Below are 72089 nucleotides of genomic sequence, written 5' to 3' on the forward strand. Positions count from 1 at the left end.
CCTCCCATAGGTGCTGCCAGGCCCCAAATCTGCCATGGGCCCCCGTACCGCCTGGTCACGCTGCTGCTGGGCCCACAGTGTGACCTGGGTCCCTGTACCGCCTCCCATTGCTCCCACTCTGCCATGTGCCACTTTGAGGTCTCCTCACACTCCTGCTGGTTTCCATTTTGTCATAGGTTGCTGTATGGCCTCCCATTGCTGCTGCCTCCACCGCCACACTGTGGCTCCAAACTCTGGTTTTGGCCCCGTGACTGGCCAAATGAGTGAAGTGTGCGGTGATTCTAAGATCGACGGCACTCATCTGCATGTCATACTGACAGACAGTATTATCTCTCTTCCCCAGCAGACTCCAAGGGCATTTAAATTAAAGGTACAGTGTTCTGCACTAATATAAAGGCTCTCTGAAGCCTAGAAACACCCTTTTTTAAGTTAAATTCACAGCGAATATATTCGACTCGAATCGAATATTGTCCACGAATTCGCCGAATCAGTCGAATCAAATTTTTCAATACTTCGCTCATCTCTAGCCATAATCATCACAATGATGACAAATCACGGCTTGAACTATCTTGCTTTGCATGTAATGAGTCTCATATATTAGTGTCACCTTTTAAGTTGCTTCACTGAAATAAATGAATGAATCAATGAATGAATGCACCAGATTCTCATTTTTCCCAGCACGCACACTCCGCTCCTCACAAGACCTCCTTCTCTCTAGTTCCCTGGTCTCCTCCTCCCATGCCCGCCTCCAGGACTTCTCCAGGGTGTCACCCATCCTCTGGAACTCCCTGCCCCAACCCATCAGATTATCACCTACTCTCCTCTCCTTTAGGCACACCCAGAAAACCCATCTCTTCAGGGAAGCCTACCCCACCCCCTGCTAACTTGCCGACCTCCTCCACTCTTCCTACCACTCCATCCCCCACAGCTATCTCCTCCTGTGCCACCATCCCCCCCTCCTAGATTGTAAGATCGAAAGAGCAGGGCCCTCGATCCCCTCATGTTTTGCATTGTATTGGTATTGTTCTGTCACATGTTCTGTCCCCCTTTGTAATGTACAGCGCTGAGCAAACTATTTGCGCTTTATAAATACTGTATAATAATAATAATAATTTTTCGAGTTTCACCTGTATACCCTGATCCCACAGATCACCTACCTTCCCCATATACACCCAGATCCCACAGATCACCTACCTTCCCCATATACACCCAGATCCCACAGATCACCTACCTCCCCTGCACTCACATATCCCACAGATCACCTACCTCCCCCATATCCCACAGATCACCTACCTTCCCCATATACACTCAGATCCCACAGATCACCTACCTTCCCCATATACACCCAGATCCCACAGATCACCTACCTCCCCTGCACTCACATATCCCACAGATCACCTTCCTGCCCCATATACATGCAGATGCCACAGATCACCTACCTCCCCCATATACAAAAAGATCACACAGGTCACCTACCTCCCCATATGCACCCAGATCCCTCAGATCAGCTACCTCCCCCATATACATCCAGATCACCTACCTCCCCCATATACACCCAGATCCCACAGATCACCTACCTACCCCATATACAGACAGATCACACAGATTAACCTACCTCCCCATATACACCCAGATCCCACAGATCACCTACATCCCCATATATACCCAGATCCCACAGATCACCTTCCTACCCCATACATACACAAATCCCATATATCACCTACCTCTCCCATACATACACCCAGATCATCTACCTACAACATACACACAGATCCCACATATCACCTACCTCTCCCATACATACACACAGATCACCTACCTAAAACATACACCCAGATCACCTACCTCCCTAAAACATAACCAGATCCCACAGATAACCTATCTTTCCCATACGCACCTACCTCCTCCATATAAACCCAGACCCCACAGATCATCTACCTTCCCATATACACCCTCCACCCCTCTCTGCCAATCCCTTCACTGACCTCCACTCAGCATCCTCTCCCCTCTCTGCCAATCCCTTCACTGACCTCCACTCAGCGTCCTCCGCCCCTCTGCCAATCCCTTCACTGACCTCAGCTCAGCATCCTCCACCCCTCTGCCAATCCCTTCACTGGCCTCCACCCATCTCTGCCAATCCCTCCACTGGCCTCCACCCATCTCTGCCAATCCCTCCACTGGCCTCCACCCCTCTGTGCCAATCCCTCCACTGGCCTCCACCCCTCTGTGCCAATCCCTCCACTGGCTTCCACTAACCCAACCTATAAAATTCTAAATACTAACCACAGCATACAAAGCCGTCCACAACCCCGCCCCTAGATACCACTCAAAGTAAAACCAGGAAATAGACTGCTTTATTTTAACACAGACACAAGATATAAACATTCAAGGGAACAACCCACCTCCCTGCATATGGACACAGGGCGGGGCAAACCACATCTAGAAACCAGAGACACATCAGCAGACACCCCCCACCAAGCCAATACACAAACACATACATCCCATAATAGTTTGCTCCCAAGCCAGACACACAATAGAACAATGGGATACACCACATGGCAGTAAACAATGAACAACCCCCACACCCCACCTATACATGTCTACACAATACTAGGACATTCCACTCTGTACACATAACAGGCACAGGGTGACTTACACATAAGAGGGATATGGGGAGCTGAGACAGGGATCTCCCTACTCCTCCAACATGAGCTGTGTTCCATGGGCCCCCACCCAAAGCCACTCCCATCACAGGAAGCACCTACAACAACAAATGGCAGAGTTGCCAGCTGACTGATTAAGCACTGAAGCACCATTTACTAATGTTGGCATGGACATATGTGGCCCCTGGACTGTTGTTACACGCAGAACTCGTGGCGGAGTTGCTAACAATAAGCGATGGGCTGTGATGTTCACTTGCTTGAGCATTGGTGCAGTGCACATTGATGTGATAGAATCAATGGACTCTTCTTGTATCATTAATGCTTTCAGAAGATTTGTTTCTGTACGAGGACCTGTAAAGTCCCTGAGATCTGACTGTGGGACTCATTTTACAGCAGCAGAAAAGATAGAGAACTTCTTGAGTGGTAATAAGTGTAAATGGGAATTCAACCCACCTCATTCCTCACATGGGAGGCTCTTGGGAACGCATGATTGGAGTTGCAAGAAAGATCCTGGACTCTATGCTACTGGACCAGAAAACTTCTCAATTTACTCATGAAATCTTAGTCGCTCTTCTTGCAGAAGTGTCCACTATAATCAATGCAAGGCCATTGGTCCCTGTGTCCTCAGATCCCGAGTTCCCAGTGTTGCTCACTCCAGCCACTCTTCTTACCCAAAAAACTGGGGTAGCCACTATTCCCACAGAGGAACTTGATTACCCCAACATTTACAAGCATCAATGGCGACGGGTTCAACATCTTGCTAATGTGTTCTGGAATCGCTGGAAGATGGAGTCCCTTTCTACCCTTCAAAGTCGTAATAAATGGCAAACTAGCAAACCCAATCTACAAGTGGGAGACGTAGTTGTTTTGAAGGAGACAGATTCCCATGGTAACCATTGGCCCATGGCTCTTATTACAAAGACTATGCCAAGTAACGATGGAAAGGTACGCAAGGTAGAAGTTAGAGTCATGAAAGAAGGTTCTGCACACCTTTACTTCAGGCCTATAAAGGAACCAAAGAGGAAGACAAGTCATCCACCTGAATTACAGGGAGGTAAGAAGGAAGGTGCATGTTGCTGCCTTCTCCTCTGAATATGGATTTCCATGTCTCAGCCTGGACTTTCCACACCAACATCTGCAAGTATTATGCTGAATGTTTGCATTGTTTTCCTTTGTTCTTCCCTTCCCTCTTGTTTTGCAGATGTTCCCGGAAAGAATCTTCATTATTTATATTGGACTTGAACTAAAGTTTATTTGGTTTAATGTTGTATAGATAGCCCCTCCCCCTTTCCCAGAAATGCATTGCAGTTCTAGCCTCATGGCAAGAAGCAGAAACATTATGATCTTTTGACCGATCGAATGTTCATTGTTGTAAGATTCTCTCAGTTTATGGAAGAAACTTCACAAGATCTACAAGATGTCTTATCGATGGAGTCACTGACTGTGGTATCCAACTGAGGATGAAGTTATCACCATCTCATCACAACTGTAAGTTACAGAGATCACACTATCAATGCTTAGATTGGAGAGACAGAACACCCATACATACCTGTCCCCGGCTTCTCACCCCTCCCCCATACATACCCATCCCAGGCTTCTCACCCCTCCCCCATACATACCCATCCCCGACTTCTCACCCCTCCCCCATACATACCCATCCCAGGCTTCTCACCCCTCCCCATACATATCCGTCCCCGGCTTCTCACCCCTCTCGCACACATACCCGTCCCCAGCTTCTCACCCCTCCCGCACACATACCTGTCCCCAGCTTCTCACCCCTTCCCCATACACATCCCTCCTCAGCTTCTCACCCCTCCCCAGCTTCTCACCCCTCCCCATACACATTCCTCCCCTGCTTCTCACCCCTCCCCATACACATCCCTCCCCTGCTTCTCACCCTCCCCCATACACATCCCTCCCCAGCTTCTCACCCCTCCCCCATACACATCCCTCCCCAGCTTCTCACCCCTCCCCCATACACATCCCTCCCTAGCTTCTCATCCCTCCCCATACACATCCCTCCCCAGCTTCTCACCCCTCCTCCATACACATCCCTCCCCAGCTTCTCACCCCTCCCCCATACACATCCCTCCCTAGCTTCTCACCCCTCCCCCATACACATCCCTCCCTAGCTTCTCATCCCTCCCCATACACATCCCTCCTCAGCTTCTCACCCCTCCCCCATACACATCCCTCCTCAGCTTCTCACCCCTCCCCCATACACACCCCTCCCTAGCTTCTCATCCCTCCCCATGCACATCCCTCCTCAGCTTCTCACCCCTCCCCCATACACATCCCTCCCTAGCTTCTCATCCCTCCCCATACACATCCCTCCTCAGCTTCTCACCCCTCCCCCATACACATCCCTCCTCAGCTTCTCACCCCTCCCCCATACACATCCCTCCCCAGCTTCTCACCCCTCCCCCATACACATCCCTCCCCAGCTTCTCACCCCTCCCCCATACACATCCCTCCCCAGCTTCTCACCCCTCCCCCATACACATCCCTCCCCAGCTTCTCACCCCTCCCCCATACACATCCCTCCCCAGCTTCTCACCCCTCCCCCATACACATCCCTCCCCAGCTTCTCACCCCTCCCCCATACACATCCCTCCCCAGCTTCTCACCCCTATCCCATACACATCCCTCCCCCCATACACATCCCTCCCCAGCTTCTCACCCCTCCCCCATACACATCCCTCCCCAGCTTCTCACCCCTCCCCCATACACATCTCCCCCAGCTTCTCAAACCTCCCCCATACACATCCCTCCCCTATGCACACCCCCCAAGCTTCTCAAACCTACCTCATACATATCCTCTCCCAACGTTTCACCACTTCCCATATATATCACTGCCCAGCTTCTCACCCCCTCCCCCATACACATCCCTTCTGAGCTTCTCACTCCTCCCCCATACACATCTCTCCCCAGCTTCTCACCCCTCCCCCATACATATCTTCCTTAGCTTCTTGCCCCTACCCCATACACAGCTGTAACGGAACTGACCCCAGACTGTGCTTGAGTACTTCCATTAGAATACTGCTTCCCCCTCCGAACACCAACCACAGACACCACAGCCGACCATACAAGACTAGACACCAGTCCTGAAGTAAACCAGGAGGTAGACTAGTTGATTTGAACACAGATACAATATACTGTATATACACTCGGGACAGTCCCCCCACCCTGCATAATGACACAGGGCGGGGCAATCTACATTTAGTAACAAAAGACACACAGGTATTAAAACTTCACACCAGCAGACAGTCCCATCAGGAGGGAGGGCTGCTGCAGACCCGCCCCCCACTAAGCTAATACACATCCCATAATAGTTTGCTCCTAAGCCAGACAGACAATAGAACAATGGGATGCAACCACATGGCATTAAACAATGAACAACCCCCCACCCCACCTATACATGTTTACACAATGTCAGGACATCTCACCCTGCACCCCTAACAGGCACAGGGTGACTTACACATAAGAGGGATATGGGGAGCTGAGACAGGGGTCTCCCCACCTCTTCAAAGTGAGCTGTTCCATGGACCCCGCACCCAAAGTGACTCCCGTCACAAAAGCCCTCCCCAACTTCTCACCCCTCCACCATTCGCATCCCTCCCAGTTTCTCACCCCTACCCCATACTTATCCCCTCCTAGCTTCTCATCCCTCCCCAGCTTTTCACCCCTAACCCATACACATCCCTCCCTAACTTCTCACCCCTCCCCCATATACATTAATCCCCATCTTCTCCCCTCTCCCCCCATTCACATCCCTCCCAGCTTCTGACCCCTCCCCCATACATATCCCCTCCCAGCTTCTCACCCCTCCCCCATACACAGTCCTCCCCAACATCTCACCCCTCCCCCATACACATCCCTCCCAGCTTCTCACCCCTCCCTCATACATATCCCCTCCCAGCTTTTCACCCCTCTCCCATACATACCTGGTGTCTCTCCTGTTATTCTGTCTCGGACACATCAGAGGAACATGGTGGGAGATCGGCCTGAATGTCCTTCCTAGGAGGGAATACCGGAGCCATTCTGAGGCCCATTTAATGGCCGGCAATGAGGAGGAAACCAACACTGAGAAGTAGATGCTGAGATATATACAGCACGGGGCAGCACAGTGGCTGAGTGGTTAGCACTTCCACCTGGCAGTACTCGGGTTGTTGGTTCAAATCCCGACCATGGCACCACCTGCATGGGGTTTGCATGTTCTCCCTGTGCTTGCGTAGGTTTCCTCCGGGTACTCCAGTTTCCTTCTACACTACAAAGACATGCTGGGAGGTGAATTGTCTCCTAAGTGTTCCCTAGTATGTGTATGTATGAATGTGAGTTAGGACCTTAGATTGTACGCTCCTCGGGGGCGGGGACTGATAGGAATTATTATTATTATACAGTATTTATATAGCGGCAGAAGGTTTGCTCAGCGCTGTACATTATAGTGGAGACAGAACATGAGACAGTACCGTAACAATACAATACACGAGGGGTGCGAGGGCCCTGCTCTTTTGAGCTTACAATCTAGGAGGGAGGGGTAGAGGTACAGGAGGAAGTGGCTGTGGGGGATGGAGTGGTAGGAGGAGTGGAGGAGATCGGCTGTTAGGTGAGGCCGGGGTATGCTTCTCTGAAGGGATGGGTTTTCAGGGTGCACCTAAAGGTGAGGAGGGTAGTTGACAGTCTGATGGATTGGAGTAGTGAGTTCCAGAGGATGGGGGAAGTCCTGGAGAAGTCCTGCAGTCGGGCATGGGAGGTGGAGACCAGGGAGCTAGAAAGTAGGAGGTCTTGTGAGGAGCAAAGATTACGGGTTGGGTGATATTTGGGTATCAGGTCGGTGAGGTAGTTTGGGGCGGAGTTATGAATGGCTTTGTATGTCAGTGTTAGTAGTTTGAATTTTATGCGTTGGGCAATTGGGAGCCAGTGGAGGGAATGACAGAGGGGGGTGGAGGACACTAAGTGGAGGCCAGTGGGGGGAATGACAGAGGGGGGTGGAGGACACTGAGTGGAGGCCAGTGGAGGGAATGACAGAGGGGGGTGGAGGACACTGAGTGGAGGCCAGTGGAGGGATTGGCAGAGAGGGGTGGAGGACACTGAGTGGTCAGTGGAGGGAATGACAGAGGGGGGTGGCAGATATGGAGTGGTTGGTAAGGTAGATGAATCTGGCCGCTGAGTTCAGGATAGACTGAAGCGGGGATAGTCTGTGATGAGGGAGGCCGGTGAGGAGGGAGTTGCAGTAGTCCAGACGTGAGATAATAAGGGAGTGAACGAGTAGTTTAGTAGTGTCAGGGGTTAGGAACAAACGTATTTTGGAGATGTTGCGGAGGTGGATCCTGCATGATTTTGCCAGCGATTGGACATGGGGTTGGAAAGACAGATTGGAGTCTACAGTGACACCTAGGACTTTGGCTTGCAGGGTGGGATTCATGGTGGCGTTGTTGGTTGTGATGGAAAGGATGGGGGGGGCGCGGGCTGGGGGGAAAATCAGGAGCTCAGTTTTGGAAAGGTTCAATTTGAGAAAATGGAGTGACATCCAGTCTGATATGTTTTTCAGTAGGCAGGTGATACGGGCGGAGACTGAAGGGGTGAGGCAAGGGGTGGAGAGGTAGATTTGCGTGTCATCGGCGTAGAGGTGATAGTTGAAGCCGTGGGAGTGTATCAGTTTGCCAAGGGAGGAGGTGTAGATGGAGAAGAGGAGGGGCCCGAGGACAGAGCCTTGGGGGACTCCAACAGAAAGGGGGAGAGAGGGGGAGGTGGTAGTGTTATAGGTAACGCTGAAGGAGCGTTGGGATAGATAGGAGGAGAGCCAGGAGAGAGCGGAGTCTCTGATGCCGAGGGAGTGTAGTTTATTAAGGAGGAGGAGGGGGTGGTCAACTGTGTGGAAGGCCACGGAGAGGTTGAGGAGTAGTAGCACTGAGTAATGGCCATTAGCTTTGGCGGTTAGCAGGTCGTTGGTGATTTTGAGTAGGGCGATTTCGGTGGAGTGTAGGGGACGGAAGCCAGACAGTAGGGGTTGCTGTCAGTGAGGTGGTGTCAAGGATCTGTCAACGATCACCCTGTCACGTGTCCCCCACACGCCATGCCCACAGCGACTAGCTAACCGAGACGCGCATTTGCGGACGCAACAGGGAGCAAGCCAGAAACTTAGCAATCCATTGGTCAATCGAACCAGCTCCATATAAGTGTCCAAATGTCCGTGTAATCAATATATTCGGATTAGGACATAGGTGGGACATTAGTCCTCGCCAACCGACCATGGGGGGCGGCTCTTGCATCTGCCCACAATATGCTGTGGATGCTGACCTGCCCAAGTCCAATTGGGCCAAGACTGGCCTGAACACCAAGTCGGGGATTGGATTTCTGACACTAGTGCATCAGCCCGATCACGACAGTACCAAACACTGTTCAATGGTCGCAACCCAGCGTCACCTAACCGTTTCCTGCGTTTTCCTGGCTTTTCCCCCCAAGCCACAACTATGATTTTCATATGCAAGTGCAGCGCACAGAATGGCCTACAAGAAGGGAGTATGTTCATATCTCTGCAACTAATATTTCAGCTTTTATGAGAGATGAAACATACTTCTTTGATGTGAATATTACCTATAGAGCTTTCCACCTCAGGCAGACAGTCTGCTGTCATTTAACTCCAAACCTGTTTCCCCAGAAAGTGATAACCTGATTGACACACAAGAAGTGTCACCTCCAGGAGGCGGGGCTTTAGACTCATGCTAAATGATGATTGAGTCTGTAAGGCCTATGGAGTAATTGTGTATACATACACATCTGTATCCCAGATCCATTGATGACCATTCATTTCCCTACTGCCCAGGGGCTCAATATACATCCTTAATGACCAGACTGTTCCTGAACACACCTTTACAATGAGAGGGCGTGGCCTCATCTCATCTACTCCAGTCTGCACCTTCATGTCACATCCCAGAAGCCCGGCTTTCAGCCTATTGATCATATCCTATCCATTCCACCTGTTATGGCTACGATTCCATATTTCTACTGATCAAATCTTTATCCACTCAAATCTTACATGTATGTTACAGGTGGGCGCTCAGGCGATTGTAGACGAAGTGCTCAAGGAGCTTGGAAGTGAGTGGCAGCAGTGTCATGGAAATTTTGTATTGTTGGTCGAACTTTAAATGTGTCATGTATTTGTGTTATTCATATGTCTCTCGTGTGGCTTAATTAAAGCTCTGAAGGCTGCAATTGGGCCATGCGCATGTACAATGTATGTATTACAGTACTCGGCTTGGTAATGGATGAGATGGCAGATCTGCGCTTATAGACCGGCGTGTATACCACCACGGCATTCCATGCGAATGCTGCTGTCAGTAGACCGTGGGCCTGTATCCACATATCAGCAGCATGGTACCACATGGGCTTCATAACGCAATGCGCAGGCGGTGTGAACTCCACGTGTAGGCTTATGCATATCTTACAACCCATTACTAATCTGAACTGTATCTCGGATGGATGTGTTTTAATAAAGATCGTATCGGGCCCATCCAGGTACAGACTGATATTTTTAGGGAGTGCTTGTGCAGAGAATTTTACATACCAATAGAAGCTAGTAGGACAGGAAATATGACCTCAGATGGCTCATAGGGGGGAAGGGGAGGAAGTCTGCTGACCTCAGAAGGTTCATGGGGGAGGACCAGTGATAGATAATAGCAAAGGCTATGCTCCAATTGGAATGTATATCCTCTGTATAGGCAATCCCCATTGTATTGTTCGGTGGGAGGGATTGACTTTATTCATGTGGGGGGCATGTGTGTATTCTTAATAAAAACAGAGAGCTGAGCCTAAAGCCGGCCCCTTATGTGAGTTGCAACCAGCCTTAGAGTGTCGTGTGATCATTCCAGGGTAACGGAGCTCCATCACCCACAAATTCAACAGAACCAAAGTATTTGGATGGGCAGGAATCGTGTAGTTTGGCTGCAGTCGTGGTAAGCGAGATTCGCACAGCTTTATGGGGGATTTCTGCGCATCCAACTGCGAGTACTCACGGTAAGGAGAAATTCGTTAAAGCGAATTTCCAAGACAGTTTGGCGAGCCTGGTGGATACTAACGCGTATTCTTGCGTAGCTAACCTAGAACGAGGGGGGAATGGCCATCATGAACTAGCAAAAAGTATGCCGGCACATTTCAGGTCTCTCTGCCATTAAGAGGATCGCTTTTTGCGTGTTCGTGTGGCTGATTTCGCTCTCTGTTAGCTAACAAGAAATACCGCTTAACAAGGACCTCGTTTTTTGTCCTAAACTCTTGATTTGTGGGTGAAAAGACGAGGGTTTGTCTCTGCTGAGAGCAGCAGGGGGGGTGGGTTTGGTTGGCTGGATTTGGTCAAGTTTAAAAATCTTCCAACCAAAAATTAAACGGGTATATGTTTTAGTGGGTAAAAGTTGTTGCATAGTGTTAGGTAAGTATTTGTGGGCTGTAGGTACTGTGGTGATTGCTTTACCCCCTCCACGTGAGGTAATTATTACAGTGCTGAAAGGCTTAGGTTAATTGTTAACTGTTGTAAGATCTGTGTTATGTGGTCTGTACAATGTTTTGTGGTACCACTGCTCCCAGCAAGCATGCAGCAGGGGGTCCTTTTTGTTACATGTGCATGTTAGTGTGATATGTTGGTGTTTTATGTCCGTTCTGTGATTGTGCCCAAATTGTGTTGTATGTGTGCTTCATATTGTTGTGTAATTGTCCAGTGTATGTTCTGTCTAAAAGTCTGTTTTATGTAAGAGGCAATTTTGAGGCTAGAGTCTGCCGTGTGCTCCTCTGTGGGGGGTCATTCTAGTATCTGCCATGTGCTCCTCTGTGGGGGGTCATTCTAGTATCTGCCATGTGCTCCTCTGTGGGGGGTCATTTTCTTGACTAAACCACATGGACTCCTTTTGTTTGGTGGCCATTTTGTTGGCTACCAAATGTGCAGTAATCTCTATGCAATGTGCATGAAGTTTCCTATATGCATTTGACCCATATTGTGTTTTTTAATCCAAATTTTTTACAGTTTCATTTGTTTGCTTTTAGCTTTAAATTTGCGTATTGCCAGCCAATTTAAAGTGTATTAAGCGAGTTTTCCCTTCACGTGTTCCACATTTAATGAGCACGGTGAAGTCTGGGTTTTTGCACATAGATTTCTTGTATAGTGATTATGTTTTTCTTGTGTTTTTCCTGTTAAAAGTAGTTCCTTATTGTAAAGCGGGTTTGTTTTAAGCTGCTGTGTCGCGTGTTTCACGTCCAGCAGACTTTTTGTGTAAACGGTTCTAGGTGGTTGCAGTAAAGATTGCGTGTGTAGCGCAGATCGTTTAGCGGTGCTGATAGGAGTGATTTTTGAGTCAGCAACAAGGTTACTTTTGGCGCAGTTTTTCGGTTTACCTCGGTGTAATTGTTTTACTGTGAAACGTCCCGTGTTTTTCATAAGGATCCACTTTGTCCTTTTTAACAGTTTTTCAGGTTGAAAAAGGGTTTTTCTGTGTGTATTAGGAAAGTTTTTTCTTTACACAAATTTCCTAAAGGTCAGTTAGCAGGTTTCTGCCCAACCAGTGACCCCTAAGTAACATCCAAGAACCCCTCTTTTTGTTTTGACTTGTGTTAGCTACTGTGTGCAGGGAGAGAAAAGCCACTTTCATCATTGTGCGGTGTGGCCTGCCAAACACAGTGGGTGATGAGAACCACATAAATTACGCTGTGCGAGTGGGCGGTCCAGGGAAGTCCTGGTCACCACAAACACTTCGGGTGGTCAGGATCACACAAATTGCGCTGTGGGAGTGGGAGGTGTGCTCTCAGTCTGACCGCCACTTGATGCGCTTCGGGTGATCGATAAGTATCACATAAATTACGCTGTGCTGGGAAAGTGGTGGAATCAGGCCTCTCGGTAGGATCCCACCGAGTGCTCCAGGGGGTAAACAGGTACCCGGACGCGGGATATATACCAGTGACTAGTCACGATGGGCAGTAGTCAGTCCATGAAGAGAGAGGGGGAACCAGCCCTCTTCAGGGTAAGGACAGCTGCACAACTGATGAAGGTGAGTTTGGGGGGGAAGTCTACAGAACCCCTCAAAAGGTGGAATAAATGGTCGAAGGGTACCAGATGGGAAATTCCCCGGGAAGGTACATTTTGACGCATGGAGGTGGGAAAAATTCATCTCTGAATTTGGACCACGGATGCAGGCGTCAGAACTAGAGATCGCACAGCTATGGCTTCACAGGTCAATCCGATTAGGGAAGCAAGGCATACATAAACTGGTGTCTGTCCGGAAGAACCAGGTGATGTATACCTGGCCTCCAGAGGGAATAAAACAGGAGGATCCAGTGTCAGAGGTGGAAGAAGCTCTTTCAGGGCTGACTCTACTAAGGCAGGCAGGATCAGGGTCTGCTGGGGTTCCCCAACAACCAACAGTGGCTGAGATAAGTATAACTGCACCTGTCTCTTCTGTTAGTGACGTCACTCTTGACATACCTTCTGTGTCTTCTGTCTCTATGCCTCAGCCTCTGCCTCTACCTCTCCCTTCTCCCTGCTTCACCCCAGCTCCTTCTGTTTCCAACTATGAAGCCTACTCAACAACCGATTTGCAGACTATCTGTGAATCAAGGGGAATAGACACCCGGTTAAAAAACAGGGCGGATTGCATCAAAGCGCTACGAACCACTGATCAGACCCCTGCCCCCCAGCTATACCCTGATCTGAGGGACCTCAAACCTGAAGGTGCAGTAAGCGAGGTGGTTAATCTAAGCCCACCGATGATGCTGGGTCAGCCCTTGCACTCTTCCCGGACCGAGGCCTATCCAGTCAGGGTGCAGCAATTTGAAGGTCCTCCCAATGCACGGGGGGAACGGACTTTAGGGGAACGGGTAGTTTGGCATGTCCCCTTCACCCCGGCAGAGATCCGCACTATTCTGGCTGAGCTCCCGGACTATCGAGTCAATCCGAGAGGATTTGCTCGAATGTTTGGACAAAACCAGTTCAGCTATGGTATGAGCGGGTCAGATTGTGCACAGATCCTACGGGCAAAGGTGGGCATGGAAGTGGCCAGTACAGTGATTGCAGGGTGCTCTATAACCACGCATGAGGAGATGACTTCAGGGGGCAAAGAGTTCTGTACACAGCTAAAGGCAAAGCTTCCAGAAATGTATGGTGCTACCTCTACTACGGACATGATGAAGCTCACCCAGGGTCCTAATGAGGAAAGCGCCTGCTTCTGGCGCCGTCTCAAGCAGACAGCACTGGATGCAGATCTGGAAGTTGGACCTGATGCTCCAACTGAAGGGGTAAAGGTGACCGCGACGCACATTCTGTTGCGGGCCAAATTTTTGGAAGGCATCAATACTAAAATTCGGGAAAGGCTGGTTCTGGCCCGACCCGAATATAATGAGATGTCTATCCCTGCTATCCTTTCCACTCTTGCGGCAATAGAGAGGGAAATGGATAGAAGAAAACAAGACAAGGCCAAAGTTCTTATGTCCCAGACCCCACACGAAAAACCAAGGGATCTGGGTCACAGGAAGGATAGGCCCCCACCCAGGTGCTTCCAGTGCCACCAAACGGGGCACATGAGGAGGAGCTGTCCCCAATTACCTAAAGGTCGGTGGCAGTTCATTCCTGATGAGTCCTCCGCCCCTATGACCACCATGGTAAGTAACTCCTATGAATTCTCATAGGAAGTTGACAAATCGGTGTCGGCCCAGATCCATCTTTTTCTAGAGGAATTAAAATATCCCCTCCCTTGCCTCACTGACACCGGTGCAGCAAGAACGGTCCTGCGAAAACAGGACATCCAAGGCAAGGTACCCCTCTCAGGGGAAAGCCCTCCTAACCCCTACTAACCTCACTATCAAACGATGCACTATTCTTAACCCAGCTTCTCTTCTTCCTGTGTCGGAAGATGAGAAGGGGGGGAGGACAGCAATGACAGTGCTGAATTTTGCAACACGACTAACAATACTAACACCTCTTCTGCTAACATGTCTTCTTTGTCCACTACTAATCTCTCTTCCAAAGGACACGACTGCATTTCTTTGGTGGAACTGGAGTCAGCGGCGACACACCCCATATCACCCCGAGAGTAGCGGTAAGGTTGAACGTCTTCCGATACCCAAAAACTTTGGCCTGAGTGTCTCCCCATTGCCCTCTATTCCATCCGGAATGCCCCTCGGCAACCACATGGGCTGTCACCCTACGAGGTGTTGTTTGGGGGACCTCCCAAAACAGGGTTGTACTTTCCTCAACAGTTGTTGTCTTTGCATTCACAGCTTACAGGTTATGTGCAATCTCTGCAACGGGAGCTGCAGAAGATACACCATCGGGTTCGCGAATCGCTCCCCGATCCAAATACAATAACAGGTGTTCTTTCTATTGAGCCAGGTGATTGGGTCGTCCTAAAGAAACATCAAAGAACCGGACTCGAGCCACGGTTCACCGGACCATACCAAGTCCAGCTGACGACACCTACCTCACTCAAGCTCGAGGGACGAGACAACTGGGTGCACGCAAGCCACTGCAAGAAGCTTCTCAGCTACACCAGAGAATGAGGGGTGTCATTTTCCTTTTTCTTTTTGTTTGTATGTCTTACATGTGTGTGAACGGAGGAAAAGATGGCAGATACCCCAACCTTTTATTTAAAATGCACCTGCGTTTAGCCAGAACCGCCAACAAAACCAACTGTTGGGTATGCTCTAAGCCCCCACCCAGTCATCACATGTCCGCAATGGCCGCTGTTCATGCCCTATATGACATCCGCGTCGGCATGAAAAAGCAAGGGACCCCTGGTCAGCCCCCACGTAGACATTTGTCGGTAGAACTTAATGACACATTTTTAGCAGGTAACATCAGTTTCAGCACCAATATTAGCTCTAGCTCCTGTAGGGCCCTCGTCAGTCCATTATGGGTAACTGGGCAGCTAGGCAGCCCTCAGGTGTGCTTTAACATCAGCTTTGGCACAGGTAACAAGTTTGTTGGGACTACCACCTGCGAGGGAGGTATAACTGTCAATCTGACTAACCAGACTTCCCTTCTGAGTAACCACACTGACCGACCAGACCACGTGTGTTGGAAGGACGGATGTGATGTGCAGACTGAGGGAGCAATCCCCCAGTCTGTGCAACTGTTGCTCAGTGCCAGAGGCCGAACGAGGAACTCCTCCTGCTCTGCTCTGACAGGTCCATACTATTTTCTGTGTGGTTCGGCAGCCTATAGAACATTTCCCCAGAACGCGAAAGGTTCGTGTGCCCTCATAAAGCTAGTCCCCGCATCCTATGTAGTGATGGACCATGAAGAGTTGATGGTCCACAAGAAGGTAAGGATGGCAGGGAGAGTTCGCAGGGAACTGTTCTCTGAGGGCGACCAGGCATGGGCTTGGTTCCCCTCATGGACAGGATGGGGAATAGAACTTATGAAGCGCCTGAACAATTTTTCTGTCATCGTGGATAGTATGTTTAACGAGACCGTAGAGGCTGTCAGAGAAATTGCCCAAGAACAACGGCAGATGGGAATTTTAGTGCTTCAGGAGAAGATGGCCCTTGATTACCTTTTAGCCGCCAAAGGGGGGTTCTGTGAGTTCATCGGAGAGGATTGTTGTACTTGGATAGAAGACACCGATGACAAGGTCCAGGCCCATATGGACAAAGTTAGTGAACTACAGGGAAAAGCTAGAGCTATAGCTAGTGAGGGTTGGAATCCGTTCAAGGGTTTGGGAGGATTGGGAGATTTCCTGTTCTCCATCGGATCTTGGTTGAAGGAAGTGGGAGTGTATATCCTGATGCTTCTCTTTTTCATCTGCCTTTTATATGCCGCGGTGAGATGTTCCTGTTGCCTCATCGACCGTGTAAACCAAGCTCGGGCAGACGACCACATCTCCATGCCCGCTCCTGGGATCCCACTCCAACCACTGATCGGAGGAAGACCTCACCAACCATCCACCTTCTCTACAGATTACGTCCTGGCTTCCCTCTAATTTATCTCTCTGAAGACCACATTCTCCAAGACCTTCAAGCAAGCTTCAAGCCTCATCATGGTTTGTGTCTGCGATTTGGAAAACTGTCTGGGTCGAGACCAGCCTTGTGTGGCCCCGTCTGCAGGGGCAATTTGAGAATCTGTTGCTGGATCTCCCCAGACCACCGTGGGATCACAAGCTTTATTCATACCACAAGTCTGTTTGTGGTTTTTGCAAGAGCCTTCCTGTAGTGAAGGTTCCAACGCTCTTGAGGATCATCGCTTCAATCAAGCCTGTTTGCGTCGAGTCTGCGTCGGGTCTTGTTGTTTCAGGTACCCCGTGGAGCTTTATTCTCAGGGACAACTACAGGAACTCTTTGAAGTTTGAGACTACACCCATCAAGCTGAAGAAGATCAAGAAGGGACACGAGAAGAATATGATAAAACAGGAGGGAATGTCATGGAAATTTTGTATTGTTGGTCGAACTTTAAATGTGTCATGTATTTGTGTTATTCATATGTCTCTCGTGTGGCTTAATTAAAGCTCTGAAGGCTGCAATTGGGCCATGCGCATGTACAATGTATGTATTACAGTACTCGGCTTGGTAATGGATGAGATGGCAGATCTGCGCTTATAGACCGGCGTGTATACCACCACGGCATTCCATGCGAATGCTGCTGTCAGTAGACCGTGGGCCTGTATCCACATATCAGCAGCATGGTACCACATGGGCTTCATAACGCAATGCGCAGGCGGTGTGAACTCCACGTGTAGGCTTATGCATATCTTACAACCCATTACTAATCTGAACTGTATCTCGGATGGATGTGTTTTAATAAAGATCGTATCGGGCCCATCCAGGTACAGACTGATATTTTTAGGGAGTGCTTGTGCAGAGAATTTTACATACCAATAGAAGCTAGTAGGACAGGAAATATGACCTCAGATGGCTCATAGGGGGGAAGGGGAGGAAGTCTGCTGACCTCAGAAGGTTCATGGGGGAGGACCAGTGATAGATAATAGCAAAGGCTATGCTCCAATTGGAATGTATATCCTCTGTATAGGCAATCCCCATTGTATTGTTCGGTGGGAGGGATTGACTTTATTCATGTGGGGGGCATGTGTGTATTCTTAATAAAAACAGAGAGCTGAGCCTAAAGCCGGCCCTTATGTGAGTTGCAACCAGCCTTAGAGTGTCGTGTGATCATTCCAGGGTAACGGAGCTCCATCACCCACAAATTCAACAGAACCAAAGTATTTGGATGGGCAGGAATCGTGTAGTTTGGCTGCAGTCGTGGTAAGCGAGATTCGCACAGCTTTATGGGGGATTTCTGCGCATCCAACTGCGAGTACTCACGGTAAGGAGAAATTCGTTAAAGCGAATTTCCAAGACAGCAGGGAGATGGGTCTGAGGTTGTTCAGGTTTGTGGGGTCCAGGGAGGGCTTTTTGAGTATGGGGGTGATGTGCGCATGCTTTAGGGGGAGGGGAATGTGCCAGTAGAGGGAGAGATTAAAGATGTGAGTGACGGAGCGAATGATGGAGGGGGGTGACCGGAGGAGTTGTATGGGGACAGGCTCCAGGAATGTACAATATAGATGTAAACTGACGGCGCTATATAAGTACCTGGAATAAATAATAATAATACACCCAGATCATCGATGACGAGGAGGAAGGTTCGGTCACAGATGATTGGTCCGTCTATAGCAGGGACAGGAGCCGGGACCAGGAATAGGAGATCCACCTGACTTACCCGTGTGCTCTGACATGGAGAAGATCCCATGCTGGCCCTATGGTGGCCGTGTGTTCAGGATGGAGACCGACAATCACAGGACCGTCTGAAAGCAGATCTAATATGGCCGAAAGGAGGAAAGTGTTCACGGGACAGGAAGTGACACAGGACAGGAAGTGACCTGAGAGGTGGTGACACTGAACAGGAAGTGACTCAACAGATTTATACAGAGGCTGCAGTATGGAGAGCAGACACTAGAGGGTGTGGGTCCAAAAAAGCTGAATAGCATAAAACAGGGAAAAAACCTGATAAGCAAAAGATGATGGCGGCTCGTAAACTTCTGTTATGAATAAAACACAGTTATCACATTACAGTGCAGTGGATTAGATTTTCCTCCTCCATTTTGTTGTAGCCCGCCTGTCCCTCCTCCGGTGGCCATTTTCCCTTAGTCTGATATCAATGTTTGTGCAGTTATCACATTACAGTGCAGTGGATTAGATCTCCCTCCTCCATTTTGTTGTAGTCTGCCTGTCCCTCCTCCGGCGGCCATTTTCCCTTAGTCTGATATCAATGTTCTTGTAGTTATTCACATTACAGTGGATTAGATCTCCTTCCTCCATTTTGTTGTAGCCCGCCCGTCCCTCCTCCGGCGGCCATTTTCCCTTAGTCTGATATGAAAGCTGGCACATTTTGTCCCCTGATATTAGACATTAGCCGGGTGATTGTATACACACAGCGGGCAGATCTCAATCAATGTCACCCACTAGTCTATACTGTCACGGGGTTGGCCAGCCAATCATGTGGCTCCTATTCTGTCCTTCCAATGAGCATTCCTAGTACATAGGACTCATCTTCCATACTACATTCATGATACAACAAGATGGAAACTCCCAATATACAGAGAAAATCTCCCATAAAATACATAGAAATCACATCTGCCCTAAAGGGCCATAAACATAAGAAGATTGCCCCCGACGCCCCCAGATTCATCTACAATACTAGCCAAGGTGTCATTGGTCCCCCTAATACACGGATAGTACCCCAATCCTGCATTCATACATGTGACAATACACCATGGATTCCTCCCGCTCTATATTATGTCTCCATACAAATCAGTCGCCATCCAATCCATCCATCTCACAAAAGCTCCAATACCCAGCAAATGTTTCCGTCTCCTCCTAGTAATAACCATGTGATCTCCATGAGAATAAAGCGCCAATTTGTGTCCTTATACCTTCCCCCTACGCAGGATGTACACCCCTTCATGGCCACACCTCTTTATGTAACTGACAATTGTGCGGTCGTGCCCCGCCATCCAGGATGAGAGGTGTGACTCCTGTCACCTCTCTGTTTCTATCCAGAGCAGCTGGAGGGGGAGAGATAGTTCCCTGAGGTGAGGTTCACACCTCTCCAGCCATCCAGCAGGAGAAGGGGCGGACCCCCCGCAGGGATGTTCCAGGCCGCGGCAGTCAGCCCAACGCCACATGGCCCTGGTGAGTACAGCGCTGGCACAGGAGTTTCCTGCTCCTGCACTCACCGACTGACAAAGGCCGTACTCTCGTGAGCGTGGCCCATGTCATGGGGGTGTGCCTCGTTTCCGGGAAATGCGGCACGCCGCCCCATGGTTGCCAGGATGACTGGGAGCGTCCTACACTGGTCTTAAGAAGGCCGGTGGGGAGTGTCCCAGGTCGTTCTGTCCGCTACACAGCAGCTGGGAGGTCTGCGGTGAAGCAAGACCCCCGCAGCCACTCTGCAAAGACCCCAGGATCGGGAGGATTATTACCCGCTGACACTCTGCAGTAATACCGGGATCGGGAGGATTATTACCAGCTGACACTCTGCAGTAATACCGGGATTGGGAGGATTATTACTCGCTGACACTCTGCAGTATTACCCGGGATTTACAGTATTATTACCCACTGGGCACGCTGCCATACTCCAAGGACTGCTTTGCTGTGGGCCCCACAATACTCTGCCTAATACTCTGGGGCCCGGATTACCTGCTGTTGCTGTGTGCTAGGACTACCTGCTGTGGGCCCCACGATACTCTATTATTTGAAAAAATCTTGCGAGCCAAGTGATAAAATTCCTATTGTTGGATCGCAAACTTCTAGCACATAACTACCAATGTGACAAAGCGTGAAAATAAAAATGTAGTATTGCGCTCACAACCTTCCAATCTATATATATAGACAAATAAAAATGTGAATATGATATACATAAATAACTGAATTAGTGAACCTGTAAAAATCCACTCACATAAACAAAATAAAACAGTGAAAAATTAATGAAAGAAAAATAATATAGTAATATTATATAATAATAATGTCCCACAGAAAAATAAGTGACTTTGTGCTGAAAAATCTTCAGTATCTTTAAATAGGTGACTGCTTGTGCCTCCTCCCTCAAGTGAAGATGTGCGCTCACCTCATAGATAGCCTGCAATTAGGCTATTAAAGCTTGCGGTTCACCTCCTTGGAACCTACTTGTATAGGAACTGCTGTTGATAAGATAACCATGAAATGCGACATATGCTGTAGAAAAGTATCCTCTCACTGGGTGCCACTCCACTGTCTTCTTATTTCCATGCGATTCTCCATAATAAAGAAAAATCCTGACATGGTGCTTTATCGTTTTAAAAGCTTTAATGTGAAGCTGACAGGTGGCACTCACATTAATCGTATAGTGGTAGTACAGCTGATTCAGACCTCCGCTGACTGTTGGAGCTGTGCGCTCGTGGTCCGATGTCCGGACTGACTCCCTCCGAGTGACGTGAACAGTCCCACCCCTACGCGTTACGCCACTAATCACGTGGCTTCATCAGGGGGATTTGATTGATCAATCAAATCCCCCTGATGAAGCCACGTGATTAGTGGCGTAACGCGTAGGGGTGGGACTGTTCACGTCACTCGGAGGGAGTCAGTCCGGACATCGGACCACGAGCGCACAGCTCCAACAGTCAGCGGAGGTCTGAATCAGCTGTACTACCACTATACGATTAATGTGAGTGCCACCTGTCAGCTTCACATTAAAGCTTTTAAAACGATAAAGCACCATGTCAGGATTTTTCTTTATTATGGAGAATCGCATGGAAATAAGAAGACAGTGGAGTGGCACCCAGTGAGAGGATACTTTTCTACAGCATATGTCGCATTTCATGGTTATCTTATCAACAGCAGTTCCTATACAAGTAGGTTCCAAGGAGGTGAACCGCAAGCTTTAATAGCCTAATTGCAGGCTATCTATGAGGTGAGCGCACATCTTCACTTGAGGGAGGAGGCACAAGCAGTCACCTATTTAAAGATACTGAAGATTTTTCAGCACAAAGTCACTTATTTTTCTGTGGGACATTATTATTATATAATATTACTATATTATTTTTCTTTCATTAATTTTTCACTGTTTTATTTTGTTTATGTGAGTGGATTTTTACAGGTTCACTAATTCAGTTATTTATGTATATCATATTCACATTTTTATTTGTCCCTACGATACTCTGCCTAATACTCTGGGGCCCGAATTATCCGCTGCTGCCGTGTGCTAAGACTACCTGTTGGGGGCCCCACGATACTCTGCCTAATACTCTGGGGCCCGGATTACCCACTGCTGCTGTGTGCTAGGACTGCTTTGCTGTGGGCCCCCCCCTATACTCTGCCTAATACTCTGGGGCCTGGATTACCACTGCTGCTGTGTGCTAGGACTACCTGCTTTGGGCCCCACGATACTCTGCCTAATACTCTGGGGCCCGGATTACCCACTGCTGCTGTGTGCTAGGACTACCTGCTTTGGGCCCTACGATACTCTGCCTAATACTCTGGGGCCCGAATTATCCGCTGCTGCCGTGTGCTAAGACTACCTGTTGGGGGCCCCACGATACTCTGCCTAATACTCTGGGGCCCGGATTACCCACTGCTGCTGTGTGCTAGGACTGCTTTGCTGTGGGCCCCCCCCTATACTCTGCCTAATACTCTGGGGCCCGGATTACCCACTGCTGCTGTGTGCTAGAACTACCTGCTTTGGGCCCCACGATACTCTGCCTAATACTCTGGGGCCCGGATTATCCGCTGCTGCTGTGTGCTAGGACTGGTTTGCTGTGGGTCCCACGATACTCTGTGCAAAAAAAAAATATATATATATATAATATTTCAAACATAAGTCCTTATTCCCAATTCCCAAAAGGATTTTCAAGACAATGTTCCAAAATGTGCTTCCACCTGATCACCACGTGACACATCATATTGACCGCACTCACCAGATGGAGGGGAGTAATAAGCCTCATAGGATATAAGGGATCCTATAGCCCCTCAAGAGGAACTCAAATCTCCTTCTTCACCCTGCTTAGATACAGCAATCGACTCCACTCCAGGATCATCCCAACAGTCCTATGAGGACAAAAAGCTAGTTTTGCCTTTTTATAAGGCAAAACCTGAGGTGAGGCATAATAAAATCACACTGCAGTGGATTATGGGAGCGGCATTGCACCATCATAATTTACATTGAAAGAGGACTGTCTATGAGCACTTTTTATATATATTGTTTTTATCACTATCACTATTTACTATTGTCACCAGCACAGTATGCGGTATTTATTTATGGTGTTATAAGCAGAAGATAATTGTATTTTATACACTACATATAAGTATATATATCATTTTATTATTTTTTCATATTTTTTTTTTTTTTTTTTTACTTTGGATTGTCATTTGAAATAGTGAATATTGTAATTATTTATACACAGGAGCGCGGCACAATTTATATATTTAATCGACTCCACTCTACTTCTCCATGGAATCCTCAATCATGTGCAAGGAAAGAAAGGCTACATAGTGTAATCCTGCCACTCAATACCATAGAAATCCATAGAATAAGGACACTCACATGTTTCATACAATAACAGGCCTTGTTTAGTAGCCTCAAAGGCTTCAAAGGAACAAGATTCCAAATTGTAAATATAGGGATCTCACGCTTTAAGAATCCGCAAAAGACGGCGTGCGTTCCAAATACCGTGCGGTCCAACGTCACTTCCGGTATTTGGAACGCACGCCGTCTTTTGCGGTTCAAGCGGCCATCTTAGAGGTGGAAAGCTGGTCATCCTCTACAGTGATTCTTAAAGCGTGAGATCCCTATATTTACAATTTGGAAACTTGTTCCTTTGAAGCCTTTGAGGCTACTAAACAAGGCCTGTTATTGTATGAAACATGTGAGTGTCCTTATTCTATGGATTTCTATGGTATTGAGTGGCAGGATTACACTATGTAGCCTTTCTTTCCTTGCACATGATTGAGGATTCCATGGAGAAGTAGAGTGGAGTCGATTGCTGTATCTAAGCAGGGTGAAGAAGGAGATTTGAGTTCCTCTTGAGGGGCTATAGGATCCCTTATATCCTATGAGGCTTATTACTCACCTCCATCTGGTGAGTGCGGTCAATATGATGTGTCACGTGGTGATCAGGTGGAAGCACATTTTGGAACATTGTCTTGAAAATCCTTTTGGGAATTGGGAATAAGGACTTATGTTTGAAATATTATATATATATTTTTTACATTTATTTTTTTGTGATTGTTTTTTATTTAATTTTTGCGCTGTTTTTTTTGTGTTATTCATTATTGGTGGTTTTCACTGGTGCACAGCTGCATAATTGTACACTTTTTTTGATTGGCGCTGGGATTTTTTAGTTTGCCCACAATACTCTGCCTAATACTCTGGGGCCCGGATTATCCGCTGCTGCTGTGTGCTAGGACTGCTTTGCTGTGGGCCCCCCTATACTCTGCCTAATACTCTGGGGCCCGGATTATCCGCTGCTGCTGTGTGCTAGGACTGCCTGCTTTGGGCCCCCCTATACTCTGTCTAAAACTCTGGGGCCCGGATTATCCGCTGCTGCTGTGTGCTAGGACTGCCTGCTTTGGGCCCCCCTATACTCTGTCTAATACTCTGGGGCCTGGATTACCCACTGCTGCTGTGTGCTAGGACTGCCTGCTTTGGGCCCCACGATACTCTGCCTAATACTCTGGGGTCCGGATTATCTGCTGTTGCTGTGTGCTAGGACTACTTTGCTGTGGGCCCCCCTATAATCTGTTTAATACTCTGGGGCCCGGATTATTTGCTGCTGCTGTGTGCTAGGACTGCCTGTTGTGGGCCCCCCTATACTCTGCCTAATACTCTGGGGCCCGGATTACCCGCTGTTGCTGTTTTATAGGACTACCTGTTGTGGGCCCCCTTATACTCTAATACTCTGGGGCCCGGATTACCCGCTGTTGCTGTGTGATAGGACTACCTGTTGTGGGCCCCCCTATACTCTAATTCTCTGGGGCCCGGATTACCCGCTGTTGCTGTGTGCTGAGGAGGGTCGCCCCCTGCTGTCGTCTGCTGTGAGCCAGGACATCCCTGCTGGACCCGTGAGTGTCTGCACCCGTTTTATTCCCCTATGGACCGTCCATGAACTCTCCCCCCTTTCTCTTCCCTGTTTGGATTACAAACTGGCAGAGACTCTGACTTTGCCCCCTGGGGCCGGATTACAATTGTTTTGGGCCCTCTCCCTGCTCTTCCCCTACACTGGTCACTGAGACGCTACCTGCTGACCCCAATTGTGTGATTGTCATTTTTTCAATAAAGCTTTGTGTGTTTATCATCTGCTCTGTGTTTCTGTCCTGCCCCCCCATCACAGGGGGTGTGTACTGTCCCGTCCTGGTATTTGGGGGTGTTTGTCCTGTCCTGGTATTTGGGGTGTTTGTACTATCCTGGTATTTGGGGGTGTTTGTCCTGTCCTGGTATTTGGGGGTGTTTGTCCTGTCCTAGTATTTGGGGGTGTTTGTCCTATCCTGGTATTTCGGGGTGTTTGTACTATCCTGGTATTTGGGGGTGTTTGCCCTGTCCTGGTATTTGGGGGTGTTTGTACTGTCCTGGTATTTGGGGGTGTTTGTCCTGTCCTGATATTTGGGGGTGTTTGTCCTGTCCTGGTATTTGGGGGTGTTTGTCCTATCCTGGTATTTCGGGGTGTTTGTACTATCCTGGTATTTGGGGGTGTTTGTCCTGGTATTTGGGGGTGTTTGTACTATCCTGGTATTTGGGGGTGTTTGTACTGTCCTGGTATTTGGGGGTGTTTGTACTGTCCTGGTATTTGGGGGTGTTTGTGCTGTCCTGGTATTTGGGGGTATTTGTGCTGTCCTGGTATTTGGGGGTGTTTGTTCCGTCCTGGTATTTGGGGGTGTTTGTCCTGTCCTGGTATTTGGGGGTGTTTGTCCTGTCCTGGTATTTGGGGGTATTTGTGCTGTCCTGGTATTTGGGGTGTTTGTCCTGTCTTTGTATTTGGGGGTGTTTGTACTGCTCTGGTATTTGGGGGTGTTTGTACTGTCCTGGTATTTGGGGGTGTTTGTCCCGTCCTGGTATTTGGGGGTGTTTGTCCTGTCCTGGTATTTGGGGGTGTTTGTACTGCTCTGGTATTTGGGGGTGTTTGTACTGTCCTGGTATTTGGGGGTGTTTGTACCATCCTGGTATTTGGGGGTGTTTCTCCTGTCCTGGTATTTGGGGGTGTTTGTACTATCCTGGTATTTGGGGGGGTTGTCTTGTCCTGGTATTTGGGGGTGTTTGTCCTATCCTGGTATTTCGGGGTGTTTATACTGCTCTGGTATTTGGGGGTGTTTGTCCTTTCCTGGTATTTGGGGGGGTTCTCCTGTCCTGGTATTTGGGAGTGTTTGTCCAGTCCTGGTATTTGGGGGTGTCGTGTCCTGGTATTTGGGGGTGTCCTGGTATTTGGGGGTATCCTGGTATTTGGGGGTGTCTTGGTATTTGGGGGTGTCCTGCTATTTGGGGGTGTCCTGGTATTTGGGGGTGTCCTGGTATTGGGGGTGTCCTGGTAATGGGGGTGTCCTGGTATTGGGGGTGTCCTGTCCTGGTATTGGGGGTGTCCTGGTATTTGGGGGTGTCCTGGTATTGGGGGTGTCCTGGTAATGGGGGTGTCCTGGTATTGGGGGTGTCCTGTCCTAGTATTGGGGGTGTCCTGGTATTTGGGGGTGTCCTGGTATTGGGGGTGTCCTGGTATTTGGGAGTGTCCTGGTATTGGGTGTGTCCTTGTATTGGGGGTGTCCTGGTATTTGGGGGTGTCCTGGTATTGGGGGTGTCCTGGTATTTGGGGGTGTCCTGGTATTGGGTGTGTCCTTGTATTGGGGGTGTCCTGGTATTTGGGGATGTCCTGGTATTGGGGGTGTCCTTGTATTTGGGGGTGTCCTGGTATTGGGGTGTCCTGGTATTTGGGGGTGTCCTGGTATTGGGGGGTGTCCTGGTATTTGGGGGTGTCCTGGTATTGGGGGTGTCCTGGTATTTGGGGGTGTCCTGTCCTGGTATTGGGGATGTCCTGTCCTGGTATTGGGGGTGTCCTGGTATTTGGGGATGTTTGTACTGTCCTGGTATTTGGGGGTGTCCTGGTATTGGGGGTGTCCTGGTATTGGGGGTGTCCTGGTATTTGGGGTTGTCCTGTCCTGGTATTGGGGGTGTCCTGGTATTGGGGGTGTCCTGCTATTTGGGGGTGTTTGTCCTGTCCTGGTATTGGGGGTGTCCTGGTATTTGGGGTGTCCTGGTATTGGGGGTGTCCTAGTATTTGGGGGTGTCCTGGTATTGGGGGTGTCCTGGTATTTGGGGTGTCCTGATATTGGGGGTGTCCTGGTATTTGGGGGTGTCATGTCCTGGTATTTGGGGGTGTCCTGGTATTGGGGGTGTCCTGTCCTGGTATTGGGGGTGTCCTGGTATTTGGGGATGTCCCGGTATTGGGTGTGTCCTGGTATTTGGGGGTGTCCTGGTATTGGAGGTGTCCTGGTATTGGGGGTGTCCTGCTATTTGGGGGTGTCCTGGTATTGGGGGTGACCTGGTATTGGGGGTGTCCTGGTATTTGGGGCTGTCCTGGTATTGGGGGTGTCCTGGTATTGGGGGTGTCCTGTCCTGGTATTTGGGGGTGTCCTGGTATTGGGGGTGTCCTGCTATTTGGGGGTGTCCTGGTATTGGGGGTGACCTGGTATTGGGGGTGTCCTGGTATTTGGGGCTGTCCTGGTATTGGGGGTGTCCTGGTATTGGAGGTGTCCTGTCCTGGTATTTGGGGGTGTCCTGGTATTGGGGGTGTCCTGGTATTGGGGGGTGTCCTGGTATTGGGGGTGTCCTGGTATTGGGGGTGTCCTGTCCTGGTATTGGGGGTGTCCTGGTATTGGGGGTGCCCTGGTATTGGGGGTGTCCTGGTATTGGGGGTGTCCTGGTATTGGGGGGTGTCCTGGTATTTGGGGGTGTCCTGGTATTGGGGGTGTCCTGTCCTGGTATTGGGGGTGTCCTGGTATTGGGGGTGTCCTGGTATTGGGGGTGTCCTGGTATTTGGGGGTGTCCTGGTTTTGGGGGTGTCCTGTCCTGGTATTGGGGGTGTCCTGGTATTGGGGGTGACCTGGTATTGGAGGTGTCCTGGTATTTGGGGGTGTCCTGGTATTTGGGGGTGTCCTGGTAATTGGGGGTGTCCTGGTATTGGAGGTGTCCTGGTATTGGGGGTGTCCTGGTATTTGGGGGTGTCCTGGTATCTTAGCCCCCCAGAAATGTGCTGTGCAGTGAGAAGTACAAGCTGTGTACACCCCATGATCTCCCCATAGTCTGCAGACGATATAACGGTCACACACAGCAATCAATATCCACTTATTGGGGTCCTTTTCCCATAAACATGGAGCGGGAGACATTTTGGTGAAATTTATAACTAACTTTGAGGTTACTTTATATATTTTATAGCTGAAAGTACAAAATATCGTTTTTCTTCTAAATTTTTGGTCTTTTTTTTGTTTATGGCGTGAAAAATAAAAAGCGCGCAGGTGATGACATCCCACCGACAGAAAGCTCTATTTGTGTGAAGAAAGGACGGATATTTAGTTTGGGTGCAGCGTTGCACGACCGCACAATTGTCAGTTACATAAAGAGGCGTGGCCATGAAGGGGTGTACATCCTGCGTAGGGGGAGGGGATAAGGACACAAATTGGCGCTTTATTCTCATGGAGATCACATGGTTATTACTAGGAGGAGACGGAAACATTTGCTGGGTATTGGAGCTTTTGTGAGATGGATGGATTGGATGGCGACTGATTTGTATGGAGACATAATATAGAGCGGGAGGAATCCATGGTGTATTGTCACATGTATGAATGCAGGATTGGGGTACTATCCGTGTATTAGGGGGACCAATGACACCTTGGCTAGTATTGTAGATGAATCTGGGGGCGTCGGGGGCAATCTTCTTATGTTTATGGCCCTTTAGGGCAGATGTGATTTCTATGTATTTTATGGGAGATTTTCTCTGTATATTGGGAGTTTCCATCTTGTTGTATCATGAATGTAGTATGGAAGATGAGTCCTATGTACTAGGAATGGTCATTGGAAGGACAGAATAGGAGCCACATGATTGGCTGGCCAACCCCGTGACAGTATAGACTAGTGGGTGACATTGATTGAGATCTGCCCGCTGTGTGTATACAATCACCCGGCTAATGTCTAATATCAGGGGACACAATGTGCCAGCATTCATATCAGACTAAGGGAAAATGGCCGCTGGAGGAGGGACAGGCGGGCTACAACAAAAGGGAGGGAGATCTAATCCACTGCAATGTGATGTGTATAACTGCGAGAACATTGTATTAGACTAAGGGAAAATGGCCGCCGGAGGAAGGACAGGCGGGCTACAACAAAATGGAGGGAGATCTAATCCACTGTAATGTGATAACTGTGCATACATTGACAATAGAAGTTTACGAGCCGCCATCGTCTTTTGTTTTTCCCGTTTTATGCTATTCAGCTATTTTTGGACCAGCACCATCTAGTGTCTGCTCTCCATGCTGCAGCCTCTGTATAAATCTGTCTGGAGTCACTTCCTGTCTGTGTCACTTCCTGTCTGGAGTCACTTCCTGTCCCGGGAACACTTTCCTCCTTTCAGCCATTTTAGATCGGCTTCCAGAGGGTCCTGTGATTGTCGGTCTCCATCCTGAACACACGGCCACCATAGGGCCAGCATGGGATCTTCTCCATGTCAGAGCACACGGGTAAGTCAGGTGGATCTCCTATTCCTGGTCCCGGCTCCTGTCCCGGCTATAGACAGATCAATATGCTGGTGTCTCTTGTTACTAAATGTAGATTGCCCCGCCCTGTGTCATTATACAAGGAGGGGGGGGATTGTCCCGAGTGTATATTTGTTCAAATCAACTAGTCTACCTCCTGGTTTACTTCAGGACTGGTGTCGTCTAGTCTTGTATGGTCGGCTGTGGTGTCTGTGGTCGGTGTTCGGACGGGGAAGTGGTAGTCTAACGGAAGTCCTCAAGCGCAGTCTGGGTCGGTTCCGTTACATTGGTGGCAAAGTTGTGCTTCCTGGCTGTGAACACGTCCAAACCACTACCGGGATTCAAGATCAGGAAAGTAGATGTCGGTCACCCCAGTGGAGATGTGGACCTGGCATCAGAGTTCCCGGGGCTGCTGCGGATCGTTCTTGCAGCATACCCCAGGACTGTGTCTGTGGATGAGTACCTGGAGCTCAGGCAGCGGATTCAGGTGGTGCTTTAGAGTGGAGCCCTCCAGGTTGCTGGTATGGACAAGGGCAAATGCTATCCAAGCACAGGGGAATGGGCCAGGGACCATCGGAAGTTACGGATGCCATTCCTGGGAGAGCGACCCCAGGAGCAATGGGTGACTGAATTGGACAGGATGGTCCAGCAGGAGATAGAGCTGGACAACCGATATCGGTCTCTGTAATGGCATGAAAAGCAGAAATAATTAGGAGTGACAACAGAATGCTCTCCAGAGGGATAGGACTTTGGTGGTCCTGGATTGCTGTGGGAGAGCCTTACAAATCATTTTGTGTTTGGCAATGAAGGAGAACCTACCCTGGAGGACCTGCAAGAAGACAGAGAGGCTATGTTTGGTCTCACAGGGGTCTCAGAGCTTGAACCAGATCTGGAATACCTACTGATGAAAGAACAGGATCCGGAAAGGGCATACAGGCAACTGCTAAAACATGTTCAGCAGCATGCCCAAGAATCGGCAGTGGAAATTCCAGAGATTGCTGTCCCCAAATCTGAAGTGCTGACTAAAGGGCAGAGCTCTGCTAGCCTCTGCCCAGCACTGGTAACATCTTCTGGGTTCCACGGACAGGAGATGGCAAATGCCTATTCCCAGATACCAGTTCCAGAGACTGGGGATTTGATTGACTTTTCTGCGGAGGAGGAACCAGCCATCGCGCCTCCAGCAGAAGAGCTGTCATCAGGACATGGCGTGGTTGACCTCTGCCCACAACAATCAGCACCGCAGGAGCTACAGGAAGAGGATGCAATCGGCACCTCACAACTGCATGAGCTGATGTCCGTGGATGGGACTTCGGTCTCCACTGACACAACCCCAGAAAAGGGTCTGGCATTGGGACAGGAGGATGTCAGCCTTACTTTGCGAACACTGGGGGATGTCCATCAAGTCAAAGTGGATGAGAATACAGTCACCACCTAGATACCCCAGGGATGCTGGGCAGTCGGCCCAGATCCCCCACAGCATGATGGAGTCGGCCCAGCCACCCTGTCTTCTCTCCAGTGGCTGAGAGGACTTCAGGGAGAAGGACCAGTCTGTCCTTCTACCCAGTGGCAGATATGTTCTACGAGAGAGGCAGAGGTTGGCTGAGTGAGTATTGTTATGTTTGGGACAATTTGTTTGGGGTACTGTGTCGGTGCTGGCATTGGGTGACTGGAAGTACAGACTAACTTCAGAGTCAACCTGTTTGGGGTCCCCTGCCAAAAGGGGAGATATGTGATGGGAGTCACTTTGGGTGGGGGGCCCATGGAACCCAGCTTACTTTGGAGAGGTGGGGAGACCCCTGTCTCAGCTCCCCATATCCCTCTTATGTGTAAGTCACCCTGTGCCTGTTAGGGGTGCAGGGTGAGATGTCCTGATATTGTGTAGACATGTCTAGGGGGGGTGGGAGGTTGTTCATTGTTTAATGCCATGTGGTTGCATCTCATTGTTCTATTGTTTGTCTGGCTTGGGAGCAAACTATTATGGGATGTATGTGTTTGTGTGTATTGGTTGGTGGGGGGGGGGGTCTTCAGCGGCCCTCCCTCCTGATGGGACTGTCTGCTGGTGTGAAGTTTGAATACCTTTTGTGTCTCCTGTTAATAAATGTAAATTCAATACTGTATATATAATCCTCCTGCGCTCAATGGAGTCCCTCAAATACTAAGCGGCTAGCACTCAAACTGGTACCCAACAGTCAAAAGATCAATATCATGTGATAGGTTAGTGCAGCGCTACAAACATAAGAGCATCATAAAAAACATATAATAATAGACACAATATGAATGGCACACATCTCATAGTGCAATAAGGTGACCATGTGATGATAAAACAGAATAGATGTGAACATATGTGGCCCAAGCCCCACTCAGTAATGTGAGAAGTGAGTACTATATAGGTATGAGAAGTGAGTACACAAAGTACATCACACGATATGATGGCGCTCAGCTGAAGACAGTTAGAACACAATGTAGGTGAGAACACAGTAAGCTTCAAGTGGAGTCACATCGCTGTATAAACGTTCATTAGGCTATAAGGTGGTGCTCAAGCTCAAAGCAGTAGAAAATGCAATAAAGGTGATCACACGATAAACGTCAAGTGATGGTGAGTGACTCTCCTCCTGTGGCTAAATTGCCCCCTCACCTCCACTCAGCAGCCCAAAGGGCCTGTACGGCTTTAAGATCACTCAGGATCTTGATCCAAAATTGCAGAAATCACCAGCAAGTCTCCCATGGACATCTCATGCGGTAAGGTAAGTAATCAGGGTACACTGGCTCCTGGTCTCAGCAGGATAAACCTCTCAATCGGGTGATAAAAGCACAGGAAGAATCTCTCAGAGCATATAAAGCCATACAATAGGTGCTTTTATTAAACAAGTAAAGTTGTAAACTCACAAGCTGTATAAGAAGCCACCATTCCATAGGGATGTATGGGTGTACTGCATGGGTTTCCTATTCACATTCAAGGTAGGCTAAGATGGCGGCCGTACCGGAAGTACGTCACCGCGGACCGGATGCTGCGTCACCACGTATCTATGCGTTGAGTCATGTGACTTCATCAGGATCGTGAAGACCATCACTTGAAGTTTATTGTGTGATCACCTTTATTGCATTTTCTTTGTGTACTCACTTATCATACCTATATAGTACTCACTTCTCACATTACTGAGTGGGGCTTGGGCCACATATGTTCACATCTATTCTGTTTTATCATCACATGGTCACCTTATTGCACTATGAGATGTGTGCCATTCAGATTGTGTCTATTATTATATGTTTTTTATTATGCTCTTATGTTTGTAGCGCTACACTAACCTATCACATAATAAATGTAGATTGCCCCGCCCAGGGTCATTATGCAGGGAGGGGGGATTGTCCCCTGAGTGTATATATCTTGTATCTGTGTTCAAATAAAGTAGTCTACCTCCTGGTTTACTTCAGGACTGGTGTCTAGTCTTGTATGGTCGGCTGTGGTGTCTGTGGTCGGTGTTCGGACGGGGAAGTGGTATTCTAACAGAAGTACTCAAGCGCAGTCTGGGTCGGTTTCATTACAGCTGTGTATGGGGGAGGGGCAAGAAGCTAAGGAAGATATATATGGGGGATGGGTGAGAAGCTAGGGAAAGGTGAGAAGTTAGGGAGGGATGTGTATGGGGGAGGGGTGAGAAGCTCAGAAGGGGTGTATGGGGGAGGGGGTGAGAAGCTGGGAAGGGATATATATATATGGGGGAGGGGTGAGAAGCTGGGATGGATGTGTATGAGAGAGGTTTGAGAAGCTGGGGGGGATGTGTATAGGGGAGGGGTAAAAAGCTGGGGAGGGATGTGTATAGGGGAGGGGTGAGAAGCTGAGGAGGGATGTGTATGGGGGAGGGGTGAGAAGCTGAGGAGGGTTGTGTATGGGGGAGGGGTGAGAAGCTGAGGAGGGTTGTGTATGGGGGAGGGGTGAGAAGCTGAGGAGGGTTGTGTATGGGGGAGGGGTGAGAAACTGGGGAGGGATGTGTATGGGGGAGGGTTGAGAATCTCCCTACATCTCCCCCTCATTGCTATCATCTCCCTACTATTGCTCTCATCACCTCCCCACAATGCCTCTTCCACTTCTCCTTCTCATTTTCCTCTCCTCCGTTCCCAAAATCCATTCACTATATCCCTCTGCCCCTCCCAAACATTTGTATATTGTGTCCTCACTGCTTCCTTCACCCCACTACGGCACCCACCACCTCCTCCTATTACTCCACTCTCCCACTGACCCCAACACCTCCACTAGTAGTTTCTCACGCTCCTGCACATCCCGCTCCCATGCCACCTTTCTCACCCTTCTCCTCCTCCTAACCGTGGGTGACATCTCCCCGAATCCTGGCCCTCCACCACCTTCCTCACCCGCACAACACCCTCCCGCCTCCACGTCCTGCCTCAACCCCCGCAACTTAGTATCTGTCCCCCTGCTCCCTAAAATCTCCCCCCCGTTTTCATGTGCACTCCTGAACGCCCAATCGGTGTGCAACAAGCTCACCGCCATCTACGACCTCTTTGTTTCCCGCTCCCTCAACATTCTAGCGATCACAGAAACCTGGATCCAGCCCACTGACTCTACCTCCCCTGCTGCACTCTCCTACGGAGGTCTCACCTGGACCCACTCACCCAGGCCTAACGGTCGTAAAGGTGGTTGGAGTTGGTCTGCTCCAGTCACCGCAGAGCACCTTCCGAGTCCTCCCAAACCCCCCTCCCTATCCTTCTCCTCCTTCGAGGCCCACTGCGTCAGACTATTCTCCCCAACCCCCCTGAAGATTGCTGTGATATACCGGCCTCCTGGATCCATACCCCGCTTCCTGGATGACTTTTCCTCCTGGCTACCCTTCTTCCTCTCCTCTGAGCTACCCACCATCATCCTTGGGGATTTCAACATCCCTGTCAACCTCGACAACCCGGCCACATCCCATCTCCTCCACTTAACCTCCTCCTTTGCACTTGCACAGTGCATACAATCCTCCATCCACTCCAACGGTAATATCCTTGATCTTGTCTTCTCCAACCGCTGCGCTCCCCACAACCTCACTAACACCCCCTTCCCTCTCTCTGACCACAACCTGATCACCTTCCCTATCTCCTCGTCCTCCAACGCCTACCCCTCCAAATGTCACACTACTACCAGCCGTAACCTCCGCAACCTTAACCCTGCCCCCTCCACTCTGCAGCTGATCAACTCCACGACAGCATCCTCCCCCTGTCCTGCCCCGACTTGGCTATGACCACCTACAACAACGCGCTGTCAACAGCCCTTGACTCACTAGCGCCTTTAACCACACGCAATGTCAGACCCCGACCGCTCCAGCCCTGGCAGACTGATCACACCAAAACCCTCAAACGACACAGTCGTGCCCTGGAGCAACTATGGCGCAAAACCAAATCCCAACAAGCCTTCACCCGCTACAAATCTGCCTTCCACACCTACACCTCCTCCCTCCACGCAGCCAAACAAGCCTACTTCCTGATTCTCATCAAGGCCTTCTCCTCCAATCCTCGCCGACTCTTCTCCACCTTCAACTCTCTACTCTCGCCACCCCCACCTCCACCCAGCACCTCGCTCACTGCCCTTGAGATTGCCAATCACTTCAAAAACAAGATTGACACAATTCTCAAGGACATCGCCGCAACTCACATGCCCTCTCAACCCGTCCCCTCTCACACAGCTACCCCCTCATCCCCCCTCTCTCTCGACATAACCCACAGGGACTTTGTCGCTGCTCAAATTCCCTCCAACCTCGTTCCCCCTCATTCAACTACCCCCTCATCACCCCTCTCCCACGGCCCCACCACTGCTCTGACCCCCACTTCAACCCCACCCTACATTCCTCATACTGAAGCCCCCCTAACACTCCGCACCTTTGACCTTATTACCATTGAGGAAGCCTCCAAGATCCTCTCTGATGCCCGCCTCACCACCTGCCCCCTCGACCCTATCCCCTCACAACTCCTATGACCTCCCTCCCCCTCCATCCTACGCTCCCTCACCCACATCTTTAATCTCTCTCTCTCCTCCGGCACTTTCCCCTCCCCTCTGAAACATGCACACATCACCCCCATACTTAAAAAGCCCTCACTGGACCCCAATGACCCGAACAACCTCAGACCCATCTCCCTGCTCCCATTTACATCTAAACTCCTCGAGCGCCTAGTCTACACCCGCCTAAGCTCTCACCTCAACGACAACAACCTCCTCGATCCCCTACAGTCCGGCTTCCGTCCCCTACACTCCACCGAAACTGCCTTACTCAAACTCTCCAACGACCTGCTAACCGCCAAAGCTAATGGCCACTATTCAGTGCTCCTACTCCTTTACCTCTCTGCGGCCTTCGACACAGTCGACCACCCCCTCCCCCTCAAAAAACTACACTCCCTTGGCCTCAGAGATTCTGCTCTCTCCTGACTCTCATCCTACCTGTCACAACGCTCTTTCAGCGTTACCTATAATGCCACCACCTCCCCCTCACTCCCCCTCTCTGTTGGGGTCCCTCAAGGCTCTGTCCTCAGGCTCCTTCTCTTCTCCATCTACACCTCCTCCCTTGGCCAACTCATACACTCTCACGGCTTCAACTACCACCTCTATGCCGACGACACACAAATCTATCTCTCAACCCCCCACCTCACCCCCTCGGTCTCCGCCTGAATCACAAGCCTACTGAGCGACATATCAGACTGGAAGTCGCTCCACTTCCTTAAACTGAATCTCTCCAAAACCGAGTTTCTTGTCTTCCCCCCAGCCCGGACACCACCCCCCATTGACTTCTCCGTCACATCCAACAACGCCACCTTCAAACCCGCCCCGCAGGCCAGAGTACTTGGTGTCATTCTGGACTTCAACCTATCCTTCCAGCCCCAAGTCCAATCTTTAACAAACTCATGCAGACTCCACCTCCGCAACATCGCCAAAATCTGCACGTTCCTAACCCCGGAAACCACTAAACAGCTCATCCACTCCCTCATCATATCACGACTCGACTACTGCAACTCCCTCCTCACTGGCCTGCCTCACCACAGGCTATTCCCTCTTCAGTCGATCCTGAATACGGCTGCCAGACTCATCCACCTTACCAACCGCTCCATCTCCGCCACCCCCTCTCTGCCAATCCCTCCACTGGCCTCCACCCCCCTCTGCCAATCTCTCCACTGGCCTCCACTCAGTGTCCGCCACCCCCCTCTGCCAATCCTTCCACTGGCTTCCGATTGCACAACGGATCAAATTCAAAATCCTAACACTGATGTACAAAGCTGTCCACCATACTGCCCCGAACTACATCACTGACCTAATATCCAAGTACCACCCAGCACGCACACTCCGCTCTTCACAAGACCTCCTTCTCTCTAGTTCCCTGGTCTCCTCCTCCCATGCCCACCTCCAGGACTTCTCCAGGATGTCACCCATCCTCTGTAACTCCCTGCCGCAACCCATCAGATTATCACCTACTCTCCTCTCCTTTAGGCGCACCCTGAAAAACCATCTCTTCAGGGAAGCCTACCCCACCCCCTGCTAACCTGCTGACCTCCTCCACTCTTCCTACTCCATCCCCCACAGCTATCTCCTCCTGTGCCACCATCCCCTCCCTCCTAGATTGTAAGCTCGAAAGAGCAGGGCCCTCAATCCCCTCATGTTTTGCATTGTATTGGTATTGTTCTGTCACATGTTCTGTCCCCCTTTCTAATGTACTGCGCTGAGCGAACCATTGGCGCTTTATAAATACTGTATAATAATCTGGGGAGGGATGTGTATGGGGGAGGGGTGAGAAGCAGGGGAGGGGTGTGTATGGGGGAGGGGTGAGAAGCTGGGGAGGGATGTGTATGGGGGAGGGGTGAGAAGCTGAGGAGGGATGTGTATGGTATCTATACTCCCACTGTGAGAGTACCAGAAATGATACTATAGAGTATATAACATGTTTCAGTCCCTACATTCACTCCCCCCTTGATACTATAGCACTGTTATCTCTTGCTGAAGTTAAAGTAGAGCTCCACCCAAAAGGGGAAGTGTTGCTTTAACTAGTTGATGACCGCAGGTAGCCAAATGACGGCTGCACTGTGGCTGGCCAGTCCTGGTAGGCCGTCCTATGATGTCCTCCCAGAACGCGCTCTCCTGCGTGCCCCCCGTGATCTCCGTGATTGCCGTGTCCTATGACACGCTGGTCATCAGGAAATGCAATTGCCGGGTCTTGACTGCACTTTCCTCACCCTGTCAGAGCATGAGGAAAGTACTGCTGACAGTTGTCAGAGGAGGGATCAGCATCGATCATTGATGATCAGTGCCTTGAGGATCGGTGCCCAGCAGAGCCACCTACCAGTGCCGCCCACAAGTGCCCAGCAGTGTCACCCACCTTTGCCCAGCAGTGCCGCCAGTCAGTGCCCAGCAGTGCTGCCTATGAGTGCCGACTATCAGTACCCATCATCAGTGCTGCCTATCAGTGCCAGCTCATCAGTGCAGCCTCATCAACGCACATCAGTGAAGTAGAAAAATTACCTGTTTGCTAAATTTTATAATAGAAACAAACTTTTTTTTCAAATTTTTTGAAAAATGTATTAATTTAATCTTAATGTATGAAGATATTATTTGTAGTGTACAAATTACAACCTGTATGTTACCTCTAAGGGTTGTACCCCTTCTGACTTACTGTTTGTCAAGACTCTAGAAGTAGCTCTATAGGTCCACAGTTTGGGGTTCCCTAGGGCGCGGGATCTAAGCTCCAGTGTGCTTTTTCAACATAGCCCCTGATGGTGGGGATGGACTTGGAGCAGGCTGAGACCAGGTCGCGGCCCTTAGGTATGTCCAGGAGACCGCTAGTGTCACATACTTTAGTAGTGAGCCTGACGTGAAGAGGCAGAGCAGACCAGAGCAGGATGCGGATGGATCCGTGCGGCAGGTAGCGGAGTCAGGCAGGCCGGGTTTTGTATCCAAGAAGGCAGAGAAGACCAGAGAAGTAGGCAGAAGGATAGTCGGGTCACAGGCCAGGTTCAGCAACAGGAGGTCAGAATGATCAGGAGCAGCCAGAAGAATATCCAGAGACAAGCCAGGGGGCCAGGGGTCAGGGCAGGAGAAGGTCAATGGTAGTCAGGAGCAGGCTAGGTTCAGCAACAGGAAACAACTCAGAGTCAGGAATCACAGGCAAAGGAATAAGACCATACGGCAATTTGGATCCTGCAGTGGCCAGTTTAAATAGCCCGCCCAGCGCCAAAAGGCGTGCCTGGGTCCTAGTGCCTGCCCGGTGCTGTCATTGGTGACAGGTGCGCCTGGGTCTTTGTGCCCGCCTGCCTGTATGTCTTATCGGTATGCTGCGCATGCACATATTCGTGCGATCTTCCCTGACATTGCCCCCCCTTATGGGCAGCCTCTGGATGCCCAATTGGCTCCTCTTTTGCGGGTGACTGTGAAAAAATTCCTGAACTAGGTCTGTGGCATGAACATTCTGAGCTGGTTCCCATGAGTTTTCCTCCGGACCAAACCCCTTCCACTTAATAAGGTACTGTGTCTGACCCCTCCTTTTCCTACAGTCCACAACAGCCTTGACCTCAAATTCCTCTTCCCTGTCCACGTCTATGGACTCGGCGCACCTTGACCTATGACTAGGAAATGGATCAGGTACGGCAGGTTTCAACAGTGACACGTGGGAAACTGGGTGTACTCTAATGGACTCCGGAAGTGCCAATTCATATGTGACTTTAATTCTGTGTCTTATCAAGAATGGGCCCACAAACCTTGGTGCCAACTTCCTCGAAGGGCACGCCATCTTCAGATTAGTTGTAGCCAGCCAGACCTGGTCTCCCAGATGCAGAATCAGTTCTTCCCTTCTCTTTCTGTTGAAGACCCTCTTGTTGTCTTCCTTTTGCGACCGCCTCTTGTAACAATTTATTGTTAGAGACAAAGAAATTTAGTATATTCTGAGCAGCAGGAACGGAAGTTTCTGGGACCAGGTCAGGTAAAAAGGTAGGGTGGAACCCATAGTTAGCAAAAAATGGTGATTGTGTAGTGGCAGAATGGCTAACATTGTTATATGCGAACTCTGCCAGAGGTAAGATTGCCACCCAGTAGTCTTGGAGGAAGGATGTGTAACATCTGATGTATTGTTCCAGGGTCTGATTGGTTCGTTCGGTTTGCCCGTTTGTTTGTTTGTGGGTGGTAGGCAGAGGAAAAGGATAACTTGATTTCCAGGGTTTCGCATAGCGCTTTCCAAAATCTCGAAGTAAATTGTACCCTTCGGTCCGAGACAATGTTCACAGGAACTCCATGGAGTCTTACGATTTCTTTAATGAAAATCCGAGCAGTCTCAGAAGCAGAGGGTGTATTCCTTAGTGGCAAAAATTGGGCCATTTTTGATAACCGGCCACAACCACAAAAATAGCAGTATGTCCTTGGGAAGGCGGAAGTTCCACTATAAAGTCCATGGATATCATTTTCCAAGGCCTATCAGGCACTGGTAGAGGTTTATGTAAACCCCAGGCCTTGTTTCGAGTGGTCTTGTTCCGATTGCAGATGGCACAAGTCCTTACATATATTTTGCAATCCTTAGCCATATTCGGCCACCAGAACGAGCGTTGGGCCAATTCCAATGTCTTGGAAACCCTGAAGTGACCTGCTTAACGGGTGATCATGGCAGTAACCCAGAACAAGAATTTGTGCCTCTTCGGGTACCAAAATTTGCTCCCCTTTCCATAAAAGCCCTTCCCTGTTTTGTACAGTGATTCCAGGTGGACTAGAGGCTCCTACTGAGGCCTGCTGCAATTGAGACAGAAGTTCAGACTTTAATAGCAAGAAATTCCCTGCTGGTAGAATGGTGTCCGGTTTTGGAGATTCTTTTGGATTCTCGAACATACGTGAAAGCGCATCTGGTTTAGTGTTTTTGGATCCTGGCCTGTAGGTGATGTGAAAAATGAATCTGGAGAAAAACAGTTCTCATCTAGCCTGGCGTGGTTTGTGACGTTTAGCAGTCCTTAAATATTCTAAATTCTTGTGATCGCTATATATCAGAATTGGATGTATGGCCCCTTCCAGCAGGTATCTCCATTCCTCCAGTGCTGTCTTTATTGCGAAGAGTTCTCGGTCCCCAATGTTGTAGTTCCTTTCAGCTGAGGTAAGTTTCCTAGAGAAGAAGGCTACTGGATGCATTAGTTCCTTCAGGCCTTTCCTTCGTGAAAGAACTGCCCCTACTGCGTTTTAGGACGCATCTACTCCCAAGGTGTAAGGAAGAGAGGAGTCTGCATGGCTTAAGATGGGGGCTGCTGTGAATAATTTCTTCACTGTCTCAAAAGCCGCTTGCGCCTCTGGAGTCCAATGGAAGTGGACTCCTAACTTGGTGAGGTGAGTGATAGGTGAAATGAGGCCCGAAAAGTTCTTAATGAATTTCCAGTAGAAATTTGCAAATCCGATGAACCCCTGAACTCCTTTTTTGTCTGAGGGTACCGGCCATTCCAAAATTGCTGTGATCTTTTGGGGATCCATTGCAATTCTGGCAGTAGAGATGATCAGGCCCAGGAATGGAATGCTCTGTTGCTCAAAGTTGCATTTCTCTGCCTTAGCATATAGTCCATGCTGGCAAAGCCGTCCCAGAACGCATCTCACATGGTCTCGGTGTACCTCCAGAGATGCGGAGAAAATCAGAATGTCATCCAGGTAGATGTAATATATAAATGATGTAGCGCTGTAATAACTCATGAGTATGGTTCTAAACATATCACTCTACTGACATCCAAAAGATAGCAATTGTGACATATATAAGTGATGCGTGCAATATAGAATACACTTATAAATATCCAAGTGATCATAAACAAGTGATCATATCATCATTGTCACACAGTGCTTCCCTATACAGGGTTATGCATCATCAGATAAGTGACTTATATAAACAATGGTGATCACTTATATACTGCAACTCCCTCCTCATCGGCCTACCCCAGTGCAGGCTCCCCCCGCTTCAGACCATCCTCAACTCAGCGGCTAGACTCATCCACCTCACCACCCGCTCCACCTCTGCCACCCCCCTCTACCTCTCCCTCCACTGGCTCCCTATCGCCCAACGCATCAAATTCAAACTACTCACTCTGACCTACAAAGCCATTCACAACACTGCCCCTAACTACCTCACCGACCTGATTCCCAAGTACCACCCTACCCGTACCCTTCGCTCTTCACAGGACCTCCTTCTATCTTGCTCCCTGGTCTCCTCTTCACACGCACGTCTGCAAGACTTCTCCAGGTCTTCCCCCATCCTCTGGAACTCACTACCCCAATCAATCAGACTGTCACCTTCCCTCCTCACCTTCAGGCGCTCCCTGAAAACCCACCTCTTCAGGGAAGCCTACCCCACCCTCACCTAACTGCTGCTCTCCTTCATTCCTCCTACCACTCCATCCCCCACAGCCACTTCCTCCTGTACCACTACCCCCTCCCTCCTAGATTGTAAGCTCGAAAGAGTAGGGCCCTCTTACCCCTCGTGTGCTGTTCGTAGTTGCTGTAATGTTTCATGTATTGTCCCCCCCTCTATTGTACAGCGCTGAGCAAACCCTTTGGCGCTATATAAACTCAATGTAATGTAATGTAATGTAATAATAATGTAATAATAAAAAGTCCACTATATTCGGTGTCAAGTTGTGTCTCAAAAACCCACACAATGCAATGATCACACCAAGTGCTGCTGTGCCAGTGCAGGTAGTGAGAAGTACTCCTATATGGCAGGCGTGCCCGCTCACTTTCCCCCTGCGACCCACAGGGGCCAAATAAGCCTCTTGGATCACCCTGGATCCTACACGATTTCTCCAGGCCAGAAATGACTCCACCACCTTCTATACTCTCTCCTCCTCCTTCCTCTATTCCTCTTTAGTCAGGCAATGGTAGGATGCTCATAAGTATGATGTTTGGGAATCCTGTGATTCACCAACCGTAGAGAAGTGCAACCATATATAAGTGTATTCTATATTGCACACATCACTTATATATGTCACAATTGCTATCTTTTGGATGTCAGTAGAGTGATATGTTTATAACCATACTCATGAGTTATTACAGCGCTACATCATTTATATATTAGATTTATTAGTTCTATCTTAAGGTGAGATTTGGATGTGAGCGGCTGTTCCTTTTACTCATCCTAGGAGACATAGAAGCGCAGGAGGATTTACATATATCATCCAGGTAGATGACAACAAAAACATCCAGGTAATCTCTGAAAATGTCATTAATGAAATGTTGGAAAGTAGCAGGCGCGTTGCATAACCCAAATGGCATGACCAGGTATTCAAAGTGGCCGAAACGGGTGCGGAAGGCCGTTTTCCATTCGTCCCCTTCCCGTATGCGGACCAAGTTTTATGTCCCTCTCAAATCCAACTTGGTGAAGATAGTGGCAGTCTTGAGTCTCTGGAATAGTTCAGGAACCAAGGGAAGGGGATACCGGTTCTTAACGGTAATCTTATTTAGTTTCCGATAATCCACGCAGGGCCGCAAGGACTTGTCCTTTTTTTCTACGAAGAATATTCCAGCTCCAGCTGGTGAAGTGGAGGGCCAAATGAACCCTTTCTGAAGATTCTCCTCGATATATTCCTTTAGAACTCCTAGTTCCCGTTCAGATAAGGAGAAGATCCGCCCAATGGAGATTTCAGACCCGGGAAGCAAATCGATCGGACAGTTATAGGATCGATAAGGAGGAAGTGTATCTGCTCCCCGTTTACTGCATACGTCAAGATAGTCATGGTAAGCTGGAGGAATTGTTTGAGAGAGTTCCGTATCAGAGTCCATGCACAGTAGGGTAGGTGGACCTGAGGATACCTTGGGCAAACAATGTTCCTGGCAGTAAGAAGAGGGAAATTGGATCGAGCCCGACTTCCAGTTAATTTGAGGTTCGTGTGCCCGTAGCCAAGGAAGGCCCAGTATGAGAGGAAACAGTGGGGCGGTGATAGCATCTAGAAGTAAAAATTCCTGATGATGGTTGGTTGCCGTAGTATGGATTGGTGGGGTCTCTTTGTCTACCAGTCCGGATTTAATACAGGTTCCATCAGCAAGAAAAATGTTTAACCCGTGTTCTTTTGGCAGTAATGGGATATGTTGTTGGGCGGCAAAGTTTAAATCTATGAAGCAGCTGCAGGCCCCCAAGTCAATAATTGCCGTCACCTACACAGTTCTTCCGGGATGCTGGAAGGAAATGGGAACAGCCAGGTGAGTTGAACTATTTGAACATGATGGAGGAGCAGCTGAAGAAACAAAGATGCACTTACGCAATTTAGCTGAGCAGGAATGCACATAATGGCCTGGTTCTCCACAGTATAAACAGAGGTTGTGGACCCGACATCTTTGGCATTCCTCGGTAGTTAGTGAAGGATGTATTAGCCCGAGTTGCATAGGTTCCGGGGCATCCGTATCCTCAGAATCCCGGGTTCTAGCAGGGGGGTTGTGCTGGGCTGGAAACTTGGGTAGCACCCAGGTAGGCCTCAGAGCTTGGTTGGATCTTTCCAACCTGCGTTCACGTAGCCGACGGTCAATCTGGATGGCTAACGCAATCAGATCTTCCAACGAACCAGGTATGCCTACCTGAGCTAGCTCGTCCTTGAGGGGTTTGGCCAGGCCCAGGTGGAACTGATGTCGTAGGGCTGCATCGTTCCAGTTTGTGTCACCACTCCATCGTCTAAAGTCTGAGACATAGTCCTCTGCTGCTTGGCGACCCTGTTGAAGCGCATATAATGCTGCTTCAGCTGTAGTCGTCCGCTGTGGATCGTCGTATAACTGGGCCATGGCATTGAAGAATGTAGTCATGGTGTTTAGGTGTGGATGGTGACTCTTGAGCAGGCAGTGGGCCCAACCCTGAGGTTCTCCCTGCAGCAAGGAGATGATGAACCCCAACTTAACAGTCTTTGTGTTGAAAGTTTGTGCTTGCAGGTCAAAATACAGCTGACATGCGTTTCTGAATGCCCTGAATTTACTTTGATCCCCATTAAATCGTTCTGGAGTAGGCACACAAGGTTAAGGTGAAGGTAACTGGACCACCGTACTAGTACGGGTTTCTGAGGAATCACTGGCCGAGGGAGAAGTAGCCGGATCTGTTGGTACAGAAGCGGGTGTAGCCAAGGTTTGGATACGTTCTTCCAAATGTGCATATCCATCCTGTAAGATCTTAACAGCCTGGGTAAGTGCGGTCAAATGATGACATATCTCATCCAGGGGAGAAGGTCCTCTTCCAGGCTTAGACATGGCCGTATGGTACTGTCACGACTCTAGCGGTAGCTCTATAGGTCCACAGTTTGGGGTTCCCTAGAGTGCGGGGTCTAAGCCCCAGTCTGCTTGTTCACCAGAGCCCCTGATGGTGGGGATGGACTTGGAGCAGGCTGAGACCAGGTTGTGGCCCCAAGGTATGTCCAGCTACGGTAGAGGAGACCTCTAGTGTCACGTAATTTAGTAGTGAGCCTGATGTGAAAAGGCAGAGCAGATCAGAGGAGGATGCAGATGGATCCATGTGGCAGGTAGCGGAGTCAGGCGGGCCGGGTTTGGTGTCCGAAAAGGCAGAGCAGACCAGAGCAGCAGGCAGAAGCATAGTCGGGTCACAGGCCAGGTTCAGTAACAGGAGGTCAGAATGACCAGGAGCAGGCAGAAGAATATCCAGAGACAAGCCAGGGGTCAGGGCAGGAGAAGGTCAATGGTAGTCAGGAGCAGGCTGGGTTCGGCAACAGGAAACAACTCAGAGTCAGGAATCACAGGCAAAGGAATAAGACCATACGGCAATTTGGATCCTGCAGTGGTCCGTTTAAATAGCCCGCCCGGCACCGATAGGCACGCCTGGGTCCTAGTGCCTGCCCAGCGCCGTCATTTTGACAGGTGCGCCTGGGTCCTAGTGCCCGCCTTCCTGTATGCCTTGTCAGGATCCTGCGCATGCGCAGATTCGTGCGCCGCTGCGATCTTCCCTGACACTGTTGGTGAGTCCTGCAATCACATTTTGAGCTCCTTGTAAAACTATTATCTCTTTCCAATAACATCTATGAACAAGAGAAGATATGGACCCCACAATTCCTCTATATACTCCACAAATCTCCCATGTGGACACCTCGTAAGTGGTTGTCCAGTATAGACTCCCAGTTTGGGGAACTCATATAGAAGAAGCCATCAGCTAGAATCAAACTCACTACTCTACAGTATGGTGAAGACCAAGGAGGCCTAGCAATACCAAATGTTAGACTTTATATTATAGCTGCCCAACTTCAACATCTTACCAGGTGGGACTTAGTAGACACATTCGATCCCATCCATCGATTGCTACTTCCATCAGATACAGATTTCACATCACTCTCACACTTGTTAATGGGCTTCAGATGGCACCAGTGGGAAAGGCATGATCTCTCATATATATATTCCAGTCTTTTGACTCTTACCGAAGACTTATATAAAGAAATGGAAAACAGTCAGAGGAAATAAGAGAAAGTGGTGGGAGATGATTTTGACCTCCATACCTCTCATCTCTCTTTCCTCTTCACAGAAACTCAGTCATTTCTTTTGCATAGAGCTTTCAGGACTCCAGCCCAATTGTTCAGCTAGGACAGGAGGGATTTCCCCTTTGACCCCACTTGTAGCGGTGATGTCGGGGATTTGATACGTGTTTTGGAGATATTCAAAAAGTGGAACGATATGACCAGTGTTATAATGTTGGTATTCAATATTCCTCGGGTGTGCCTCTTGATCTCAATAGAGGAGGAATTATTTACACCTCCTCCTATTACAAGTCATAGAGCAATAGTGAGGCTGCTGTTTATTGACCATAAAAAATATCCCGATCTTGGCTATCATCTCAAACTCCCAGCAGACAACAGTGAATTGAGCAGGTGAACTCCACATTAACATGTGAAAAGCAAACTTACCAACATTATAATTCCCCCAGGAGATGTATGTCTGGCAGAACTGGCTGGATACTCCTTGCTTACTCCTAGTTAGTTCTTCATAGGCTTTTAAAATCTTATCTCTTTTAGCCCCATAGAAGGAGAACGGCCAGTTGTATCCTACTGAATGGTGACTACATGGGAGACCCATACTTGGGGTATGATCCTGGAGACACGGGCCCCATTGATCGGTGTCAGCTATCTATGTATGTACTGGGGGGAGTTACTTGCCGTGTACAGCTGAATTGTTCTAGGTTGTTTGTTCTTTTCTCTGTTCATTTGTTTATAAAAGGTAAAAGTGACACCATAGACAAAGCAAGTTATTGTTCTGTATGATCTGTAACAGTGGCACAACTGCCTATACGTGAGAATGTATGACTCCATTGTCTGGGCTGAATGTTGGGAATACTGTGCGCACTTAGAAACTTTATTAATAAAATCTATTTGATTAAAAAAAATACTGTAGATAATGCTGTACATATTCTTTCTATTCATAAGATATATTTAGTAATGAACATTAAAAATAGAAAGCAACTTTATGTAGCCCTTTATATAGAATTCTATCTTTTTTCTTTCTCTACAGGTAGATTGATGAACCAGGTTTTTGGAACTTTTTTGTCTTCATGAATACAGCTGAGTCACATGGAAAATAAAACACATGGGTGTCTTAATTGACTGAGAGTCTTTACTGCAGTTCACTGGAGGATTCACACGGGATACAAGTCATATCTGTGTTCTAAAAGTCATGGTTTGGATCCTCTTCCACATTGATCCAGCAGGAGAAAAGTAATTTCAGTGTTCTGGAAGTGACAATGGCTTTACAATAAAGTCCAACCCATATATACATAAGAGGAGTCATTTCAAACTACTTGTTTGTAGATTTTACAATGGAGAGAAAATATATCACACACCAGAAGGTTCGCAAGGGAGAGAAGCCATATCAGTGTTCTGAATGTGGCAAAACTTTTACACGCAAGACATACCTTATAATACACCAAAGAGTTCACACTGGAGAGAAGCCATATCAGTGTTATGAATGTGATAAAGCTTTTACAGCAAAGTCATATCTTAATAGACACCAGAGGATTCACACTGGACAGAAGCCATATCAGTGTTCTGGATGTGATAAAGCTTTTACACAGAAGTCAAGTCTTATCGCACACCAGAGGCTTCACACTGGAGAGAAGCCATATCAGTGTTCTGAATGTGATAAAGCTTTTACAGTGAAGTCACATCTTATCACACACCAGAGGAGTCACACTGGAGAGAAGTCATATCAGTGTTTTAAATGTGATAAAGCTTTTACTCTGAAGTCAGATCTTATCAGACACCAGAGGATTCACACTGGAGAGAAGTCATATCAGTGTTCTGAATGTGATAAAGCTTTTACACAGAAGTCAGATCTTATCGCACACCAGAGGATTCACACTGGAGAGAAGTCATATCCGTGTTCTGAATGTGATAAAGCTTTTACACGGAAGTCACATCTTACCGCACACCAGAGGAGTCACACTGGAGAGAAGCCATTTTAATGCTCTCAATGTGACAAAACTTTTTCAGTTAATGCCGGTCTAATCTATCACTGGAGGATTCACAAATTTCAGCATGGATTATATTCTGGAAAAAAGGAATATTAAAGAAGTTTCAGGTGTCACAAGTTAGTTTCACATCCCCAATGTCATCCCACAAGCTAGAGAAGAAGGGACAAGATAAAATGTTACTTTAAAAGAAACAAACTAAAATCTGAGCAAACTGGAATGTAATGATCGGATGAACTGAGTTTAGTGCTTATGTCCATCAATACACAACTAGAAGGGATTTGAATATTTTATCGCTTGACAATTTGTTTTAAGATAAGCATCAATAAATCATGAACAGCTTCCCTCATGATTATCATCTTTATCATGGAGCTTTGAATGAACATGTAATGCATTTTCATGATTCACCAACTGAGTTGTGTTTCCAAGCATTTTCTTCAATTCTGGATCCTGAGGTTATACATGACCAACACTGCCTCAGTACCAGAGACTAGGATGGGGTCTATTGTCATCTTACCAAGTCTCTGAAGCCTCAGTGGGAGAGTCCATTCCAGGTTCTTCTGACTATTGATACATCATCAGCCAGGCTTGAGGTCTCCAGCTAAGCCCACCTTGTCCACTCCTCCCATTACCTGTTCCATCTCCTCTCCCATTATCAATGCCTTCTTTCCACATTTCATCTCTCATTGATATTATTATTGTTATTATATAGGATTTATATGGCGCCAACAGTTTGCTCAGCGCTTTACAATATAATGGGAGACAATACAGTAACCATACAGTTTAATACAAGAGGGATAGGAGGGCCCTGCTCCTCAGAGCTTACAATCTAGGAGGGAGGGACTAGTGGTACAAAAGGTGAGAGATGGACTGGTTGGAAGAGAAGAAGATTCCATTATTAGCTGAGGGCAGGATAGGCTTCCCTGAAGATATAGGTTTTCAGAAATCACCTAAAAGTGAGCAGAGTAGGCAATAGTCTGATAAATTGGGGTAGAGAGTTCCAGAGGATGGTGGAAGCTCTGGAGACGAGCATGGGAGGAGGAGACAAGGGAGCTAGAGAGCAGGAGGTTGTGCGAGGAGCGGAGAGTACGGTTTGGGTGATATTTGGAGACAAGATCGGTGATGTCATTTGGGGCAGAGTTATAAATGGCTTTATATGTTCTTGTTAGTGTTTTGAATTTTCTCCGATGAGCAATGGGAAGCCAGTGAAGGGATTGGCAGAGAGGGGTGGAGGACACTGAGTGGAGGCCAGTGGAGGGATTGGCAGACGGGTGGAGGACACTGAGTGGAGGCCATTGAAGGGATTGACAGAGAGGGGTGGAGGCCAGTGGAGGGATTGGCAGAGAGGGTGGAGGCCAGTGGAGGGATTGGCAAAGAGAGGTGGAGGACACTGAATGGAGGCCAGTGGAGGGATTGGCAGAGGGGGATGGAGGACACTGAATGGAGGCCAGTGGAGGGATTGGTGGAGGACACTGAATGGAGGCCAGTAGAGGGATTGGCAGAGAGGGGTGGAGGACACTTAGTGGAGGCCAGTGGAGGGATTGGCAGAGAGGGTGGAGGCCATTGAAGGGATTGTCAAAGAGAGGTGGAGGACACTGAATGGAGGCCAGTGGAGGGATTGGCAGAGGGGGATGGAGGACACTGAATAGAGGCCAGTGGAGGGATTGGTGGAGGACACTGAATGGAGGCCAGTGGAGGGATTGGCAGATAGGGATGGCTGATACAGAATGGTTTGTAAGGTGGATATCAGCAGCATTCATGATAGACTGAAGAAGGGATATCCTGCAATGAGGTCGGCCAATGAGGAGGGAGTTACAATAGTCGAGGCGTGATATAACAAAGGAGTGAATAAGTTGCTTAGTGGTTTCCGAGGTTAGGAACGGCCATATCTTGGAGATGTTGCGGAGGTGAAGTCTACAAGATTTGGACAGTGATTGGATTTGGGGCTGAAATGACAGATGGGAGTCTAGGATTACACCTAGTACCCTGGCATGAGGGGAGGGACTGATGGTTGTGTTATTGATCTTGATGGAGAAGTCAGGGAAGGGGGCACAGGCTGGGGGAAATACAAAGAGCTCAGTTTTGGAAAGATTGAGTTTGAGGAAGTGGAGTGACATCCATGCCAATATGTCACTTAGTAGGGTAGTAATGCAAAAGGAGACTGAAGGGGTGAGGTGAGGAGGAGACTGAAGGGGTGAGGTGTGGAGGAAACTGAAGGGGTGAGGTGTTAAGGAGACTGAAGGGGTGAGGTGAGGGGTAGAAAGATAGATTTGTATGTCATCAGGATAGAGATGGTACTTAAAGCCATGGGAGTTTATCAAGTGACCAAGGGAGGAGGTGTAGATGGAGAAGAGTAGGGGTCCAAGGACAGAACCTGGAGGGACCCCTACAGAAAGAGGGAGTGAAGAGGAGGAGGCAGAGTTAAAGGTAATGCTGAATGAGCTCTGTGATAAGTAGGAGGAGAACCAGGAGAGCACAGAGTCTTGGAGGCCAAGAGAGAGGAGGAGGGGATGGTCAACCTTATCAAAAGCTGCAGAGAGGTCATGTAGTAAGAGTACGGAGTAGTGACCATTGGTTGCGATGAGTACGGAGTAGTGGCCATTGGTTGGGATGAGTACGGAGTAGTGGCCATTGGTTGGGATGAGTATGGAGCAGTGGCCATTGGTTGGGATGAGTAAGGAGCAGTGGCCATTGGTTGGGATGAGTACGGAGTAGTGGCCATTGGTTTGGATGAGTACGGAGTAGTGGCCATTGGTTGGGATGAGTACGGAGTAGTGACCATTGGTTGGTATGAGTACGGAGTAGTGACCATTGGTTGGTATGAATATGCAGTAGTGGCCATTGGTTGGAATGAGTACGCAGTAGTGGCCATTGGTTTTAGCAGTTCGTAGATCATTAGTGAGTTTTAGTAGGGTAGTTTCAGTGGAGTGTAGTGAGGGAATGCCAGACTGTAAAGGGTCGAGAAGGTTGTTGTCAGTGAGATGGGAGCTCAGGCGATTGTAGACTAAGAGTTCTAATAGTTTAGAGGTAAATGGCAGCAGGGAGATGGGTCTTAAGTTGTTCAGGTTGGTGGAGTCCAGGGAGGGCTTTTTAAGTATGGGAGTGATGTGCGCATGCTTTAGAGGGGAGGGGAAGGCACCAGTAGAGAGGGAGATATTGAAGATGTGAGTGAGGGAGCATAGGATGGAAGAAGAGGGTGACCGTAGTAGTTGTGAGGGGACAGGATCCAGGGGGCAGGTAGTGAGACGGGCTTCTGAGAAACCTTAGTTGACCTCTTTGGTAGTAGGAAGGTCAAAAGAGGAAAGTGTTGAGGGAGGTTTAGTATAAGGTATGCTAAGTGGGATGGATGTCTGTGCAGTGGAGATGCTCCTATGAATTGCATCAATCTTGTTTTTGAAATGATTTGCAATCTCGTCAGCAGTGAGTGAGGTACTGGGTGGAGGTGGAGAAAGTTGAGAGTTAGAAGTAGAGAAGAGACGACGAGGACTGGATGACAAGGTATTGATGAGAGTGACAAAGTAGGCTTGTCTGGCAGCATGGAGGGAGGAATTGTATGTGAAGAAAGCAGATTTATATCGGGTGAATGCTTGGTGAGATTTGGTTTTACGCCACATTCGCTCCAGCACACGACTATGTCGTTTAAGATCTCTGGTGTTGTCAGTCTGCCAAGGTTGTAATGGGCGGGGCCTGATGCTTCGTGTTGTTAGAGGAGCAAGTGAGTCTAATGTGGATGAAAGTGAACTGTTGTAGACAGCAGTGGCCAGGTCAGGGCAGGACAGGGGAGAGATTCTGTCATAGAGTTGGTCAGTTGCAGAGTGGAAAGGAGAAGGGTTCAAGTTGTGAAGGTTTCTGCAGGTGATTGCTGATTGGAGGGATAAGTGTTTGAAGATGAGGAGACTGTGAAAGTGATGAGATTGTGATCATAGAGAGGAAAGGGGGTGTTTGTGAGGTTGTAGGATATCATCTCATGGGTGACAACCTTTCAGGCAGGTCTGTGTCTGTGACACCAGCTAGAAAGAAGTCTCTGCTCAGTGAGAAAACAACATCCCAAGCTGATGCAGGCCTTCCAATACTGATTTTCTGCTGATTTAGGGGATGTATTCAGCAGTAAAACGTAAGCCCAGCTGGCCACTTGTGTTCCATGTGGTTCTGCCAAATGGGATTCCATCAGGTGAAGATCAGAAATCCTTGTTCCATGTTTTCTCTTTCCAGCTATTACTCCTCTCCATAGACTAATCACACAATACAACTGCCAGAGATCTGAACTTACAAAGTGCTGAGTGTGCGGTCATATTCCTACCACTTCTTCCGGGGGACTGACATTCCTCTGATTGGGGTTCACAATAATCACTCTGAGTGCACACATCTCTTTTTGGTGGAAAGTTTGTAAAGAAAACTTCTTCTCCCTGGAAATATTACAACGTTGGCACCAAAGTGTAACTATGGGCAAAATCAATAATGACATTAATAATGAAATCTGTCATTAGCAGAGCAGGTTTTGTTTTTCCGAGTCTCCTATTGTATTATTTTTTGTTGTCCCTCCCAGTAGATTGTTTGTTTTTGTACTTCCTGTAGAAGACTAAGTCTTTAGGGAAAAATGGCAGTTGGAGGGGTTGGGGCAAATCCTATAACACTGCTGGGGGTGCTCACAACTGTCAGTTGTCATTCATATGGGGGGTTGGACCTTATAGAGAACCTGTTGCTGTAACTGCTGTAGAAGCGTTAGCTGAAGTTGGGCTTTACTTGTTGTGTGTCTTACTTATAATCTATCTAAGACTTCCCTGTACAGGGTGACAACGCTGCTGTGTAATGTTCCTGCAGAATGATCAGGGTTGTCACCCTGTTACAGAAGGTGGGAAAATAACAGATCTACAGACAGGACCAACAGCTGATACAACTATGTTGCAGAGGGAACTCTGGGAATGCTAATGACAGATTGCATTACACATTCAGTTAGCAGACTTCCTGCTGTTGGTCTGATGTTTGAATTGTGTTCTGATATTTACTGTCCTGCTGTAAAAGGTGTAAATGATCGCCCGCATGTTTCCTGTAGTAGCAGGGACTACAAACTCATATCAGGAATAGTAGGATGGGTACCTACCCAAGGGGGTCACCTTTTTGGATTTGGGGGGAAACATTTCCCATGGTTTCTTTCCATTAATGACACCGACAAGGGGAGTCTCACTTCACTAACAATAGGAGAGCCAATCAGAGGCCAGTAACATTTCATGTTGTCTCAATGTATTGCAGAATGTTTAATCCCCATTGGTCCAATGGATTCCTAGTCCTTCCAGATGATATTGCTTCTTGTGTGGAAGGAGTGCCCTAAGATGGCTTCCCTTCAATTCCACCCATAGCTGTACTTTAGGTGATGTTGCCCCTCCCCCATATCTGTAAGGGAAAGCCTCAATTTCTCCCAATACTCCCCTGGCCTTCCAGTGAGAAGAAACATTTTCTCTGGAGTGGAGATGTTTTATGCAGTGAGCCCTTCATAGACGGGATGGGGAATCTAAGTAATCTAAGATAAGTAAGATGAACCGGTGTAATGGAGTCATGGATCAGATAACCAATGACACCATTGATGGTATAGCCGAGCTGACAGCAGAAGTGGCTCCATCACCTAAGGTGGTGTCACAGAACTTCATGGCGGCTGACTATCTCTCGGAAGATCAAGGCGGAGTCTACAAACTGGTGTCACAGAGTGTTGTCCATTTATATTAGATCAGGAGGATCTCAGAAGGAGATATCTACACAAGGTAAAGGAGTTCCAACAGTCACCTGGGTGGGGGGAAGTGGGATCCATTTTCTGGGATGGGTTTAGTTGGAACTTGGTTGAGTAATATGGCGGCTTTGCTTCTTAGGCCATTAGTTCCTACTATAGATTTGATGATAATTGTATACATTGTTGCTGTTGTGTGTTTTGCTGCCAGTTGATTTTGCTTGTTTATGCACATGATTACATTCACATTGTTAGAACAGAAGATTATTTAAAACCCCAAAAACTTTTTCTTATTTTCTGAAAGCAGAGACCCTGGAGAATAAAATGGTGGTGGTTTTTATCACACAATATTAGCACAGCTGTCTATGAAATGCATATTTTCAGTAAAAAAACCCAATACCGATAATTCCAGTGCAGACAAACACATTATATGACCCAATTTCATGAAATATGAAAGATGAGGTTGACATCAAGTATATAGATACCAAACATGTCAAACTTAAAAAATGGCATGTGCTTGTGAAATGGTGACAGACTTCAGTACCAAATATTGTCCATAGGTGACGCCTTAAAAGCCTTTACAGGTCATCAGTTTATATAGTGAACCATGAATGATGGCCCTAGAGTTATTCCTCTCCCTCTGGTGTGTGCAGAGATATGTACAATGTGTAGTGTGATTGATGTTTTCCTACATAACCGCACCCAACCCTTGCAATTGCTCATGTATACGGGAACTGGGGGCTTTAAAATGTGTTTTGTGTGTTTTTTCATTTACAGTGTGTTACTTTACACTTTTCTTTCTCTGAACTTTATTATTGCCATATAGGGGGTTAATAGCCTCGCATTTGATAACATATTGCTGGTCACAGATCCTCTTTAAAGAAACACAAGAGGTCTATCAGACCCCTAATGTCACCTCTGGTCCCCAAAAAAGATAGTCAAGCACAGATCATGTTTGATCAGCTCCTTGAAGACACGAATGTACATCTGCCAAATCTGTATCTGAGTAGACCATAGAAGCAGCATTAGAAAGAAATATGAGCATGGCTTCAGTCAGGCGATGGTCCTGGTGGTCATGGTCTTGTTCTCCTTCAGGTCCTCTCACCTTGTAGATGGTGACATGGACTTGTTGTGTGGGAATGAGCAGGAGGGGCTCGGGGTTCTCTTGTACCCTATCAGCTTGTTATGGATAAAAGATGAAAGTGTCTTCTGGGAAGTTACAGGGATTTGGATGTTTAGAGGGTTACATAAGTGGGCGGGGTTGGTATTAATGAAGGGCGTAGCATATGTTAATCAGTTTCTTAGCATAGATGATATAAATGGTATAAATAGATCCTTGAAATGTAAACAATCTATCTCTTTCCTTCCTTTGTTAAAGTGTCACATATATATGATGAATAAAGTTGGGTGATATTTTCACCGCACAATACCGTGGTCTGGGTTCTTCTACAACACATCCCCCCAAAAATGTCCACTTCCAGTTCTAGGAGTCTGGTGGAATGGGACACAAGCTGATGGTATCTCTTAGGCCCCTTGTACATGGGGGGTCCGGCCCCTGTGGGTGCAATGCTGGCATTATAATACACCTGGTAGGCACAGGTACAGCGTCCAGCCCCGCTGCCTGCAGCCTGTCAAAGTCTACACTACAGCTGGACGGGGCTCAATGCTGCACCACATTTACCTCGTGTTTAGGGCGCTCTTTGTTCAGGGAGAAATGGCCGCCATCCTGATCAGACAAAGCATAGAGCAGATGTAGGCCGGTGCAGTCTGCTTCTTCCACTGTAGGTGGCGCCCAACCAGAGTGACATCCCAGCCTGGAGAGGAAGTCGGGGGACACTTGGCTTCTCTGTGGTTTCCTGGTTCCTGGAGATGGCGTGGAATGAAGGGGTCCATGGAGTCCTGGGGACATTTTTACATATTTTTTTTATTTCTTGTTTACACCTTTTAAAAATCATTTATTCCGGAAGATCACTAAACCCCAAATCTGATGTATTCTTTGATAGCAGACACCCTATATAATACAATGTTGGGAGTTGTCATTTTCTATGTTACATGATATTAGCACAACAGTTTATGAAAGGCAACATTTCAGGAACAATATAGTAACGTTTATTTCTGAGCACATAAATGCAATTCATGACCTATTTTCTGGTGAAATATAAAAGATGAGGTTGTGCCGAGGAAATCGGATTCCCAACATGTCAAGCCGTAACACTGTGTGCACTTGGAACGCTTTAATAGCCCCTCCAGGTCATCAGTATAGAGTTACACAGGAGCACTGGTGCTCCAATCATTGCTCTCCCTCTGGCGTGGGCGCTGATATGTAACATGTGTGGGGGTCACTGTGTTCCTATGTAGGCGCCCCAATGTGCGTGTTTTTGTAGGTGTGTGTCGGGGGAGGAGGGGCTCTAACATTTTTGCATTATTAAAAAAATGTGTCTCTTTCTATGCTTAAAACTTTATTTATTTTGTCCATAACGTGTATTGCTATCATGTAGGGGACCAATAGCCTCCTATGTGATGGCATATAGGTGACAGGTTCTCTTTATGGAGACCCCCGGGGTATATTAGACTGTAGATGTCTCCTGTCTACTCCATTGCAGATGATGGAACACAGACCACCTTCCATCAGCTGCTTCCCCCGGCACTGATCCCGGAGATTGACAGCTCAAGTCCAGGAAGTGATGTCATCCACGTCATGCATGTCACTTCCTGGTCTGTGTACAGGAGGTCCACTGATCTCCCGCCACCCTTCCCAGTGACACCCACCATGACAGGACCATGCTCTGCTGTCCGGTGGCGGGGTCAGGGCACATTGCAGCAATGTTCATGGAAGTAACAGGCGGATTCACAGCCATTTGTATCACTTCCACATGAAATCAGACTTTACTAAAGTCCTCACACTCCCGGCTGTATAGTGGTGGGGAATGTGCAAAAAATAACAAATCTGTAGCATTGTTAAAAATCCAAATCACCAGCAAATGGCTGCAGGTTCATATTTTACCACCCCCCTATCCTGGCACCCTAAGATGGTTGCCTAAGCCTCCTTAAGGTGGTCATTGTGGTGTCCTCATACTGGGGAGGAGTAGCAGAATGTGTTTTGGGTGTAATTCCACATATCCCCATGGCGTGTGCCAGAAAAAGCTCATTAAATTACATTTTGTTTTTCATTTTCCAATAACTTATGGCAAAAACTGTAAATGTTCCATGGACACAACATGCCTCTCAGCACATACCTTGGGATGTATCCTTCCCATAAAGGGGACATTTGGGGATGTTTGTAAGGTCCGGGCATTTTAGTGCCTCAAGAAATGTGATCGGCAGTCAGAAAGTAACAGCGACGTAAAAGCTGCATAAATTCCATTCTATATCCCATAGTTTGTAGACGCCATAACTTCACACAGACCAATCAATATCCACGGATTCAGCTATGCTTCTACCAAAGACACGGAGCAGAATACACGTTGTACTACATGTATGAAGAAATCTGATTTTATGGGATATGTTTTATAACAAAGTAGAAGATATCATTTAATCCAATCTGAAAATCAGTGTTGCTCTCTCTCATACACGCCATATTCATGTACATATATACATATAAAATATACAATAAAAGTCCTTATAATTGGGACAGTTCAATCAAATATTGTGCTAGAATAAAGGTGTTTGATATAGAATGTGCTCCAGAAAGACTGCAGTGCTCCCCCGTGAAATCTGCACCTCCACCTATGGATAAGGATGGCCGCTCACCTCATAGTATGGACCTATAAACTAATATAGGTCAACCAAGCAAAAGGATTCCATCAAAAATATCATTTGTATTAAAAAATAAAACCCCAGTGCTGATCAAATACCACCAAAAAAAGCTCTATTTGTGAGAAAAATTATATCAATTCAATTTGTGTGCAGTGTTGCATGACCGCACAATTGCCAGTGCTGAATAGCAAAAAATTCCCCGGTCATGAAGGTAGTAAAACGTTCCGGAGCTGAAGTAGGTAATAAATCTTGCTGTCATCCTACAGTTTGGTTTCATTTTCTTGTGACAATTCTTGGGCTGCAGTTCTTCTGAGCTCCACAAGGTGATGATCACACATATACAGAGACAGGAAGTCTCTATGGAAGACAGGAAGTGATGTCAGGCACAGACAGGGAGTCTATATGGAAGACAGGAAGTGATATCAGGCACAGACAGGAAGTCTATATGGAAGACAGGAAGTGATGTCAGGCACAGACAGGAAGTGATATCAGGCACAGACAGGAAATGATGTTAGGCACAGACAGGAAATGATGTTAGGCACAGACAGGAATTAATGTCAGGCACAGACAGGATGTGAGGTCAGGCACAGACAGGAAGTGAGGTCTGGCACAGACGGGAAGTGCCATCAGGCACAGACAGGAAGCTCCATGTGGGAGGAATTATAGAGGAGACATTGCTGGAAGTGTGAGCAGAGGAGATAATGAGATTGTATTTGATCATATCTCCCATCACTCTCCCTTGTGTGACACCATATTTCTCTGTCCCTCTTTGCCCTGTAAATGTCCCTCTTTTCGGTGTGATGTACACACAGACATATGAACAGACAATAGAACGGCCCAAAGTCTTCATATGGCTCTCAGATTTCCCTCAGATTTCACATTATTTCCGTATTGAAGTGAAAACTCGGATAGAAAAGTAATAGTGAGATCAGACATAAGTGGGTGTCACTGATCACATTGTTCCCAAACGTCACCCCAGATAAACATTTTCCCGGTCAGGCTCCGGACACACCAGGAACTGTGCGTTTCTCATGACTCCCCACAAGTGCGGTCACATGCGTTTGCAGGACATTTTTATCATCGGGAAGGACGGGTGATCTGAGGGGCCAGACTTGTTTTTTACTCCCAGAATCACATTTATGTGCGTTGCATTGCGTTTACTCACATTTACATGCATTTATGCGCTCACAAAATCAGATGATTAACCTCTTCACACCGGCCAAATGCAAATGTGCGCCCTCCGGGCCTTTGGGCCTTGACGCCAAGCAGCCACACATTTGCGTTCTATTAAGAAAGAACATATGTGCTGAGAGCGTGCACCCTGCGCACCCCCAGCACACATGTCCAGGACTCATGGAAAGGTCCCGATCTCCTTTTTCGATCAGGACCTTTCCCGATCCTGTGACCGCCGTGACACGTCACGTCACATGACCCTAAACCCCACCCCGCCTCCCGGTTTTTGAAATGAGAGGCACCGGCGTGAAGGGGTTAAAGTGGTTGTCAAGTTTCACAATTTTTAAATAACAAACGTGTCAAATTTAACTGCTCTGTGTAATGTGTTTGCACAGAGCCGCCAGGATCCTCATCTTCTCAGATCCCCCCCAGCGCTCCAGGCAAGATGCTTACTCTGGGGCACTCATATGTTCTCGCTCCTCAGCCGCCTCTATGAAACACAGAGCATGGTTTGACCCACCCCCGCTCCCTCCTCACTGGCTGTGATTGATAGCAGTGGGAGCCAATGAGGAGTCACAGACCCCGGAGAGCTTCTATCTTTGTGCACAGGATCAGGATCAGATGAGTATAAGTCTGCACTCACGCCCTTCCTGTCCGGGACAATTTTCATCTTTTAGAGCTCTTGCACTTTGAATGACAATTGGGCGGTCATGTAACATTGTAGCCATATGAAATGTTTGTAATTTTTTCACACAAATCGAGCTTTCTTTGGTGGTATTTACTGCCCGCTGGGGGTGGGGGGTGGGGGGGAGTTATCAACAAAAATAAGCAAAATATTTGAAAAAAAAACGTTTTCTTTGTTTCTATTATAAAATTTTGCAAACAGGTATTTTTTCTCCTTCACTGATGAGTATTGATGATATGCAGCAATGATGGTCACTGATAGGGGCACTTATGGGCGGCACTGACTGACAGTCATGACTGGCAGCACTGATGGGCGCAACTTCTGGACAGCACTGATGGGTGGCACTGCTGGGGGGCACTGATAGGTGGCACTGCTAGGGCCCTGGTGGGAGGTACTGCTGGGTGGTACTGCTGGGCAGCACTGCAGGGCACTGATCAGGGCCCTGATGATCAGTGTCGATCTGCCCTTTGATAGCTGCTGGTTACCGATAACCAGGAACTGTATTTACTGTTTGATGTGCTCTGTCATTGGACCCAGCTGATCACATGGTAAAAGGTCACTGTGATTGGCCTTTTACCTCATCGCATGATCAGCTGTCTCCGTAGGGCACAGTGATCACGGATGTCGCCAGGTGCTTGCCCTTGGGGGTGCGCTGGAGGGCATGTTCTGGAAGGACGTTATATGATACCCTTCCAGAACTGGGTAACCAGGGGTATAGCGTGGTCACCAAGTGGTTAAAGGCTCACCAATCCCACATCTTAATCTTTAATGTGCACCTGTATGGAGATCCCTCTTTGGATGTGATGATCCCTCTGCACTGTGCTGGACCGGTGGATGCCTAATTGGAGGAGCAGCTGCTGCAGCTATATCACCCAGGCAGGCCGACGCATGGATTTTTTATTTCATTTTTACATTTTTCAAAACCTTGTGATAAAAATTAGATCTGCAAAATACCGTGCCTCTGATCAAATACTTTGGGGTGTTTACTTTCTAAAAACGGGTCATTTGGGAGGTGTTTGCACTTTCCTGGCAATTCAGGACCTCTGAAACTGGGATAGGTAGTATGGAAACTAAATATGACCTTTGAAAGTCTGAACGTGGTCATTAGATTTTGGACCCTCTTACGTGGCTAGGCTTCCAAAAATGCTCTCATATGTGGTATCCCCAGAAGTAGCAGAATGTGTGTTGGGGGTGTAATTCCACATATATCCATGTCTTGTGTGAGAAATATCTGGTCTCTGACAACTTTGTGTAAAAAAAATGTTATTTGTAATTTTCCATAACATTTTTGACACAAAATAAAATCTTCCATGCACTCAACATGCCTCTCTGCAAATACCTTGTGGGGTCTACTTTGCTAAAAAGAGTCACCCCACATCCCATATACAAGGGGCCTAAGAGATACCATCAGCTTGTGTCCCATTCCACCAGACTCCTAGAACTGGAAGAGGACATTTTTGGGGGGGGTGTTGTAGAAGAACCCAGACCACGGTATTGTGCGGTGAAAATATCATCCAACTTTATTCATCATATATATGTGACACTTTAACAACAGAAGGAAAGAGATAAATTGTTTACATTTCAAGGATCTATTTATACCATTTATATCATCTATGCTAAGACACTGATTAACATATGACACACCCCTCATTAATACCAGCCCCGCCCACTTATGTAACCCTCTAAACCTCCAAATCCCTGTAACTTCCCAGAAGACACTTTCATCTTTTATCCATAACAAGCTGATAGGGTACAAGAGAACCCCGAGCCCCTCCTGCTCATTCCCACACAAGTCCATGTCACCATCTACAAGGTGAGAGGACCTGAAGGAGAACAAGACCATGACCACCAGGACCATCGCCTGACTGAAGCCATGCTCACATTTCTTTCTAATGCTGCTTCTATGGTCTACTCAGATACAGATTTGGCAGATGTACATTCGTGTCTTCAAGGAGCTGATCAAACATGTTCTGTGCTTGACCATCTTTTTTGGGGTCCAGAGGTGACATTAGGGGTTAGATAGACCTCCTGTGTTTCTTTAAAGAGGATCTGTGACCAGCAATATGTTATCACAATTTTTAAAGTTTTACATGTTTGGTATCTATATACTTGATGCCAACCCAATATTGTATATTTCACCAAACAAATTGGGTCATATATTTTGTATTAAAATGATCTTAGTGGGTTTTTTACAAAAAATATGCATTTGACAAACAGCTGAGCTAATATCCTGTAACATAGAAAATGGCAACCACCACCATTATATTCTCCAGGGTCTCTGCTTCAGAAAACAAAACATGTTTGCGAATTTCAAGTAATCTTCTGTTCTAAAATGTGAATTTAATCATGTGAATAAAAAAGCAAAATCAACTCAGCAAGATACACAACAGCAACAATGTATACAATTATCATCAAATCTATAGTAGGAACTAATGGCCTAAGAAGCAAAGCCGCCATATTACTCAACCAAGTTCCAACTAAACCCATCCAAGAAAATGGATCCCACTTCCCCCCACCCAGGTGACTGTTGGAACTCCTTTACCTTGTGTAGATATCCCCTTCTGAGATCCTCATGATCTAATATAAATGTACAACACTCTCTGACACCAGTTTGTAGACTCCACCTTGATCTTCCAAGAGATAGTCAGCCGCCATGCAGTTCTGTGACACCACCTTAGGTGATGGAGCCACTTCTGCTGTCAGCTCTGCTATACCATCAATGATGTCATTGGTTATCTGATCCATGACTCCAGTACACCGGTTCATCTTACTCATCTTAGATTACTTAGATTCCCCATCCCGTCTATGAAGGTCTCACTGCATAAAACATCTCCACTCCAGAGAAAATGTTTCTTCTCACTGGAAGGTCAGGGGAGTATTGGGAGAAATTGAGGCTTTCCCTTACAGATATGGGGGAGGAGCAACATAACCTAAAGTACAGCTATGGGTGGAATTGAAGGGAAGCCATTTTAGGGCGCTCCTTCCACACAAGAAGCAATGCATCTGGAAGGACTAGGAATCCATTGGACCAATGGGGATTAAACATTCTGCAATACATTGAGACACCATGAAATGTTACTGGTCTGTGATTGGCTCTCCTATTGTTAGTGAAGTGAGACTCCCCTTGTCGGTGTCATTAATGGAAAGAAACCATGTGAAATGTTTCCCCCAAATCCAAAAAGGTGACCCCCTTGGGTAGGTAGCCATCCTACTATTCCTAAAAACTAGTAGTTAGGAGTCAATATAAAGCACTTTATACTGTTTTTAATTGATTATATATATATATATGTACGTATTTTTTATTTTTTCTATTTTTGTATATGCATTTTGTAATAAATTTTGGATTAAACCTTATTGTTAAAAGTAAATGTGACCGACTTCCCTGTTGCCAATTACATGCAGTCTATATAGCCGACGTATACAGGGTTGTTAAACAGTGGATATAACAGTTACATGTTTTCACACAAACAAAATCACAATTAGCAACATTGTCTCAATTTGATCAATACAGCTGTCCATAATGATAGCTATAAAGGTTTGGCCCCAAAAATATGGCCGCAACCATACATACTTCAAGAAAATGGTGGCAAACTATTATAAAAGAAGTCCAGGCACGGTGAGTGTCCTATCACATCCCCCGGAAGAAGCCACGTGACCCTGTGGCGAAACGCGTTGGAGAGGGGCTTTGATGTCACCACGGCAACCCAACTTCAGCCTAGAAACACCCTTTTTTAAGTTAAATTCACAGCGAATATATTCGACTCGAATCGAATATTTTCCACGAATTCGCCGAATCAGTCGAATCGAATTTTTGAATACTTCGCTCATCTCTAATCACCACGGCAACCCAACTTCAGTAACGGCGGGTATAGACAGTGTGTGTAGACACACGGAGGAAGCCTGTCACATCCGCATTTAGCGGTTTTATCTATTACAAAGCGCATTGAAATTATTGACATGTGAGGTCATATAGAGGGCATTAAATAAATCTTTTTATTAAAACGATAAGGCACCAAATATCTCTTCTTTCTTCCACTATACTAACGAGGAGAAAAATAGGGAGATGGAGCCACATCCAGCATCAGAAGGAAGCAGAGATCATCATGTCCATACAAGCACATTAGAAGTGACCAATCCAGGAAAACCCAGGGGAGGTCCAAAGGATCTCATCAATACAAACCTCTTAAAAGCTGTGTCAGCCCAGCAATAGGCTAACAAGAAGGTGAGCCCATAAAAGGGTCAATATTCAAGCAAGGATTTATTTCTACAGTTCCTTATATACAGCAATTACTATTGTGGACACGAATAGAATACTCCGCTATTATTCATAGACTTTGGACACCATTTCATTTTTAGATTCTTTTTCATCTTTTCATTTTCAAAATTTTGTGATTATATTTCATTTATATTTTTTATTTTTTTATTATTATTTTTTATATATTTTTCTATTATTCATATTTATTATTCATTTCTTATTTAAAAAAAAAAATCACACATATATATCCAGAAAATCTTTTTGCTGTACTTTATAAGGATTTCTCTTATTTTTTCATATGTGAATTATTCATGATAAAATCCAGCCAGTGTTTATTAATAACAATCTAATATATAATTTATATAGATATACCTTATTGTAAGGGCGCGGCCCTATCTATTAACTTACATTTTATCATCCTACTATTCCTGATATGAGTTTGTAGTCCCTGCTACTACAGGAAACATGCGGGCGATCATTTACACCTTTTACAGCAGGACAGTAAATATCAGAACACAATTCAAACATCAGACCAACAGCAGGAAGTCTGCTAACTGAATGTGTAATGCAATCTGTCATTAGCATTCCCAGAGTTCCCTCTGCAACATAGTTGTATCAGCTGTTGGTCCTGTCTGTAGATCTGTTATTTTCCCACCTTCTGTAACAGGGTGACAACCCTGACCATTCTGCAGGAACATTACACAGCAGCGTTGTCACCCTGTACAGGGAAGTCTTAGATAGATTATAAGTAAGACACACAACAAGTAAAGCCCAACTTCAGCTAACGCTTCTACAGCAGTTACAGCAACAGGTTCTCTATAAGGTCCAACCCCCCATATGAATGACAACTGACAGTTGTGAGCACCCCGGCAGTGTTATAGGATTTGTCCCGACCCCTCCAACTGCCATTTTTCCCAAAAGACTTAGTATTCTACAGGAAGTACAAAAAAAAACCAATCTACTGGGAGGGACAACAAAAAAATAAAACAATAGGAGACTCGGAAAAGCAAAAACCTGCTCTGCTAATGACAGATTTCATTATTAATGTCATTAGTGATTTTGCCCATAGTTACACTTTGGTGCCAACGTTGTAATATTTCCAGGGAGAAGAAGTTTTCTTTACAAACTTTCCACCAAAAAGAGATGTGTGCACTCAGAGTGATTATTGTGAACCCCAATCAGAGGAATGTCAGTCCCCCGGAAGAAGTGGTAGGAATATGACCGCACACTCAGCACTTTGTAAGTTCAGATCTCTGGCAGTTGTATTGTGTGATTAGTCTATGGAGAGGAGTAATAGCTGGAAAGAGAAAACATGGAACAAGGATTTCTGATCTTCACCTGATGGAATCCCATTTGGCAGAACCACATGGAACACAAGTGGCCAGCTGGGCTTACGTTTTACTGCTGAATACATCCCCTAAATCAGCAGTAACTCAGTATTGGAAGGCCTGCATCAGCTTGGGATGTTGTTTTCTCACTGAACAGAGACTTCTTTCTAGCTGGTGTCACAGACACAGACCTGCCTGAAAGGTTGTCACCCATGAGATGATCTCCTACAACCTCACAAACACCCCCTTTCCTCTCTATGATCACAATCTCATCACCTTCACACTTCACTTTCATCCACACTAGACTCATTTGTTCCTCTAACATGAAGCATCAGGTCCCGACCATTACAACCTTGGCAGACTGACAACACCAGAGATCTTAAACGACATAGTCGTGTGCTGGAGCGAATGTGGCGTAAAACCAAATCTCACCAAGCATTCACCCGATATAAATCTGCTTTCTTCACATACAATTCCTCCCTCCATGCTACCAGACAAGCCTACTTTGTCACTCTCATCAATACCTTGTCATCCAGTCCTCGTCGTCTCTTCTCTACTTCTAACTCTCAACTTTCTCAACCTCCACCCAGTACCTCACTCACTGCTCACGAGATTGCAAATCACTTCAAAAACAAGATTCATGGAATTCGTAGGGGCATCTCCACTGCACAGACATCCATCCCACTTAGCATACCTTATACTAAAACTCCCTCAACACTTTCCTCTTTTGACCTTGCTACTACCAAAGAGGTCAACTAAGGTTTCTCAGAAGCCCGTCTCACTACCTGCCCCCTGGATCCTGTCCCCTCACAACTACTACAGTCACCTTCTTCTTCCATCCTATGCTCCCTCACTCACATCTTCAATCTTTCCCTCTCTACTGGTGCCTTCCCCTCCCCTCTAAAGCATGCGCACATCACTCCCATACTTAAAAAGCCCTCCCTGGACCCCACCAACCTGAACAACTTAAGACCCATCTCCCTGCTGCCATTTACCTCTAAACTATTAGAACTCGTAGTCTACAATCGCCTGAGCTCACATCTCACTGACAACAACCTTCTCGACCCTTTACAGTCTGGCATTCCCTCACTACACTCCACTGAAACTACCCTACTAAAACTCACTAATGATCTACTAACTGCTAAAACCAATGGCCACTACTCCGTACTCATCCCAACCAATGGCCACTACTCCGTACTCATCCCAACCAATGGCCACTACTCCGTACTCATCCCAACCAATGGCCACTACTCCATACTCATCCCAACCAATGGCCACTACTCCATACTCATCCCAACCAATGGCCACTACTCCGTACTCATCCCAACCAATGGCCACTACTCCATACTCATCCAAAACAATGGCCACTACTCCGTACTCATCCCAACCAATGGCCACTACTCCGTACTCATCCCAACCAATGGCCACTGCTCCTTACTCTTACTACATGACCTCTCTGCAGCTTTTGATACGGTTGACCATCCCCTCCTCCTCAAAAAACTCCACTCTCTTGGCCTCCAAGACTCTGCCATCTCCTGGTTCTCCTCCTACCTATCACAGAGCTCATTCAGCGTTACCTTTAACTCTGCCTCCTCCTCTTCACTCCCTCTTTCTGTAAGGGTCCCTCCAGGTTCTTTCCTTGGACCCCTACTCTTCTCCATCTACACCTACTCCCTTGGTTACTTGATAAACTCTCATGGCTTTAAGTACCATCTCTATCCTGATGACACACAAATCTATCTTTCTACCCCTCACCTCACCCCTTCAGTCTCCTCCACACCTCACCCCTTCAGTCTCCTTTCGCATTACTACCCTACTGACATATCGGCATGGATGTCACTCCACTTCCTCAAACTCAATCTTTCCAAAACTGAGCTCTTAGTATTGCCCCCAGCCCAACCATCAGTCCCTCCCCTCATGCCAGGGTGCTAGGTTTAATCCTAGACTCCCATCTGTCATTTCAGCCCCAAATCCAATCACTGTCCAAATCTTGTAGACTTCACCTCCGCAACAGCTCCAAGATATGGCCGTTCTTAACCTCGGAAACCACTAAGCAACTTATTCACTCCCTTGTTATATCTCGCCTTGACTATTGTAACTCCCTCCTCATTGGCCGACCTCATTGCAGGCTATCCCTTCATCAGTCTATCATGAATGCTGCTGATATCATCCACCTTACAAACCATTCTGTATCAGCCATCCCTATCTGCCAATCCCTCCACTGGCCTACACTCAGTGTCCTACACCCCTCTCTGCCAATCCCTTCACTGGCCTCCACTCAGTGTCCTCCACCCCTCTCTGTCAATCCCTCCACTGGCCTCCACTCAGTGTCCTTCACCCCTCTCTGCCAATCCCTTCACTGGCTTCCCATTGCCCAATGGAGAAAATTCAAAACACTAACAATAACATATAAAGCCATTTATAATTCTGCCCCAAATTACATCACCGATCTTGTCTCCAAATATCACCCAAACCGTACTCTCCGCTCCTCGCATGACCTCCTGCTCTCTAGCTCCCTTGTCTCCTCCTCCCATGCTCGTCTCCAGAGCTTCCTCCATCCTCTGGAACTCTCTACCCCAATTTATCAGACTATTGCCTACACTGCTCACTTTTAGGTGATGTCTAAAAACCTCTCTTCAGGGAAGCCTATCCTGCCCTCAGCTAATAATGGAATCTTCTACTCTTCCTACCAGTCCATCCCCCACAGTTACTACCTTTTGTACCACTAGCCCCTCCCTCCTAGATTGTAAGCTCCTATCCCTCTTGTATTAAACTGTATGGTTACTGTATTGTCTCCCGTTATATTGTAAAGCGCTGAGCAAACTGTTGGCGCCATATAAATCCTATATAATAACAATAATAATAATATCAATGAGAGATGAAATGTGGAAAGAAGGCATTGATAATGGGAGAGGAGATGGAACAGGTAATGGGAGGAGTGGACAAGGTGGGCTTAGCTGGAGAACTCAAGCCTGGCTGATGATCTATCAATAGTCAGAAGAACCTGGAATGGACTCTCCCACTGAGGCTTCAGAGACTTGGTAAGATGGCAATAGACCCCATCCTAGTCTCTGGTACTGAGGCAGTGCTGGTCATGTATTACCTCAGGATCCAGAAATGAAGAAAATGCTTGGAAACACAACTCAGTTGGTGAATCATGAAAATGCATTGCATGTTCATTCAAAGCTCCATAAAAAAGATAAAGATGAGAATCATGAGGGAAGCTGTTCAGTTTTTGATGCTTATCTTAAAACAAATTGTCAAAAGATAAAATATTCAAATCCCTTCTAGTTGTGTATTGATGGAGATAAGCACTAAACTCAGTTCATCCAATCATTACATTCCAGTTTGCTCAGATTTTAGTTTGTTTCTCTTAAAGTAGCATTTTATCTTTTCTCTTCTTCTCTAGCTTGTGGGATGACATTGGGGATGTGAAACTAACTTGTGACACCTGAAACTTCTTTAATATCCCTTTTATTCCAGAATTTAATCTATGCTGAGATTTGTGAATCCTCCGGTGATAGATTAGACCAGCATTAACTGAAAAAGTTTTGTCACATTGAGAGCATTAAAATGGCTTCTCTCCAGTGTGAATCCTCTGGTGTCTGATAAGATGTGACTTCTGTGTAAAAGCTTTATCACATTCAGAACACGGATATGACTTCTCTCCAGTGTGACTCCTCTGGTGTCTGATAAGATGTGACTTCTGTGTAAAAGCTTTATCACATTCAGAACACGGATATGACTTCTCTCCAGTGTGAATCCTCTGGTGTGTGATAAGATGTGACTTCCGTGTAAAAGCTTTATCACATTCAGAACACTGATATGACTTCTCTCCAGTGTGAATCCTCTGGTGTGTGATAAGGTATGACTTCTGTGTAAAAGCTTTATCACATTCAGAACACTGATATGACTTCTCTCCAGTGTGAATCCTCTGGTGTGCGATAAGATGTGACTTCCGTGTAAAAGCTTTATCACATTCAGAACACTGATATGACTTCTCTCCAGTGTGAATCCTCTGGTGTCTGATAAGATGTGATTTCTGTATAAAAGCTTTATAACATTCAGAACACTGATATGACTTCTCTCCAGTGTGAATCCTCTGGTGTCTGATATGATTTGACATATGAGTAAAAGCTTTATCACATTCAGAACACTGATATGACTTCTCTCCAGTGTGACTCCTCTGGTGTGTGATAAGACATGACTTCCGTGTAAAAGCTTTATCACATTCAGAACACTGATATGGCTTCTCTCCAGTGTGAATCCTCTGGTGTGTGATAAGATGTGACTTCACTGTAAAAGCTTTATCACATTCAGAACACTGATATGGCTTCTCTCCAATGTGACTCCTCTGGTGTGTGAGAAGACATGACTTCTGAGTAAAAGCTTTATCACATTCAGAACACTGATATGACTTCTCTCCAGTATGACTCCTCTGGTGTGTGATAAGATGTGACTTCACTGTAAAAGCTTTATCACATTCAGAACACTGATATGGCCTTTGTCCAGTGTGAAGCCTCTGGTGTGTGATAAGACTTGACTTCTGTGTAAAAGCTTTATCACATCCAGAACACTGATATGGCTTCTGTCCAGTGTGAATCCTCTGGTGTCTATTAAGATATGACTTCACTGTAAAAGCTTTATCACATTCATAACACTGATATGGCTTCTCTCCAGTGTGAATCCTCTTGTGTTTAATAAGATCTGACTTCCGTGTAAAAGCTTTATCACATTCATAACACTGATATGGCTTCTCTCCAGTGTGAACTCTTTGGTGTATTATAAGGTATGTCTTGCGTGTAAAAGTTTTGCCACATTCAGAACAATGATATCGCTTATCTCCCTTGCAAGCCTTCTGGTGTGTGATATATTTTCTCTCCATAGTAAAATCTACAAACAAGTAGTTTGAAATGACTCCTCTTATGTATACTGGGGTTGGACTTTATTGTAAAGCCATTGTCACTTCCAGAACACTGAAATTACTTTTCTCCTGCTGGATCAATGTGGAAGAGGATCCAAACCATGACTTTTAGAACACAGATATGACTTGTATCCCGTGTGAATCCTCCAGTGAACTGCAGTAAAGACTTTCAGTCAATTAAGACATACGTGTGTTTTTTTTTCCATGTGACTCGGCTGTATTCATGAAGACAAAAAAGTCCCAAAAACCTGGTTCATCAATCTACCTGTAGAGAAAGAAAAAAGATAGAATTCTATATAAAGGGCTACATAAAGTTGCTTTCTATTTTTAATGTTCATTACTAAATATATCTTATGAATAGAAAGAATATGTACAGCATTATCTACAGTATTTTTTAATCAAATAGATTTTATTAATAAAGTTTCTAAGTGTGCACAGTATTCCCAACATTCAGCCCAGACAATGGAGTCATACATTCTCACGTATAGGCAGTTGTGGCACTGTTACAGATCATACAGAACAATAACTTGCTTTGTCTATGGTGTCACTTTTACCTTTTATAAACAAATGAACAGAGAAAAGAAGAAACAGCCTAGAACAATTCAGCTGTACACGGCAAGTAACTCCCCCCAGTACATACATAGATAGCTGCCACCGATCAATGAGGCCTGTGTCTCCAGGATCATACCCCAAGTATGGGTCTCCAATGTAGTCACCATTCAGTAGGATACAACTGGCCGTTCTCCTTCTATGGGGCTAAAAGATAAGATTTTAAAAGCCTATGAAGAATTAACTAGGAGAGAGAGCAAGGAGTATCCAGCCAGTGCTGCCAGACATACATCTCCTGGGGGAATTACAATGTTGGTAAGTTTGTTTTTCACATGTTAATGTGGAGTTCACCTGCTCAAGTCACTGTTGTCTGCTGGGAGTTTGAGATGATAGCCAAGATCGGGATATTTTTTTATGGTCAATAAACAGCAGCCTCACTATTGCTATATGATTTGTAATAGGAGGAGGTGTAAATAATTCCTCCTCTATTGACACCAAGAGGCACACCTGAGGAAAATTGAATACCAACATTATAATTAGAGATGAGCGAATTATTCAAAAATTCGATTCAGCTGATTCGCCGAATTTCAGGAAGAAATTTGATTCGATGCGAATTTATTCGCTACGAAGTTAACTTATGAAAAGGGTTTCTAGGCTTCAGAGAGCCTTTAAATTAGCGCAGAACACTGTACCTTTAATTTAAATGCCCTTGGAGATGAGGAAGGAGAAGGATGAGAAGGAGAAGGATGAGAAGGAGGAGAAGAAGGAGAAGGATGAGAAGGAGGAGAAGAAGGAGAAGGATGAGAAGGAGGAGAAGAAGGAGAAGGAGGAGAAGAAGGAGAAGGATGAGAAGAAGGAGAAGGAGAAGGATGAGAAGAAGGAGAAGGAGAAGGATGAGAAGAAGGAGAAGGAGAAGGATGAGAAGAAGGAGAAGGAGAAGGATGAGGAGAAGGAGAAGGATGAGAAGAAGGAGAAGGATGAGAAGAAGGAGAAGGAGAAGGATGAGAAGAAGGAGAAGGATGAGAAGAAGGAGAAGGAGAAGGATGAGAAGAAGGAGAAGGATGGAAGGAGAAGGATGAGAAGGAGAAGGATGAGAAGGAAGGATGAGGAGAAGGAGAAGGATGAGAAGAAGGAGAAGGATGAGAAGAAGGAGAAGGATGAGAAGAAGGAGAGAAGGATGAGAAGAAGGAGAAGGATGAGAAGAAGGAGAAGGATGAAAAGAAGGAGAAGGATGAGAAGAAGGAGAAGGATGAGAAGGAGAAGGATGAGAAGATGGAGAAGGATGAGAAGAAGGAGAAGGATGAGGAGAGAAGGAGGAGAAGGAGGAGAAGAAGGAGAAGGATGAAAGGAGAAGGATGAGAAGAAAGGAGAAGGATGAGAAGATGGAGAGAAGGAGAAGGATGAGAAGAAGGAGAAGGATGAGAAGAAGGAGAAGGATGAGAAGAAGGAGAAGGATGAAAAGAAGGAGAAGGATGAGAAGAAGGAGAAAGGATGAGAAGATGGAGAAGGATGAGAAGATGGAGAAGGATGAGAAGATGGAGAAGGATGAGAAGAAGGAGAAGAAGGAGAAAGGAGAAGAAGAAGAGAAGGATGAGAAGAAGGAGAAGGATGAAGAAGGAGAAGGAGGAAGAAGGAGAAGATGAGAAGAAGGAGAAGGATGAGAAGAAGGAAGGATGAGAAGGAGAAGGATGAGAAGAAGGAGAAGGATGAGAAGAAGGAGAAGGAGAAGGATGGAGAAGAGAGAAGAAGGAGAAGGATGAAGAGAGAAGATGAGAGAAGATGGAGAAGGATGAGAAGAAGGAGAAGGATGAGAAGAAGGAGAAGGATGAGAAGAAGGAGAAGGATGAGAAGAAGGAGAAGGATGAGAAGATGGAGAAGGATGAGAAGAAGGAGAAGGATG

At 47.1% G+C, this 72089-nt stretch overlaps 1 protein-coding gene across 1 annotated transcript; it reads left to right on the plus strand.

Annotated features, from left to right (window-relative positions):
- The first annotated feature begins 29248 nt into the window (after positions 1-29248).
- Positions 29249-48228, plus strand: LOC149432957 (uncharacterized). Its single transcript, XM_089664768.1, has 2 exons — positions 29249-29375; positions 46846-48228. The coding sequence occupies exon 2, from the start codon at positions 47150-47152 to the stop codon at positions 47792-47794; it is 645 nt and encodes a 214-aa protein (XP_089520894.1). The 5' UTR covers positions 29249-29375; positions 46846-47149; the 3' UTR covers positions 47795-48228.
- The last annotated feature ends 23861 nt before the right edge of the window (positions 48229-72089 follow it).

The sequence above is a fragment of the Staurois parvus genome, unplaced genomic scaffold (assembly GCF_062004578.1).
Source record: "Staurois parvus isolate SC_StPar_1 unplaced genomic scaffold, SC_StPar_1.0 ptg002028l, whole genome shotgun sequence".
In the NCBI taxonomy this organism is placed as follows: Eukaryota; Metazoa; Chordata; class Amphibia; order Anura; family Ranidae; genus Staurois; species Staurois parvus.

Coding starts and splice junctions, on each gene's coding strand:
- LOC149432957 (XM_089664768.1), top strand. CDS start 47,150: ATGGAGAGAAAATATATCACACACCAGAAGGTTCGCAAGGGAGAGAAG.